Raw genomic sequence first — 64,191 nt, forward strand, 5'->3', positions numbered from 1 at the left:
TTGTGTCTTTCTCTGAGAAGTGTGTAAACTGTTTTGAAAAGTGTGTTAAAACTCAAAGAAATTTGTGTGAAAGCAATGAGAAATGGTTAACCCATTCGCCAGAGAAGACTCTTGCTGTGCAAAGAAGATGTGAGCATTAGATGAAGTTGACCCATGATTCGCTAAATGCCTGAAAACGATTGGGAAAAACTGTAATATGATAAATGTTATAAATTATAAATTATAAATGATTATGGCTGATTTTGAATATACTATCTGCATGGGGACAGATAGCCTATTATCTACAGTACAACCATCACTCCCGAGTTTCAGTGGCATTTTATGTTAGCGAATTCTAAGTCACCATGTTAAAATTTGGCATCAGAAATCCCTTTTTATAAATATGTTCGTGCAGCTTAAAACTGTTGCGGTGCTACAAACCTTTCTATTTACAAAAACGTACTTAGCCCAAAGAAGGCCGTTTTTTGGGCTACGTACGTTTTTGGAGTATCAGCACTTGTGGGTGTGATTATGATTACTAGTGCAGTGCCCGTAGGAATTATGCATTCTGTAGTGTTAGCAGACGTAGGTGTAGCTGTTGGGTAGTGTAATAGCTTTTTTTTTTTTTTATATATTTGCACTCCACATAGGTACAGGTTACACTGAAGTATTATTGTGATGCATGTTTCCTTTTCAATAATAAATGTTTTATGTTGTATAGCCTTTTTGGAGATATACCAACAAATACAGTTTGAGATTATGTAGTCGATGCAGTTGAATATACAGCCGCGGAAAAAATTAAGAGACCACTTCAAAATTATCAGTTTCTCTGGTTTTACTATTTATTGGTGTGTGTTAAAGTAAAATGTACATTTTAGTTTTATTCTATAACCTACTGGCAACATTCCTACCAAAATTCAAATAAAAATATTGTCATTTAGATCATTTATTTGCAGAAAAATGACAATTGGTCAAAATAGCAAAAATGATGCAGTGTCTTCAGATCTCGAATAATGCAAAGAAAACAAGCTCATATTCATTTTAAAACTACACAATACTAATGCTTACACTTAGGAAGAGTTCAGAAATCAATATTTGGTGGAATAACCTAATCACAACTTTCATGTGTCTTGGCATGCTCTCCACCAGTCTTTCACATTGCCGTTGGGTGACTTTATGCTACTCCTGGCGCAAGAATTCAAGCAGCTCGGCTTCTTTTCATGGCTTGTGACCATCCATCTTCCTCTTGATCACATTTCAGAGGTTTTTTATGGGATTCAGGTCTCGAAATTGGGCTGGCCATGACAGGGTCCTGATCTGGTGGTACTCCATCCACACCTTTACTGGCCTGGCTGTGTGGCATGGAGCATTGCCCTGCTGGAAAAAACACTTCTCAGAGTTGGGGAACAATGTCAGAGCAAAAGGAAGCAAGTTTTTCTTCCGGGACAACGTTGTACTTTGCCTGGCTGAGGTTAGTAAAAGACCATAAGGATTGAAAAAGCGGACTGGAGGTTCTTCTAAGTTCGTCTTCTCTGATGAGTCCGATTTCACAGTAGGTGCAAGACTCTCTGGCTTGTAGGCCTCTCCAGGTCTCCGTCTAACCATCAGACGACCATGTGTTGGGCAAAGCTGAAAATTGGACTCATCAGAGAAGACGAACTAGAAGACCCTCCAGTCCGCTTTTTTCAATCCTTATGGTCTTTTACAAACCTCAGCCAGGCAAAGTACAACGTTGTCCCGGAAGAAAAACTTGCTTCCTTTAGCTCTGACAATGTTCCCCAACTCTGAGAAATGTTTTTTCCAGCAGGGCAATGCTCCATGCCACACAGCCAGGCCAGTAAAGGTGTGGATGGAGTACCACCAGATCAGGACCCTGTCATGGCCAGCCCAATTTCGAGACCTGAATCCCATAAAAAACCTCTGAAATGTGATCAAGAGGAAGATGGATGGTCACAAGCCATGAAAAGAAGCCGAGCTGCTTGAATTCTTGCGCCAGGAGTAGCATAAAGTCACCCAACGGCAATGTGAAAGACTGGTGGAGAGCATGCCAAGACACATGAAAGTTGTGATTTTAAATCAAGGTTATTCCACCAAATATTGATTTCTGAACTCTTCCTAAGTGTAAGCATTAGTATTGTGTAGTTTAAAAATGAATATGAGCTTGTTTTCTTTGCATTATTCGAGATCTGAAGACACTGCATAATTTTTGCTATTTTGACCAATTGTCATTTTTCTGCAAATAAATGACCTAAATGACAATATTTTTATTTGAAATTTGGTAGGAATGTTGCCAGTAGGTTATAGAATAAAACTAAAATGTACATTTTACTTTAACACATACCAATAAATAGTAAAACCAGAGAAACTGATAATTTTGAAGTGGTCTCTTAATTTTTTCCGCGGCTGTAGATGTCAAAGTTGCTGTCTAAACTATAAACTAAATGTCATAAAGAAAGAAATTATTTAAAATGAAGTTATGGTTGAAATAGGATCACTTCTTTATTGTAAGGGTAAGTGTGCGTAAGAATGGTCATGCAGTTGGACTCAAATGTAGGTTCATTTTATTGAATGTATGTACTGCAGGCTACTGTATGACTTCGATGATGCTAGCTTTGACAGCCCACTCTCAGACAGACCGTAAGCTAATAATGTCCTTACAATGGTAACACAGTTGGAGGATAACATGACGACGTGGCCCAACATAATTTACAGCGAGATTTGCGCGTATTTTCGTGGACTCCATAGCAACAGATGGGAAAGCAATGGACAATCTGAAAGCCTCCGAGGCTTATCAATAAAAGCTACCATTAATAGCGGTGTAGTACTCCACTCTTGCGTTGTGATTTGATTGGCACCCAGCCGTTTATTCATACACTCTGACAGGTTTAATGAAGACAGAGCAAAGGCGATCACACACAGTATCTTCGGAATGACAGCCTCTCCCAGCCAGGGCAAATGCAGACTGAGGTTTATAATATTGCAATAATGAGAAAACAAAATACAAACGAATTACAACATATACATCGGACACTAATACATCGGAAAACCTCTCTCATTGCGTCAGTAGATGAATGAACGCATGGTCAGTGGTCTAGGCTCTAGGCTAACCACACGACTGTTCTATGACTATAACATCATTCACATCGCGCGAGTCCGCCCCGTTGTAAGTCAAATAAGTGCAGAAATGTACTGTAAAAATACGCTATACTAATAAACAATATGAATATTTTGATGGATTACTATTCCCTGTCTGTTAGATGACTGTACAACTCAAGACATTACTTTGAAACTTAATATAAAGAAGCTTATATAAACAAATAGATAACATCAATCACTGTCTTAAGATTACCTGAGCTAAAGTCTGGATCTGTTCACCAAGAAGAATTTGAATGCGGACCTCCTTATGGTATCCAACGCTATTCTGAACTTTGAGTGAAGGCAGGATAGTTTTAATACCGCTAATATTGTTTGTGACGTAATTTGTGACGTCATTTCGGTGCTACGGGAAACGATAACCCATTAGTGCCTACGGGAAACGGTAAAATACAAATATCTCGCGAACTATGATTTCAAAAATCTTCAAAATCAAGGATGCACAGGTTCATGACATGCGTAAGCTACATGCGAAATCTCATAACTAACGTAACTACCGTCAGGGAGATACGCCCTAGACTGACAGACACACAGAGATTTCTGGATTTATAGATAGATGATCTTTATGGTGTCAGAAACTCCTCTAAGGCTCTTCTATACAACACATTACCAAGGCAAGTACGTGTAAACACACACGTTCAAGTGTAAACCACATCTTCCAGGAACCGAGCAAACTGCCTCAAACCAGGATAGTGAGAGAAGTGGGAGGCCATGGTGCCCAACTGAGCAGGAGGATAAAGACCTGCCGCACCGGTCCCCAGCTGGCTGCTATGTTAAATAGTGTTCCCAAACACCAGTCTTATCTTTAGTAGCCGAGAGGCTATGGAATGCTGGCCTTCAAGGATGAATTTGAAAGAAAAAGCCATATCTGAGTGGCCAATTTCATCTAACAACAGGACAACGAGCCCAAGCACTGCTCCAAATTGGCCAGCTGTACAAAGTTGATGAAAGCAAAGTTTCAAGCAAAAAATTGTAAAAAAGCACAAAAATCCTTATTTCATTTCCTTATTAATTTTGTACCTTTTGTACCCAAAAAATATTAGTTATCCTGAAAAATGTAAAATTTTCTGGCCGATTCCAAACTTTTGAACAGTAGTGTATGTGTATCCAGTTTTGTTTTGTGTTTGCATGTCCATGTCATGCTACATCAGACATTATTGACCCTTCAAGTCACGCAAACACCCGTTACCCTTGATTCGTCAAGAAGGCGACAGCACAGTTTGAGAGCAGACTGGGACTTCTACGTGATAATTACAAACAGTGCTGGGCGAGTGGTTGGCACCTTAATATCTTTACAAAAGCCAGCATGGATGTGCTGAGTCTGTGGGGCTGGTACTACTGCGAATGCTGGGTTGATTGAGCGAGCTGCAGGATGCCACAGCGGGCCTATTCCCTCACCTCCTTCTCCAGCAGGGCGACCTCGGAGAGCCTCTGATGCAGCTGGTTCTGGAGCTGCTGGAGGAGCTGGTCCCGCTGGGCCTGGTCGGCCTGCAGGGAGGACGCCTCCTCCTGGGCCTTCCTTAGGCGCTCCTGCAGCCCCTGGGCCAGCTGGGCCAGCCGCAACCGATCCTGCTCCAGCAGACGCAACACTGGCAGCAGCTTCTGATACTGCTCCCCTGGAGACACACACATACACAACACATCCAAGCAAACATGCACACGTACATGCATTCACAAATACACACACAGACACACACAAACACACCGAACACACACACACACAAAAAACACAAACATATACACATGCATGCATGCACACATACATGCATACACATACACACATACACATACACATGCATACATGCAAGCACACACAAACACACACACACACACACACACACACACACACACACACACACACACACACACACACACACACACACACACACACACACACACACACACACACAGATGCAATGGTTGGGCAAGTAAACATACATCCAAACATGCTCTCATAAGAACAAAAATCACACTGCGAGAGTTGCACTTCACCAGTCTCAGACCAGACGCATACAAATACACACACACACACACACACACACACACATCAATCCTGTAATAGATAGGCTGGCAGTGGACCTGCTGAAGCCATCAGGACAGCTTTCTGTGATATGTAGGACTGGGCCCTACTCAGAGTCACATAATACATGATACAGCACATAGCATGGTGACAGCGAGATAAAAACTAAAAAACATGTAGTGATGCCGCAACCCTGCACACCCTCATAGAGACGTCGACGGAATAAGAAACAGTGGAAAGAAAACTCAGCAGTAGCTGTCAGTACAGGTCTATGGAGGGAGGGAGACATGGGGGGGGGGGGGGAGAAAGGAGAGACACAGGAGAACAAGTGGGGAAAGAAAAGGAGGTGACAGACAAGCGGATTGAGAGGGGGGGGCAGAAAGGAGAGACACAGGAGAACAAGTGGGGAAAGAAAAGGAGGTGACAGACAAGCGGATTGAGAGGGGGGGGGAGAAAGGAGAGACACAGGAGAACAAGTGGGGAAAGAAAAGGAGGTGACAGACAAGCGGATTGAGAGTGTTGAGGGTCCATGAAAAATGAAACACGGCATTACTACCTGGCTGGAACATGGGGGCATCATCTGCTGGCACAGGGGGCAACAGGCAGGGGCTGACACAGAGTGCCACTCCTCCACTCTGAAACAGAGGACAGAGAGAGAGAGAGAGGGAGAGAGAGAGAGAGTGTGAGAGAGAGAAAGAGAGAGAGAGTGAGGGTGTGAAAGAGAGAGAGAGTGAGGGTGTGAAAGAGAAAGAGTGAGTGAGAGAAACAGAGAGAGTGAGAGAGAGTGAGGGAGAGAAAGAGAGAGAGAGTGAGAAAGAGAGAGAGTGAGAAAGAGAGTGAGGAAGAGAAAGAGAGACAGAGTGAGAGAGTGAGGGAGAGAGGGAGAGACAGAGAGAGAGAGAGAGAAAGGGAGAGAAAGAGAGACAGAGAGAAAAGTAGCACACAGCCCATTAGCTCTGCAGGCTATTAAACCTCCATAAAGCCTGGGACACTTCATAGGCGTTGTGAAACAGCACACCGTAATTCATCAGCACAGAGTGAGAGAGAGAGCAAGAGAGAGTTAGAGAGAGCGCGTTCCACTAACCAATTTTAACGCAGAAGCGTGGAAATAAATAAATAAGGCCAGACATAAAAATACTGGCACTTTGTCCCCGCTCCAGGCCAACGCTGCCAAAGAGGTGACTTTCTGAGAGACGCTGCCAAAGACTGACAATAAAAGCCTCGGCAAAGACAAGCACAGACACAAGGAGTACATAGTTAGTCTTGCCTGGGGGGCGGGTATAGTGCAGACAGTAAGATACTTTTATGATGCATTTATGAGCTGGTTATGAAAAATGGATACCAACAGGTTAGACAAAGCATACAAATTAAGTCTTCAACTTTCACAGATTAGATAACATTGTTTATTTCACAAAATGTCTGTGTGACTCACATACCCAGCAAGTCTGCACCAGAAGTTGCCATTATAAACACACACAGCAGAGTGTGATTCTCAGCAGTAACATCCTCTCCACTAAAAAAAAGAATTGGGACACCCTACCCCTTCACGCGAACGCGTAAACGAAGTGGAAGGGTGAAGTGCTAGGGTGAAGTGGTAGTAATGGGACAGGGCCCCGGTTACTCACCGGTTGCTCATTAACACTTTCAGAAAATGCAGTGCAGTAGAGTGTTCAAGTAAAGTTAGTGTAAGGGAGGCATGATAAGGTAGAACTACAGGCATGCAATATTTTCAAAGTAAAAGGGGGTGATTATGCAATAGTTCAGTGGGCAACTCAGGAAGCTGCAATCTTGAATATCAGAGTAATCTTGCTGAGCAATGTTGTTCAGGCAATTTCCAATTGATATTGAGCATCACAAACACATTTTTATCTGGAGAACTTAAATCAGCAGTGGACTTATAGGGATCATCCAATCAGAACGCTAGTTGCAGGTCATCTGACTGCCAGGCAACATTGCTCAGAAAGCTGCCCCATGTTTGATGGGAAACGTAGGGAGCCTCACACCTCTCTCAGATGCAGCAGGTTGAGGATGGCCTCCAGGTTGGCCAGCTGGGTGCAGCTCTGCTGGGTCTCTTTCTGACAATGGTTCAGGCGTTGCTCCAGGGAGCTAGCGAGGACACGCAGGTCTGCGCTCTCCCGCCTCAGAGCCTCCGTCTCGCGCGCCTCCGCCTCCTTCATGACCAGCCGGTGCTCCAGGTCGCTGCTTCGCCGCGTGGCCTCGTCCAGCTGTGAGCGCAGTGAGTCGGACTCAGACTTCAGGACCTCCGCTCTCGTGCCGACGGCATTCAGCTGGCTGAAACAGAGACGAGAGACCAACATGGCACCCTAACAAAACACCCTCTTTCCTCTTATTGTGTGAGATGGACTGCTAAAGAATATGATCTCTTCAGAACAAGTACTTAATATAGCTTCAACTGGAATATACAGTATTCTCGACTGTGAGGAGCTTGGTGCTAAAAGGTCCATTAAAATAGTACTCTGCAAGTCTTTTTATCAGAAGAACATGAAATATTCACACCCGTTCCTAGAAGCTTATTTTATGTATAGCACAGTTTAGGCTCAATACCTCACAGCCAGAGCAGAGGCTAATTGTCCAGTAGACAACGATACCTTTTCTACTGGACATTGCATTATTACTGAAAGTTTTTGGATAAAATCTTTCCCTGGCCAGCATATAGAGTAGCTAAGATTCCTCTCTGACCTAATGAGTTTACACACGTCTGCTTTCTCCTCTTCCAGCTGCAAGCACCTCTTCTCCACCTCCATTTTCTCACTGTCACACTGGATGAGGCTGCGCTTCAGCAGGGCTTCGCTCTCTGATAACTACAATAAAAATAAAGAGGTTTTTAAAAAAAGCTATGGAAATACATGCTTCACTTAGGTGGAAAATGATGTTAGTTTTATTTGTTTTCCAGAGATCTTGACGTATTCAGGTCACTATCACAGCATAACAAATGATGTTTTCCCGAAAATAAGATAATATTTTTGAGACTTTGACAACAAAAACTGTTCTCACAAGATAATGGAATAATTCATTTAGGATCTTTTCCTGAGAAAATAAAATGTGCAGAGGCCTGAAAGAGGCCTAACAACAAGGAGTAACCTGAAGCTATTCCAGTCAATGCCAGGCCTTGCCTGCAGAGAAGTGTGGTACACTTATCAACACCCCCCTACTTCTCTACCAGTAGCCAATTTCACACCCATGATTTCTAGGGATGCACCCATACCCACGTGCACCGATACCAGATGGAGTATTAGTACGAGTTCTTATATTTGTGTCCTTGCTGGTACAGAGTACCAATACGAGTACTAAATAATTTATCTCTGCCGGTGTTTTATCAATTGCTCTAACCCAACCTCGTTCTGGTAGGCAAGTCTGATAAGGCAGCATTGACCACAGCCTTGAGTTTAACGTAATGTTGCCATGAAGTGATTTTAGTGCTTGGTATTGGAGTACGAATACGAGTACAAGTGTCAGCCCGATACCTGATACTGGTATCAGTATCGTGCATCTCTAATTTCTAGGTTACTGTAGGTGTGCTATCTTGCTATCTTATAAATACATTCCTTTCAGCTGCTCTCATTAAGTAATTATCAGAAGACAACAACATCTCATCCTCTAGAGATCTTAGAAAATCAACCGTTATGCTGTGTGCTATCACACTCAGAATCAAGGGAAAATGAACAGGAACCTGTTGTCAAAGGAAATATGTACAGATGAACACAGGTTTACGAAAACAAGCTCTCACGCGACAAGTGTTGGCGAGCATTAATTCCAATACATCTAGTACATTATTCCTAAAGAGGATTATTTTTTGATGGGAAGGATGTCTTACTTTCTTGAGCCTCTGGGTCATGTCTGCCTTGTATGCTTGGTGAGCCTGTGCCTGATTTTCTGCATTAGTGAGGGCCTCGTTTCTCTGGCGCTCCACTCTTTTGGAAATAAAACACAACAATGTTCTCTCAGAGGAAATAAGATCAGGTAGATTTCTCTCCTCCACATGTAGTGTTTGTCCTACCTTTGGCTTCGACTGGTTTGATCCTCAAGCTGAGCTTTTAAGGCTCTCAGGTCTTCTGTGAGATCCTCCACTTGCCTGCACTTTATGTCCAAAATCTCTTCAACTTCTTCGTGCTTTTTCTCTGAATCTCTGTGGAACAGCAGAAAGTGGGAATAAGTGCAGTGCTGAAGAAAAATATGTTTAGCTTACTTGAGGGTGAGAGTGTGCAGTATAGACAAGTGATCCAATCCAAGATGGGATGGAGACTAAGGTGGGTTTTATGTATACTGGAGCAAAAAAGATGCCACACACCTGAGTGCAAACCTGTGGGTCTCTATTTCATCTTCCATGGCCTCTAGTTGCTCTTTCATCAGGGATTTACTGGAGGATTTGGATTCCACAGCCGAGCCTAGGATACTAACCTGCCATTTTAAGAAATGTAATAATTTACTTAATCAAAATTAATTTTAAAGTTTTAAACTAACAAATGTAACATATCATTGCAAAAACAATCCACTTAACTCAATACAGAGCAGATTTACTGGCCCTGAGTTCAGAAAGATACGCATGCAAATTATATATTTAATTGATGTCAGCATGTACAAATAACCTGCAGAGATTTTTCTTGTTTGACTGCATTTCATGAAGGACATAGAAAAAAGACAAAAACTAAAATTTCTGCTTAAAAACTAGTTAATATAAAATAAAACTGTAAATATTGACAAAGTATACGGGGGAACTAAAATACTTTAGTTTTGTAGCTGGCCAGTTCGAGCTGTACAGCCTCCAGCTCGCCGATAAGCTGTCTATTCTCCAGCTGCAGACAGGTCTTCTCATCTTCCACAGAGCTCACTTTCCTCCGAAGCTGAGCATTTTTTGTATCTAGTTCGCGCTCTGACAAGGGTCGCCAAGTCAACACCTGAAAAAGAAATCCCACCACGAACGAGTTCAGTCTTGCTGCACAAATCCAGTCTGTGCTTGCAAAGTAAACTGATTTTTTTCTATCTTAAAAGTTCTTAGCGATAAAGAAGGCTTGGTAATAAATCTTTACATCACATCCATGACTAGATCTTAATCCCATCAAGCTGTTACGTTGACAATTCATTCAAGTCTTTGGGTTTTCAAGACTCCCTCAGATAAAGAAAGCACTTGCATTTAATACCAATTTACAAACATGCCTTAGACTAGGCTATGGCAGGAGGAATCAGTGGCCATTTATGTTAACATGGAGATGCAGGCACCCCTACCTTCTTGCCAGTTTCAATCATACTGCTGCAGGCCCTCCGTGGACTTCCCATTTCCGGACTACTTGGGGTGCTGTAAGCTTGCATTTTAACTGGGAAAAGAGAATACCTTTCAGTGATGAAAAAGACAAGTGCATAATAATACAAAACTACTTTACCTTTATAATAACAACATAAACAATATCGTTTCAATACAAGGTTAAAGTGTGAATCTTTTAATTCAACTTTAGCCTGTGGAGAAAATCCCTGATAACTATTCATCAATTTGCTATTATATTTATGAGTATGATATGATAATACCAGCTCAGAGCACCGCCAATAATTGGTAACCTGGCTAACACCCTCACGAAATTGTGCTATAAATATTTCTATTCCAGACAATCAAAAAATGAATCCCGACGGGATGAACAGGACCCCAAATGTATAAACTTGGATACAGACATTACAGACCTGCGAACGATGCGGTGGCTCATTCAAATCAACGGACCTTTGTGGAACATTCTGAAGAGCGTGTAATAACTCAACATAACTGATGCCAACATGGCATAGTAGCTAGCATTAGACCTACATGTTAAATAATGACTTGACAATATTTCTAAACCAAAGATTATATTGTATGATTTAACGTCTTATATGAACGGTATGGACATTTAGCTACAGAACTCTTTCATATTAAAGTTACCTTACTTAAATTAGATAACATAATTTAAATTAGCATAGCTAGCATAGCATAGCTACATTTTGTGGTAGCAGAACACAGAATCAATAGGATACTCAAGTCATATGAGCAGTTCTGAATAACCCACCGTCAAAATAATAATAATGTCTGCTGTGGGAATTCCTTTAGTATAACATAATTATATATTTAGTTTTAAGCTAACTGTTAGCGTGTTTTAAGCTAAAACCTGATGTCATTACCGAATGATCCTCCTTTAAAAGGGTGGAAATTAAATGCTACTTTGTAGCTGTTCCATTTTAAAGACGTCACATTGTTCATTTGATTAATCCAGCATGGCTACAATGTACCGTAACTATTTTAAAAATTCAATGGGGCCACCTTCCCTGTTGTCTATCCACCTCAAGTGACATCAATTAAATAGGCTAAGCTACTAATAAAGCCTATAATCAACCCATCCTACGGTTTACAAAGAAAAGCATCGTCTAGGCATTTAGTTTTCATACCACACACAGATTAAAATGCTTTCAGTTAAATCTAACGTACAGGCAAAGTGCAAAAGAAATATGTTCACATATCTCAATTACCCATGCCATGGCACACGCTCACCCCCATTTCCATCGCACGCACAGCACAGCTTCATCTAGTGGTGTTGTGCAAGAGGTGCAGCACTTTGAAATCAGTTGAGAACGTATGATAACTGCTTCGCAGCATCCAGACAGACCCTCAGAGGAGACCTTTTCATGACGAGAAGGTGGATATTGGTTTGGTGAGATTAACACTATTTTGTCAGAACTCTAATAGCACCTTATATAGCCCTTAAAATGCATAGCGATTTTCTCTCCTGTAGGTTCGTGTTGTGAGATGTGGTATACCAACCATGGCAAGGGGTCTGTTGCCATGGATCTGGCTGAGAAAGCCCATCTACATCCAGGTAAGACCCCGAGAAGATCGTTGCAACCACACTGTTATCCATGATTGTATGGGTCTTGCAAAGGCTTTTGTAGTATGCTACAACTATGTCCCGTTTATAACTGTAAAGCACTAATCTTTGTAGTTACGGCATGATTGTGTGTGGTTTGTCTTGAATTTGAACTTTTAGTACGAGCGTTTCGCTTTCCAAAACAAGGTTCGCCTGTAGGAATACATTTCTTCGCCAAGAAATTGAATGCCGTGAATACACATTACATCTGCGTCGACATTTAGTGTCACTTTTGGTGTTACTCGATGTAGTGCATTGTCGATGCAATAGCCTACTGTACAACTACGTGTCATTAGCTCTGCACAGGGGTTGCTGTAGCAACAGTGCTGCTGTAAAATAGCTCAATAGCCTACTTTAATTCGGGATATTCACACACTATAAAGGGGAAATGTTGCGCATGCAAATGGCTGGACACTAATCGTGTGAATGGTATGTGTGAAGAGTCGACTGTTGGCTACTGACAGCGAATTCGAGCACTAAGAGAAATGTCACGACAGTTCGGTCTGCGAAGGGTGGGTATCGGCACGGTGGAGAATAGGCTACTTCTCTTCAAATGTTAGTAGGCTATATTGTACATGGCCATTGTGTTACGCTGAAACAGTCATGAACAGACAGTTGTTTAAATTATACTTGCCACTATGCTCGCGGTCTTTTGGTAAAGCCATCTTACACGTCACACACCCGTTACTATAAACTTGGGCTATTTGTCTGGAGCAAGGTGGGAAACACCGCAGCAGGCCAGGCTCATTGGAGAGCATACAAGAGTTGTATGCAATAAATAGAAAAGTCTACACCCAGAGGTTTTAGCATGTTCCTAGTCCGGTCCTTCTCAGGGAACTGGCAATAGTTTGCGGAGATTTATAGCCTACGTCTTAATTTGGAAGGAGTAACGAGCAGCCTAAATATTTGCCATTTTTTACAAAGCCATCAATTTCCAATGTACTGGCTAGAACTGAAATCTAATAACAATAAAAGGCACAAGTGCCTCTACATCATATCAATGCAAGGCAAGCAGTTCTGTACATTGACTTTAAGATATTATGCGCTACCTTAACATCAGCACTCCTCTTTTTAAATTATACCCTTAAATGCACTCTGCAAAAATATGTGAGAAATTTTGTAGTGGCTAATGGCTGAAGAATTATGATTATTTTCATCATCTGGCATCATTTTTGAATTCGTCATCATTATAAACATCATTATATAATTATATATATATTTTTAATAAATGGTTTTCTTGGAAGAGGTTGGTCATTTTTCACACAGGTCACTGCAATTTGCTTGTTAGGCAGAATTGCATGCATGGCAGCCTTTATGGTCTCACTCTGACCTTAACGCCTGTATTGAGTGACCTGGGCGCTACGCCGCCTTTATGTTTGCCTTTTTTTCCTCTTCTTGTCTCATCACATTCTGGCTTCCCTACCCGTGTGTGAAGAGTCAGGGCTCAGGGTAACAGGAAGTGACAGTAATCACAAGGGGGGCAGCTGCTGTTCTCAGGGGCTTCTCAAGGCCATTCTTCTCTTCGTAAGTGGCCACAGAGAGGTGTAAAGCCCCGACAGAGTTTTGTATGTCTGGATGTGGGTTGTTTGTTCAGCACATTGCTAAAGTATGATCAAAATAGGCATGGTGTCAAGATGTAGTTATGTCATTGCATCATTCATTATCAGTTCTACTTCCCTTTGTGTAAGTCTGTAAAAAGTCATTAAATTGCTTCAGAATCAATAGTCAAGCACAGCATTTTGTTGCAGTCGCTAATGATTGATTTCCCCGGGAACGATTTCCGTGGCCTGAGAGGGAGAGATCCTTGTTAGAGCCACGTTGGGAAGTCGTGACACTGCGACACATCTCTCTGTTCCAGCACAGAGTTGTCACAGTTGTCTTATGTGTAATTACCTCTCCTGGCCAGGAAAGGGCATCGGTGATGGAGGGGGTGACGGAGGGGGTGCTGGCGAGAGCGAGAGAGGGCCGCCTTAGTGAGCTTGTTTGTCTGCCTGCAGAGGAGTAAATCCAGAACGTTGGCTGAGGCTTAGTCAGGGTTATTCTGACAGGCCTAGGTCCCAATGTTAAGCTTAGAACCCTGATCACAAGATACACATAGTGATAAATAAGGCAATGTGTGTGTCTTTGTGTGTGAGTCTGTGTGTGCACGCGTGTTAAGAGTGAAGTCCTCTTAAAATAAAGACACATCCCTGTTAGATGCAGATGGATGGAGACCTTATTTATGCTTTAACAGGCCTCTGTGACTAACGGCGACTGCCCTCTTTTCTTGGTTCTTTAGTTGTTGTTATTTTGTCAGATCAAATTTCTTCACTTTTGTATCACTCCTTGTTTGCACTTAATTTTAGGAGTACATGTATGCACTGTCCTTGCATGACTTTAGTTTACCACACCTTTTACCCATGAGGTTTAAATCTTCTGAATTCACTCTCATATCCCATTTTCACATCATCTCGTGTTTTCCCCCTCATAGTTTAGATATATGGGGGCCTTATCCCACAACTTCTTGTAAGCGTGATGTGTTTTGCTTCCAAAGGCTATATAATGTGAAAATTAGATTTTTTTTAAAAGAGATCCATGGAGGAGTATGACCCGAGGAACTTGAATTTGATCTGACGAGACAAACCTTCTGTGACAGGGCCGAGTAGACTGTCATCGTCTCTTTTTTCTTGGGGATAATGCAGGCTGCAGGGGGAAACAGCTCATTCTCCACTCGCGGCTCTCTGTTGTCACCAAAACACATGACCTCTAACGTGGGCTGTGAATTGCTCACTGGTGTTGGGATGTGAGGACAGAGCTAGCATAGCTGTCGTTCACAGAGAGATAGAGGTATCATTTCGGTACCCGAAGGTACAGTTGTCAGAAAAGCACCCTGTAAGAAATGGCCCTTAAGGTGGTAATTGACCCTTCGCTAAGCCACGCCCAAAAACTGCCCCAGGCCAATCGTAGTTTAGCAACGGGTAACTAAGCGCGGAGGACCTGACAAACATTTGGCAAAGTGAAGATTCCGAAGCACTGTGCCTATGGGTTGTGCAAAACCGACAGCCGATACCCAAAGAGTTTGGAGGGTGGGGTTGAATTTTTCCATTCCCAAAACCCAAAACTCAATATGAGAAATGCCGTGAGTGGATAAAGAAGTGTGGGAGGCCCCAATCGCAGCTGAATGTTTACAAAGAACACTTACATTTGCTTACAACAAGCTAATGTTAGCAAGCGAGCTAACTCATCTCAGTATTGCTTGCATATAATTACAGTTCTTTGTTCACAATGCACATATTTTAACGTAAAATGAGACTATAAGATACATATCTACTGTTCGCGTTTGACATACTGTTGAATGTATTTTGGCACTTTGTTAAGTCTCCAACATGAGGACAAGCTAATGTTATCAAGCTAGCGGATAGTTAACTCATCTCAGTATTGCTTGCAAATGATTACGGTTCTTTGTTTATAATGCGTACATTTTAACGTAAAATAAAATGGTAAGAGACAAGATGCAGGCTCGCTTTGACATACTGTTCAATATATTTTAGCATTTTGTTAAATGACGGCCGACACATAACTTCCCCAATCCGATTGCTGCTCTCCCTGTGTCAGTTCCTACGTGGGAGCATCAGGGGGGTTGCCGGAGGTTTTAATATGTATTTCCCCATTGTCTGACTTCGTGCAGATATCATGTATGTATCCCTCAAAAGCATACTGAAGCCCCTTTTGCCTCGTTCTTTCAGAGATCTCCCCTGAACTCCAGAAATTAGTAATTATCTCTCTGCGGACGTCAGATAACGGCACTTATCATTGAGATTGATATGCCAGGTACGAAAGCTTGTCAGGCGTAGCAACAGTAGTTAAGGTGGGCGGGGCTTAGTGAAGGGTGAATTGACAACAAAGGATAAAAAGTTGTACTTTTAACAAGCTTAAGGTACAGGCAACTGCAAATCATTGATCACACTGGGAGAAAGGTAGCCTGGATACCACACCGAACCACGGCCACAAGATTTTTTGGTCTGGAAGTTCGGTCTGGCGCCGCTCCGTTGGGGGGGAATTTTTCCTGGTCGGAAACAGTACAGCCAATCAAAGTGCCAGGGCGGGCTTTATACGATGATGGACAGATGATCAAGCGGTAGATTCTAAATTGTACCAAGATGGCGGCGTCTCGGTAGCCTATAAGTGGGAAATATTTTATGTGAATTAAGCTATCTACACGACTTTTTTAATGTCTACATTGACTCGGTTAGTTGTGTATGTGCAACACGAATGTTGCAGAATATTGTTGGACTTAACTAAAGCTCTCTAGACCATTATTTTTAGGTTATTGCTAACGCTTACACCAAAAATCCATTGAAACACATAGTAGCTAGCTAGCCTCGCTGCTAATAAGTATAACGTGAGCAAGCATATCTCACAGATATTGACGGCGCATTCATTTTGAAAGAGGAACAGAGAAACGCGATTAAGGCATTTATCGATCGAAAAGATGTTTTTGCTGTCCTTCCTACGGGATCCGTATGTATCAGATGGTCATACTACGTTGCTCTGATTGGTTCTAGGTATCCAATTGAGCGAAGAGGCATTTTCTTTCCTGGTTCGTTGAAACACGCCCCATAATGCACAGCTCAATGGAGTAGTATCAGACTCTTATTCTGACTAGAATTATGAGTATGACATCGACAGGCTAGGAGAAAGGCGTGTATCTGGTTCTATTTTGACAGGATACTTCTTATGACACACCACAGACACAGACCACAGTCGGTCCATATCTGGAATATGAGACATATTGTTAATACCCAGAGGTATCCTCAGTCAAGATATGTTTTCTCAGATATCCGGAGTGGATATGCCAAAACCACAGGTCAAACATCAAACTATATCGCACGTCACTAACGTCACTTTTATTTTTGAAAAATAGCTTTGGCCTTACACCCATGACTACACCCTTCATACAAATAGTGCTTCCAACAAGCCCTGTTCATTCCAACTCTACTGTGTAGTGGGATTGCTCATATATATAAGGTATGTAATACACTTACTTCAAAATAGTGGATCACTGATTTAATTTCCCATTAAACAAACTATCTAAACACGACCTGATTAGGCCAGCTGTGGTCTTGAAATGGCCTACTTCAGTGTGCAAACAGGTTTCTCTTTATAGACCATCAGGGACAGGAAGCTGTGTGCGTAAATAGAACACCAACATCCATATCATGACTCCTACATGACCTTCCTACTTGTTCAACCTAGATCTGTAAAGATGTAAAATATATATATATGTATTTATATATATATAAATTATGTGAAAGAACTTTTAAAAATGACATGGCTTCCACAACAAATGGCCAGTTCCAATTAATTTTAGTGGAAAGATTAGAGATTGAGCCTCTTACACTCTACTTGAATAGTTTTGACATGTTTATCAGTTGGTTTTAATGTATAGAAGGCCTGATCTTTAAACAGTGCTTCCTTATTTTGCAGCTTTATAAGAAACAGCTACAAGCCTTATGTCCAGTGATGAGAGTGAAACAGGTGAAAAGGTGGCCATGAAGCCAAACTGATGGAAGCCAAGTGGGGGATGTCAACTAGCAGCAGAGAAAGTACCATACTGAATAATAACTGTCATTGTGTGGATGATATAAAGATGTCCTCCATCCCATCAAAAGATGATGTGAACTTTTACACAGCCTTTTTATAAAAAGGGACGATGAGAAGTAATGTCACTGAAAAACAAAGCATTTGTAGCCTTTTGGGTCCATTCCTGTACCTTGATTTTTTTAGTGAAGCCGTTAGAGTTAGTCTCACACACACACACAAAGTGCGATCCAGATCAAATAAAATAAAAAAGTAAGAGTCCAGCTTGCTGATGTCTAAAATCCTTTCACAGCCAGTTTGTGCAAGCTAAGGGGGGGTGTCTACTTGGATTAATTTTCTGGATATTTTTTTTGTGAAAAAAACTCACCTGTGGGAGTAAAAATGCGCCCATCCAGCCATACAGGAGAGAGAGAAGCCCAGGGGGAATTCCTCACTAGGGAAAGCCCAGGTTAAAGTTGGTGTGTAAGTCACATCCATGTCTTGCCAGGCAACATATGCTGTCTAGCAAATTTAAATCCACAACAGGTGCCCACAAGGGTGTTTCATAGAGGAGTTATTCATCTGCTGAAACACTGTTGTCTTTCTGTAGCTGTTTTGCCAAAAATGTCCTTCCCAGATGCTTTGAAAAAATACAAGACACACACATCTCCTGTGTGTTTAGATTTATTATGACTCACTTGTTACTAGGCATTAGGCGTTACTAGCAAAAGCTTTATTGCACAGCTAAATGTGTTCTGAACGTCTTCCTTCTACCCCCTGGGTAAACCTTTTAAAAACGTATTTTGCATTTGTTCACAGGAGAACTGTCCCGTCCTTAGGGGCCCTCTCCCTTATAAGAAAAAGGACAGGGGTGACTCTGTAATCGGGTCCTCTATTTTTGTGCTGCTGCTCTCGGGCATGGACACCACCACACAGCCAGATGTCCAGCCTCCATTTTTATCCTCCCCGGACTCAGAACCCATCAGATCCGGGTTTCATTTACCACGGCAGTCAGGATGGCCCAGAGAGCTGTGGGCTCATCTGCGTGGCAGAGAAATGTGTCAAGCAAAGGAGCCAAATTAGGTTATGAAGAGAGAGAGGAAGGAGACATTCACACACACACACACACACACACACACACACACACACACACACACACACACACACACACACTGTCAAAGAAACTCACCGTGTAGAAAAGAGTGAACGTTGAAAAGAAGAGGCACAGTGGCAAACATCAATAGCTATATGAAACTAAATTTAGCATTTCCCTGAAGGGTTCTACATTTTGTTTTCAGGTATTATTATGCCTTCTAAGAGAAGGCATAATAAAGAACTGTTTATGTCCTGTCCTCAAAAAACTCCTGTCCCCTGCCATTTGGACATATACACTGAAGTCACTGCCTTAAGCATCTTTGGAGGGGCCACTTTTATTGCAAATTTTGACCTTTCAAACAGGAAATCCTGAATGGAAACCCTTGAAATGTGCATGAAATGAAAATCAAATAAGAACGTTGCTACAGGGGAGTGGATTAATTGGTGGAACAAACTGCCTAGCACCACCAGAGCAGGGGCATCCCTCTCTACCTTTAAGAAACCTTTGAAGACCCAACTCTTCAGAGAGCACATCCCCTCCTAACTGGCACTTCAACTAGTGCTTAACTTGCGATTACAGCAGTTACATCCCTAATTATGAAGAACTTTCAGGAGATCATAAACTGCTGATCCATACTTATTCAATTTCGGATGAACTGGCAAAGATATTCTATCATTGGAGTAAGTCAGATTTATCATCCATTCACAGCCACTCACTAATCTTTGATACCACCACAGGCGGGGCACTCTGAGATAGAAAGAGGAAATCAATAGAATTAAAGGGACCTGATTTGGCTACTTAGTTTCCTATCCCACATTTTGGAAGCGAACTCTTTATTTGTATGGTGGCCAGGATTTGCCTGATGTGCCCCGGCTATTTGAATTAGCCCAAGCTGCACAAGTGTTCACTCTAAGCACGATTGATATAATGCTTTTCACTGGGGCTTGAAAGAGTGGTGGAAAGATGTGGTTCGGAGCACCAAGAGTCTTAAGAAGACTTGAGATGAGCTCATATTTTGTTGTCTGCGTGCCGTGTCCTAATCAGTGTCACATGCTGCAAGTGGAGAAATTGTGTAGAGATAATATTTGCTCTTACCACAAATGAGTAGAATCATATTACATCACTTCTTGTGGGAATATTTGCATTGCGCTAAGAAGCCGTTCCGGCTCTGGGTGTGTGTGCATGTGCAGTGGGATTTCTGACAGTTACCCATTGCTCTTCTCCTTTCATTGTTGATGACTATCCCCCAGACTGATACATGTTGCACCAAAGAGCGGATGAGACAGAATAGCTGTGGAAGGTGTGTGTGGAGCTTCCGAGATTGAGTAGGCGAGGTTATGCGTGTGTGGAGCTGCAGATATAGAATAAGGGTGGGAGGAGGATGTGTGTGTGTGTGTGTGTGTGTGTGTGTCAAGGGGGTGGGGGTTCAGAAGGGAGGAAATATGGGGATGGGGAGTCTCTAAAATGCTTGCTGCCTTGACGGGAGTGAGTCAGATCCACCATCAGCCGGAGCCAGCAGCTGTACGTCTCTCACTCCATCAGAGCGTCCATCTCCTGGGCATGCTGGGACGGGATGAGCCCCTGGTGCTCGCCACTTTCCCTAGGATGTGTCTGAACCCTCTGACTCCCTCGGGTGATTAGCAGTGCAGTGTGCCCTTCAGAAAATTGGTGGAGACATTTATTTTTATTTTTCAGCTGATCCAAGAGGACCACAATTTCTAATATCCTGCCTACCAATCTTCCTTTCTCTCTAGCCATCCCCCCCTCTCTCTTTCTCTATCTCTCTGACCCACTCTTTTACACTATCTTCTCTCTCTCAATTTATTTATTCCCTTCACATATCCCCTCTATTTCTCTGTTTCTCTTCCTCACTCTCTCAATCCCTCTCTCTCTCTCTATCCCACTCCCTCTTTTTCTCCCCCCGCTCTTTTCATTCTCCATCTTTCTCTCTCTCTCTCTCTCTTGCCTCTCTGCCTCCCCCTGTGCAGCAGGGAGGAAGCCCATTAGAGAGGAAGCTCTGAGGAATTGCTTTATGATAATGAATTATGGATGAGTGGTGAGCAGGCAGCAAAAACAAGTGTCAATGCAGAATTTCTCTCCACTTGATCCGCCTCTTCCCCTTTTCGATCTCTCCTCCACCCCCGCCCCGATCCCTCTCAACCCATTTTTCGCCTGCCAATCCCACAAAGGGGGTCGGAGGATTAAGCCCACCCCCCAACACACTCCAATCCAAGCGGACGTCATCCTAGGCTAGGGCCCCTGAATGAGCTCGGGTCTACGCGGCAGGCGCGGGTGTGGGGCGCGGGCTTGGCCTCTGCCACCACTGCTGTTCCCACATGGGGTAAATTACAGACCTGGAGTGCATGGCGTCTCCGAGTGCCAGTCAACCTGTCTGTCTTCTCTGCTGCATTCCAACAGAGAGGAGCGCCGCATGCTCATTAGCGTCAGGCTAAAAGAAGCCATGTTACACTGATCGTCCAATTACCACGACAACAAGGCCTTTACTTTCCTCCCACCAGGAACCTGGAAGGTACATGGAAAGTTGCCTCATCGTGTTGTATCCATGGAGACATCAGCTGTGTGGAAAAGCTTGGGACGACATGCCTGCATCGCTTTTGCCCTATGAAAGTGGATTGTGACAGATAAATCCAGGAGTGTTTTAGACGATTTGAATTGCACCGTGAAAGAGAACAATATTTTCCAATAAGGTTTCCATATGGGAACTAATGCATAGTAATGTATACATCCCTCAGGTAGATCCAGTATACAGATGTGAAAAGCAGGTCTGGCAAATGTTTGTAAACTAAACCATCAGTACTTCTTTAGCTTTTCCTGCCTGACTGTTCCAAGACTAGCCCACTCCTTATCAAGCTGGTTAGCAATAATACTGCACCATAATGATTCTTAACTATTTCATAATGAAACAAATCTCTCCACGCTTGGACCCCACATCCTATTCAGCACCTGTCGACTCACTGAGTATGTAATGAAAAGGCACATAAAGACCCCTCAATCGATAACTACTCATTTGCTGCCTCACAGGGAACCAATGAGAGGCTGAGGACAGACACCAGCCATCTCCAGGCTTGTTTCTGCTATTGATTGTGTAGGCTGAAAGCGTGTGTGTGTGTTTCTGTGTGAAATGCTATCTCCGTAATGGCTCCATGGTAGATGTGGTTAACATCACCTATGTTGTAATCAATACAAAAACATGTCCTAGGCATTTGCATGCTTAGAAGCACTCCCTAACAAGTCACCATCTTAAGTGTCACAGTAAACAAGGAAGCCATGATACAATCTGCAGCCCACTTCCCAGGGCCCTGCCATAGCTGTTGTAGCTTCTCTGAATAATCATCAGATCTGTGGCGTAAATCCCAAGTGTGTGTGGTCTAACTAGGAATGGGATTTACACTCTCTATGGTTACACTTCCACCACTGGGGTGGCCTGGCTTGGCATGGCCATAATGTGCCAGACCGCACCAATGGAGGCACGTGGTTACGTTCACTGTTTCTTGTTCCATTTGTTGTGCTGGTAAGTAAGGAAAAGGCAGTCAACAGAATCTACACTATGATACCAGAAAGTACTTGATCAGCATTGGCAATCCCTTATATAGAATACATACGAGTTGATCACCCAATGGTTCATGAGATTAAAATATTATCAGGTGTTACTCTATGGAAATACAGTCAACATTATTAGCTGTCCCGCTCAATTGAAGAGGCTGCTCGACATTATACTGTTGCATCCATTCTACTATTGCCTGCTGCATTGCTTGGCAGTTGTGAGAGCTAGAGACATGGACAAATGTACTTCTGGGTTGGTGTGTGTCCTGCTATTATATCACAGTCCCTCCCCCTCACTGCAGGTGGTGTGGTGTTTGAGCCACGGCATTTGTGAATGATATTCTGTGCTGTCGTCAGGTCTGCATGGGCTGCTGAATTTTTTACATCCTTTGGGCCCTGGTGGTGGAGAGTAACACGCCGCACTGGAGCCCCTGACCAGAGGGGGGCGGGGGGGTTTGTTGATACCAGATATGCCGTGCTTCTATGGAAACATCTGGCTGTCACAGGGGGACTCTCACGTGGTTGAAACACACCTGCGGGAGGTGACCTGGTTCTGCCTTCGAGCTCAACACTTGAAAGAGCGAAATGTTATTGTTTTCTCTCAATCTGTGTGTGCTGGAGGAATGTGCTTTGAGGCTTTTGAACACAGTTTGGGTACCAATGCAGTGAACATATCAGAGAATGATTAAGGGATTCCTGGAAAGAAAAGCATGGTTTTCTAATTAGATTAACTTTATCAATATAATCATTCTAGCCTCATTAGAAAAGCAGTGGAGAATGGCGAGTGCTTAGAGCAGCAGTTTCAGTCATTTGTTTTCTAGATTTGTCTTACCCAAAGGAACGCTTCCTTTCCATCCTATCTTTTGAAATTGGAGAAACCATGTCAAGGCCTTTGCAAAGAAATAAAGGGCTAAACTCACTAAGTTAAACCCTCAACTGGGAGCCTTTTCATTTCTACTCATAAAAAGAGAGATTTTTTAGGTCTGTGAAGCTGTCAGACATGAACCCTTGCCAGACCACATCCTGAGAGCTCTTCAGTGGGAGATAACGACAGTATGCAGATTCTGGGGAGAGGGGCCCGTTTGTTGGCCCGGGACTGAATGCTGAATGAGAAAGTGATTTAGTCCTGATGGGATGCACAGTGCCAGGAATCGTGTCCAGCACGACCGTGGGCCGTTCCTTGGACTCCCCGAAACGAGCGTGACAGGGGCGGCCAGAAAGAAAAGGGGGGGCGAGCATACAGAGCTTGAAGCTGATCTCTATGACAACAGCTCTCCTGGGCCGGTGGTGGTGCTTGTCTGAAAGGCTGAACGAGACGGCAGGACCAAGCGCCCTAGCTCCCTTGTTATCTTGGCTTTGGGAAACAACGAGGAGGAGACAGAGAGGAAACGTGACAGCAGAGAGAGCGAGAGAGAGAGGAAGGGAGAGGGAGACGTAGGGGGGTTGAGGGGAAAAGGGGAGGGAAAGAGTGAGATAGAGAGGAAGGGGGGAGATCGAGAAAGGGGGGAGTGGGAGGAGAGATAGAGGGGGGGTAGAAGGAGAGAATCAAGACAGAAAACTGAGTCAGTAGAAGAGACATCAGTGGCTACATTAGCATCGCTGTGCCAGCTGAAAGACTACAGAGAGCAAAGGGCTGACATTCAGAGGGCCACTGAATAGAGTGGAATTAGATTAGAGCAGGAGAGATTGACAGGAACTACAGGAGCTGCCCAGGGGAAGGGATGGTTGCAGCCGGAGAGCGAGAGAGAGGGGGAGGGAAGGCAAGGGAGGATCTCTCGGGCCCCTGGCTTTATCCATCATTTATACCGTGATTATGTGCCAAACCTGTCTTATCCTGTCCAAGTCCTGTGCAAAAGCTGACTGGTGTGTGTGTGTGTGTGTGTGTGTGTGTGTGTGTGTGTGTGTGTGTGTGTGTGTGTGTGTGTGTGTGTGTGTGTGTGAGTGAGTGTGTGTGTGTGTGACTGGCACCATGCAACATTTTCAATCAATCCTCCCCACTGTGTAATTAAACACTGGCAGGAAGTGGTGGGTCACAATCAGATATGCCCTCAAGTCAGGTCACGTCAGTGCCAGTGCAGAGCCCTGTTACGACCCTGGCACGAGGGCATTCGCCAGGTCAATAACGAGATCCTGATTAGCAAAAACACAACCACACAGATCTAATATTTTCCTTCTAAAATAGCTCCTTAAGAGCCTCTTCACGTTCTCGGACGCGCTCTGAGGGATCAACACAGAGCTGGAGAGTTGATGCGTCTCGGTGAACGTGAGACACGAGGCACACAGACAGACAGCACCGCAGGAAGAGAGGGAGCTGGAGTTATGGGCCCGTCAGCAGAGCAAATTGAAAGGAGAAGGCGAGGGGAAGGGAGGCGGTGGCGGGGAACGTCCATCACTGCTGAACGACAGATGCATGCATCATTGATATATTAATAAAGTGGGCTCCGAAAAGTCTGTTAGTTCTCGTGCCTCGCTCCTCCTAGCAGCTGGGATAATAGACTAGACATTACTGACAGAGATAGACTGTTCATTATCTCAGGCTCACAATGTTAAAGCGATGCATTAGAGGGAAAACAATAATTTCACAGTTGCTATGAGGTAATAAGAATTACTAACTTGCATGTTGGTCCTCAAATTGGAATAATTTGTCTGACTGGATGGCTCTTTCAGTGAGCTGGCTGTCAATGCAAAGAGGCATATAGGGTGTATAGTTGGAAACCTAAAGATGGATAATATCTAGTGCATGATATCTTTATAATAGAGATACTGAATGTATATATTTTTCATACTGAGCAAATGTGGGTGCCGAAATGTACGTGTGTGTTAAACTACGATAGCTCCAGGAGATTAAATAGGCAGTCTAGTGTCCGTGCAGTGTATTTGTCAAGACATATTTGATTGTAACCCTTTTAGTCAAGTGACTGAGAACATGCTAATACACAGAGGTGCTCCCTCCCAAATTACTGGCAGAAAACAGCAGGGCTGGAGAGCAGCCAGAGCAGGAAAACTCAATCATGCGTTTCATTTTCATCCCCCGTCTCACATTTGTTTCCACAGCGGCGAGACATTCGCCTCTCAGCCCTTCTGTGTTGTTTGTTATCGTTCCTGCCACCTCGGTCGAGAGCGTTTACGTCAAGAGTGGCCTTGTCGCACATTGCCTGTACTCGCACTCGCTGCCTGACAAAAGGGAGAGAGAGAGAGAGAGAGATGGAGGGAGAGGTGGAGTTGGAGGGGAGGGAGAGGAGGGGAGAGAGGGAGAAGGAAATATAGAGGGAGAGAAAGAGATAAAAAAAAATGAGTGATGAGTGCGAGAAATTGTGTCCTTCTAACCATGTCACACTCAGTACAGAACAACTGTGTACTCTTTCATCGACTCTCTCTCTCTTTCCACCCTTCCACCCCCAAAAACACAAGGAGATGTTAAAATTGCTATTTTTCTTTTTTTTGTTGTGTTTCTTGTTGATTTAAAAATGGAAATGTCAAGCCACGAGAGGGATTAAACACGCTGCATCATGACATTTCATTTTTCAAATGTTTACCGAAAGCTTCAGCCACGTCTCAGCTCAGGCTTAATCAGAATGCAGCCTTCATATGGCCTTTGACCTCCACTCTGTGCCTTTTTGTGCTCTGCATAGGCCCACAGCAGTGGGTGGCTGTGGAAGGAACAAGAACTCACGTTTAAAAAAGGCATATGGCCTACCTGCAGTCTCTGGGATTGTTTAATAGTATTTCATTCACCCAAGAAAACCGCTTGCAAGTTTGGATGACTTTATTTCGATTGAAACGAGGTGAAGAAGATGAATTGCTTCCTGTTCCTTCACAGATGTGTGCCATTTTCAGCCAAAAAATAACTTGCCTGGGTGAGGCCTGATTTGTGCACCTCTGTTTCATGCGTCTGAAAGTCTCTCAATGGATTTTTTTTCAAGACTTGTCACTTGGGTGTCAAGAAAGAAAGAAAGAAAAATGCCTGCCTGGAAGCATAACGTAACACTCCAGTCCTATTGCTCTGTGGCTTTTACACCCTTTTCTGGGTGAAAATTGCATATTTCATGAAGCATCTGCAGTTTGCTGCCTGTAGGAGCTATTTATACCACCTGTCAGGCAGCGGAGATGACAGCGAACCCCCGTGGAGCCATGGGCCTTCAAGCTTCCGCCCATAGCACCACCCCGTCAGCTTTATTTGCGCTTTCCAGCAGTGCTTGAAAAAAGTCTGAATAAGGCCTTGAATGGCGTCTACTGTAAGAGGCCAAGATGTATAGGTTTTCTGGATCCAAGGGTTCTTGCCTCATTCAGGAGCGTTTTAGACATAGTGCATAGTAGACCGAGTCGGCAGAGACTAGTTATCTGGAAATAAAACATTCAAATTCCCTGTATGAGTCAGATCTGTGTTTCTGTCTGTCCTGTAGCTATCTTTCTGAAACATCTTTCTGTCTGAAGTGTACCCCTGTGCATTGGTTCAGCGAATAATTGGAACACAGATCCGAAAGAAAAAGTACAAAGTGCAAAGAACAGCCAGCTTCAGATTTTCTCAACGCACTGCCAAATAATTCTTGCACTGTCGTCCAACTTATTTGGCGTCACGCTTAACAGACTGTTAGGTGACGTGACATTTCGCTCTGTCTATACAGGTGACCTTGTTAGCAAATCATGCTCACTGCAGACTTTTCCAAAAACAGTTTTGTTTTTTCAGAGCAAACCTGAAATTAAAAATATGTACAACCTTGATAATAATAAGAGGCTGTGACATAGGTTGCCAGATGCTTTGATATATATGTCACATACATTTCAAATTGGCTTTGCTAAATGTCTTATGGTAACTGACCCACTTTTGATTAAAAAAAGCCTCTCTCTCTCTCTCTCTCTCTCCTTCCCTCTCTCGATCTTTCCGGACATCCCACACCCTTTGTCCAATCCCAGGCCCGGTTTTCTTACCTGCACATGAAGTACCTGTTCTTCTCCTGGCTGGCGGTGTTTGTGGGCAGCTGGGTGGTGTACGTGGAGTACTCCTCATACACAGAGCTGTGCCGGGGCAGGGAGTGCAAGAACGCAATCGTGAGTACAACGTGAACGGCTCTGATCATGAGAGAAGACAGCCATCTAATGCAGTCACACTGCACTGACTTCCACACAAACTTAATGGTAGTATCAGTGATGTATCTATAAGAGTGGGTGAGGTGAGGACTGCAACCTTGGTAAAAGATGGTTGACATTTGAGCTCAAAAGGCAATCAAATTATACCCGTTCCTCCCTCCTGACTCAGTCTTGGGACACTTTGTTTGTGTCGATTCACGGAGCCAGGACTGTATCAGATGTTGAGCTTTCTGCAATTTTTTGGTATTTGACAAAAAGTGTATTAGATTATAATCTTGCACTGTGCCTATAGAAGTGTAGAAATTGATACAGTATTTGAATCTAGCCCACATCTTTTACGACTTGATCAACTCAGCCTTTTGTCCCATGTTTTACTGACCCAGTGTGACAAGTACAAGAAAGGAGTGATTGATGGCTCTGCGTGCAGCAGTCTGTGTGAGAAGGACACTCTTTACCTCGGGAAATGCCTGTCTGCCAAGCCTAACAACCAGGTCAGAACCACGGTGCTCTGATCACTTGTCACTGTCAACACTTGTTCCCATTAGTGAGCCTCTGCCCTGGCTCTGCTTACTTTCACACTAAATGACTTCCGCTGTGTATACCCTGTCTTGACGGTGTACTCCTGGCTCTGTGTGTGTGTGTGTGTGTGTGTGTGTGTCCCTGGCCAGGTGTATTCTGGGAGCTGGGGTGACCTGGAGGGAATCATTAAGTGCCAGATGGAAGAGGTGCCTCACTACGACCTGGTGGCCGAGATGGAGCCCAGGAAGGAGACGGCGTCTTTCAACAAGCCCACCAAGGGCACATCCGTGGAGAAGTTTAAGGAGATGGTCCTCAGCCATTTAAAGGTCAGCAGTGGGAGGCCATCCTATCCTGAGGGTGCTAGTAGAGACCTCTTTATCTTCAGCACATGACCCAGAAATGAGACCACAGACCACAACACACCAATCTATCTATGATGCAGAATGCTTAATGGATTCAAGAGTTTTTACAGACAAAGGAAAAGTGCAGGGAAGGGGACAGTGAAAAGGCTTATCAAGAGCAAGATCTCTTGCTTGTGAGCTGGAGATAACAAAACTGGCCTGCTTTTTGTTACTTAAATAGATGAGCTGGGTAGTTTGTCTAATACCTTCCAGGTCATTTAACAACATTGGCTTAGGACTCGTTTTCATTATAACCATTATAATGAATTAATAATAATAATTACAACCAATTATTACCTCTTTTTGTGTTTTTGATCAGACGAAAGTGGGCGATCTGGCTAACCTTCAGGACCTGGCAACCCTGGTGCTCGGTGTGGCGGACGCCAACAAGGATGGGGAGATCTCCCTGTCGGAGGCCCGCTCCTCCTGGGCCCTGATCCAGCTCAACGAGTTCCTGTTGGCCGTGGTCCTCCAGGACAGAGAGCACACACCCAAGCTGCTGGGCTTCTGTGGGGACCTGTACGTGGTGGAGAAGGTGCCGTACGCACCGCTGTATGGCATCAGCCTGCCGTGGCTGCTGGAGCTGTGGATCCCAGCCGGCCTGCGGCGGAGCATGGACCAGTGGGTGACGCCGTCGTGGCCACGCAAGGCCAAGATCTCCATCGGCCTGCTGGAGCTGGTGGAGGACGTCTTCCACGGCACATTCGGCAGCTTCCTCATGTGTGACGTGAGCGCGGCAGGCTTCGGCTACACCGAGCACCACGACCTGAAGGTGGTGGACGCGTGGCGCATCGTGCCCGAGGCGGCCTTCCAGGAGGTGATGCGTGAGCGCCGCTGCGAGACGGACGCAGACTGTATCTACGGCGTGGACTGCCTGACCTCCTGCGATCTCACCAAGCACCGCTGCACCACGGAGGTGACGCGGCCCAACCTGGCCAAGGCCTGCGGCACGCTGAAGGACTATCTCTTGTGGGGGGCGCCGTCGGACGTGCGGGAGGAGCTAGAGAAGCAGCTGTACGCCTGCATCGCGCTCAAGGGGGCCACCGAGCAGATGGAGATGGAGCACTCGCTCATCCTCAACAACCTCAAGACGCTGCTGTGGAAGAGGATCTCGCACACCAAAGACTCCAAGTGAGACAGACAGACAGACAGACAAGACAGATAAGACAGACAGAGGGACAGACAAGACGCCTGTCCAGGGAGGCGGGCAAGGCATGGCTCCGGTGAATGCTGTTCCTGGTTGGTATGGTGCATCAGGCTGGCCTTTTCTTAATGTGTGCAGTCTGGACTGAAAAATATGAATTACCACTCCTTTTTGATCAGGTCGCCACCAAATTTTTTGATCCAATTGATTTATTTTTAACTTAAACTTAACTTCGAAATTTTGGTGATTTATTTGAAGACAATGGGCATCTTCTTGCAACACGCAAGTCTTTGACCTTTTTTTAAGAAGCCCTACACAAGATGAAACCACCAAAGAGCAGGCTAACGGCTAGTGGACATTCATGTCCTCCCGGGACCAGTGGGGACATCCTGCTACTCTCTTCATCCGCCACGCTGGACAATCAGACTACACATGGGGAACAAGAGGGATCGATGTGTTTTATTTGCTTGTTGTGTTGTGGTTTAATATGGGGGTTGTTTTTCATAAAGCAAACCAACTGCCTGTGACTGAATGCTGCAAACCACTTTTTAATTGGACACTTTTCATCTACATGAAGTTTGTAATCTTAAAACGAATGGTATTGGTTAATTCTAGAATTTTGATGGGGTCATCACCTAAATTGGTACTAGAGAAATCCACTTAATACGGTCTCTGGTTTTAGACAGGAGACATAAATGTAAATTAAACCTGCATGATGGATTTGCACATTAAATTATGTAAAATAAAACTTTTTTTCGTTCTTTGCACACCACTTTGTGATCAAAGTAGAACTTTGTCCCCCCTCTTCAAATGCTTCCCCACTTGTATTACACCATCTGGTGGGCAAATTGAGGAAATGCACATAGAATTACTGCAGTATTGCGAGAAAATGTCCGTCCAGGATTAGAAAATGTTATTGTCTTAAATCCTGCCAGATCCAGGAATATAAGGAGCGTCACAGTGTGTCGAGTCTCCTACACCCCAGGAGTGGATGTTTTAGGTTCTGATGAATATGGTCATTTTAATTAGGCTGATGGCTCCAACGCCATACAAACATCAAATGGTCTCCTTTCTGAAAACTGCATGCCTCATAGTAAGAGCAAAGACCTGCACTACTATGGCCACTGATACACCAAAAAAAGAAATGTACAGAAATGTGCTCCAATCCCCCTGAAAGGATTAAGAATTTGCAACCCAGATACAGGCAAGATTCGTTGTATCAAAAAACAAAATGTGGCACCGTATCAAATAAGGAAGGAGGGTAAAATGTAAGACTTGAACAGAATTTAAGACCTGTTGACGAAATGTAATACCTTTTCAAGGCCTTAAACAATGTACTAAATGTAAAACTTAAATTTAATTGGATTTTCTTTTTAAAAAAAGATAAGAAAACTTGAAGGATCACACCCGCCCAGGCATACACAACACTCTCTGAAGTCTTTGTTTTCAATAGATTTATTAGAACAAAGAGATTCGCCACACCCGCACGGAGGCGCCTCAGTCGTCCACCTGTGCCTGAGCACGGAGGTAGCTGTCCTTCTTCTGAGCCACGCGGTCCTTCCTCTGTGCCAGAGTGAGCTTGGCGCGGTTCCACCTGACACAACAGAACACACACACACACACACACACACACACACACACACACACACACACATTAGGAGACTCCCACACAGGTGCAAATACTTTAGAACATGGAGCATGTCCTGTGTTCAAGACGCACAAGTAAACATACAAAACTGACAGGAAACAGTAAGAGACAGCCAGACCACACTAAAGGCAATTGCGTGAAGACTACCTTCAGTGCACACATATGCTACCACAAGCAGCAGGGAGTCATCTTCACAAGTTTCCATCAAGCAAGATGCTAGTCTGGCAAGTGGCCAAATATGGAGGCTGAGAATACCTCATCACCAAGCAAACAAACTACTGTTTACATTCATGCGATGTCTGCAGTGGAGAGTGACCGCGCAAGGTACGCACTAACAGTAAGCACGAATGGTGCAGCCCACTTAAGACTTTCCATGCCTAGACTGCATCACCTGCAAGGAGAAGATCTACACACACACACACCATGCCACTGCTCTCAGCCCCGTCTTGAAACAGGTTTACATCAATTGTGCAAGTGAAGGACCAACTACAGTTTGCTCAGTTTAGAATCATCATCATCAAGCAGCAGCAGACGGTGTGTGTGGGTGTGTGTTGTGTACACACCTAAGCTCTCTAACCTTAAAACCCTGTCTAAAAGAGTCCAATTCCTTCCCAAATGCATTAACCCCTCACAATCCAGACAAGGGTGACTGTGCCAATTACAATGTAGGCAAGCTTCATGTTCAGTAAGTACCTGATCAATACTAATAGTCTGGGAAAAGAGTTCATTACAATGGTGTTGCTTACACACTTTGATCTTACTGTTTAGCTATGGAATATGGGTTCTACCAACTTCTCCAGTCTTTAAAAGGGAGCAGGGTTCTGAAGTTTTAAGAACCCTCGTCAACACATGTACACTAGGACTATAATATCATTGCAGTTTGTTGGGCTTCACATGTTTCATGAATTTAAACCATCTTCCATATCCTTCACCAGTCTTGAGCCAGACAGACTTCCTCCCTATGCATCAAGCAGTTTCTTCATCTATGGTTTAGTCCAGTAAGTGCTCCTGTCACATATATATTTGTTCAGTGAATATCCCCAGAGCGCCCATGCGGTTCTCACCTCTTCTTCTTGACCTCCTTCAGGGGCTTCTTCTCGTGCACTGGGTTCTCGCGAATGGTGGCGTGCGCTTTTTTGTACATCTCCTCCACCTGTAGATCACAGGTTACACACACACTTTAGACATGATAACGGCACGGGCACTGTAACCTTGACACATTATTTCTACTTAATAAAAACTACACTGAGGTAAAACACAACATACTTCAATAAAGAGGATTGACATTTTTCATTTGCCTCAACACATATGCAAGAATCTTTACACACACACACCATGCCATTGCTCTCAGCCCCGTCTTGAAACAGGTTTACATCAACTATGCAAATGAAGGACCAACTACAGTTTGCTCAGTTTAAATTGCATCATCATCAAGCAGCAGACAGTGTGTGTGTGCGTGCGTGTTTGGGTGATGGTGTGAGTGTGCACCCAACCATTCAAAAGCTCAACTACAGAAGCTCATCACATTCCCACTACTACTACCAGGCATTAATACAATCAATAGCCAGGTGGCTAGGTTTAGACAGCTCTCCACATTCTTCCTGCTGTGGCTGTGCTGCTTAGGCCCTCACTTGTGGGGAATGGACACAAGCAACCAGGATACAAAAAGCTTCAGCTCACTTTAGCAGAGAGCTAGAGCCACGCTGCTGTGCTTATTGGTTTCTCTTACCGAGTCTGGGGTGACTCCATTCTTGATGAAGCGGGAGAACTGTTTTTTGTAGGCGTCTTCGTCCTCCTCCATCAGGAGGCTCATGTATTCTGAGATGTTCAGGCCCAGGATGTGTTTGCGGTGGACCTCGGCGTTGAACTCCTTGCTCTCGGAGTCGTAACCGGGGAAACGTTTGGTGCTGCAACAGGGAAAAAGTGATCTCAGACTATCTGGTGAACTCAGAAACGCAGTGGCCGTTGCCATCTAGATTGAGCATATTTCTACTCTAATTGATACATTTTAAATTTCGCTGCAAAACCTGTAATTCTACTATCTGTACTGGATGCGAGCTTTGGATTTATGCACTTTTAGAACGAACACAAGTTTTATCAGTTCATCTAGACCTTTTCATAAACTGGGATAGATTACCTAAAAGAGAAAAGTCTAACATCAACTCAAAAATTAAAAAAAAAACTGGAGAAGTGCACATCCGAGGAGAACCTAGATCTAAGCGCTAAGATTCCCATTAACCTCATAAACCAAGAACATACAGATATGAGAAATATGGACTCCTAGTCTTAGTTAACCTAAAACAGGTTTCCAGCTTTACCCAGGCCAGTTTTAAGAACCCCGCTTTGAACATCATTCGCCCACCCCCAATGACCTCACACAGACATGCACTGTCATACTCTGCCTGGGGCCCAGAACCACGCCCTTAGCAGGCCAAAGGTACGCACTAACAGTAAGCACTAATGGTGTAGCCCACGTTACACTTTCCATGCCTAGCCTGCATCACCTGCAAGGAGAAGATCTTTACACACACACCATGCCACTGCTCTCAGCCCCGTCTTGAAACAGGTTTACATCAGCTGTGCAAGTGAAGGACCAACTACAGTTTGCTCAGTTTAAATTTCATCATCATCAAGCAGCAGACGGTGTGTGCGTAGGTGAGCTCATCACATTCCCACTACTACTACATGTTAATAAAAACATTAGCAAGGTGACTAGGGTTAGACTGCTCTCCATGGTCTTCCTGCTGTGGCTGTGCTGCTTAGGCCCTCACCTGTGGGGAATGGACAGGCCTCCGTCAACGGCACCTTTAAGAGCTCCGAACACTTTGTTGCCAGTGGTGGTCCTGCAAAGGCCGGCGTCCAGGTAGCAGGTGAATGCTCCTGGCTGCCCGTCGATGCTCTCCACGTTGAACTCGTCGCCGGTGATCTCCACCTGGCCCTCGTACACCTTATCCAGGCCAAATTTGTTCAGCAGCTGAGGAGACAGGTAAGCACATCATTTCAGCTGTTCACAACACAACTTCATCAGAAAGATGTACAAACCACTTTTTTCCAGTTACGACCCCCATAAATGAAATTGGATCAGTAGGAGAGCCAATTTGTCTTGGATATTATTATTATTGTTGTTGGTGATATTACGTGTGAAGTTACACTAGGCTGTAATAAAACATACAAGGCCAATACATCTGCAAGGAGAAGATCTACACACACACACACACACACACAGTCACTAACCTCAGCCCCGTCTTGAAACAGGTTTACATCAACTGTGCAAGTGAAGGACCAACTACAGTTTGCTCAGTTTAAATTTCATCATCATCAAGCAGCAGATGGTGTGTGTGTGTGTGTGTGTGTGTGTGTGGATGTTGGTGTGAGTGTGTGCACCCAACCATTCAAAAGCCTAACTACAGAAGCTGGGCCTACCAAGCTTGAGACTACAACATTCAACAATATCCTTTTAGGTTTGCTAAATTAGGTTGTGATGAAGACTTGCATAATCATGTAATTGGAATTTTATAATGACCAAGTAACCATATCAGACGTGGATCGGTGAAATCAAACCAAAAACCCAACCCATTTAATTATGTCAGTATCAGCATTGATAGACCCATGGACTGGAGCATCACTATGGTGAAAACCATAGAAAAGCACAATATTTCCCTTTCGCCTTACAACAGATACCACAGACACTTTGCCTCAGACACCACATGCCCTGTATATCTGCAGTGACTGAATCAGCCACAGGATCCCAGGGCATTCCTAAATAGGTACAAACATATACAAGTAGAGATCTTGCACTAAAACTAAACACCCATGGTGTTCTGCAACACTCCTGTGATTCAGTTGAGAACTTCACAGCAAACTTCCTGTTCCAACTTCAGCAGAAGTTTTACTCTTAAGCCCAGAAGTGCTATGGAGAATTCCAATGTCATTGCCCAATCTTAAGTATGATAGAGAGATGGATACTTTATTTATCCAGAGGGAAATTAAGGGAAATGATCCTCAAAGGAGCTGAAGGCCTGAGGAGGCCATCATGTCTGAAGCCTATGTGTGTCAACGACTAACCACCACAAACTATAAACCCACAACGGCTCCCGCACCTTAAAGTGCATCACTGGTCCTAAGACTACTGGAGTTGAGTGGGGAGTTATTCCTTTGAGTATGATCATTTGCTTGCCCTTAGAAATCACAACAGGGACAGGACTAGAACCCTGCAAGATCTTAATCAAATGAATGTCACCGCCATGCTACACACACAGATTTTTGCGCAGGAAACCTTTTTATTTCACTAAAAACCTACATTTATGGCACTCATTAGGCACCTTAAGTAGGCATCCTAATTCTACTTCCTCATAAGCATTCTTGAGTGAGGAGTTGTTTGTTGGGTAAAGAGTAGAGAAGAGGGTCTCACCCGGCGAGCCACAAGCAGACCCGTGCAGTATGCGGCGGCGTAGTTAGTCAGTCCTACAGCGACGCCATACTTCGGCAGCTCATGAGAGTAGGCGGCACACACAATCATGTCCCCCTCGATCCTGGCATAGGCGATCTGAAAAAGGGACACACAGCACAATTGTAATTAATGTGATCATAAGAACAGCTTAATTATCAGTGAATGAGGAATTAGATGAACTTCTGTGCCCAAGTGACAGACCTGGCAGACGATGTCTCTGTTGGAGAATCGCACAATCATCCTGTACTTAGGGGTGTTGTACTTATTCTTGTCCTGGATGACGAGTCTTTTGCGGGCAAAGTAATCAGTCTTTCCCTCTGATAAGGATCAAGGAATCACAACAGTTAAAAATGCATCCTGTAATGTGGATTGTAAATAGCCAACACACACACACACACACACACATTATCTACATTACACATTATCAACAAGTTGACAGAGAAAACGCATAAGTTTACCTCTCCTTCTCCTGAACTTGACTTGGTACCTCTTGAAGTAGGCCTTGTTCTTCACCACTTTTACAAATCCCTGAAAAACACAGGCGAGATCAGTTAATTCCACTCTAGACATTAATTCAGTTATCATTAACATACACATCTTTCAGGAATATGAAGAGCTGCCTTGAGTCGTAGCTGTAGGCCTACATGTATTGCAGGGACCCTGACAATCATGGCTGAACACCTAGTTAGCCTTAGCCAAATAGCTAGCTAATTGGCAACATGTTTTACTTCACAAGACGAACGATTCACATTCACTACTAAAAAAACATGCTTATTTGCAGAAAACCGTTGCAGAAACAAAGACAAGGCTTTCGGACAATCTGAGACATATCACCGCGATCAACCATTCAAAAGAATCGGAAATTGCGGCCATTAGGCCACGTTTGAAAAGACTACCGTCAAGCTAAACCGGGAAGAATCTAAGATCATCCTTATATTTAGTAAAAGGCAGAAAACATATTAACGCTTAAAACAATAGTACAATATCATACATATTAGACGGCGTGCATATTATTACACTTTACTTACCATTTTGAGGACTTTTAGTTCTCCTGTTTCAGGAGCCCGAAGTCACAGACAGGGGTTTGGACTCCGCTGGCCTAAAAAAGAAAGAATGATGTGCGCATGCCCAGTAAATATCATGGCCGGCCACGGCACATGGTTGACACTAGAGCAACAGTCGAACGGAAACATCGCAAACTGGTACTACCACCTGCTGGCTAGGAGGAAACAGAACAGCTGACGTAGCTATTTCCATCACTCGACCAAGGATTCATGGTGCCGGCATGGCCCAACAATTAACCCAGTTGGTTTACAATAAACATAATTGGAATGGTTAATTAACAAACAGGCCTTAACAAACAGGCCTATTCATAGAGAAGCTCATAAAAGGGTTCGTCTTCCTACCTGAAGCTTCTTTTTTTACACAGAAACTTTAAGATGTTGAGGTGAGTTCACTTTTTGTTTGCAATGTTGCTTAGAAGTACGTAGACAAGGAAATGTCATGAAAAGTGTGTATAATTGGGCGTCTTTAAACATACAGTTAGCTTTTAACCGTGACTCATTTTGTGATTTTGGTTGTAGTTTTGGTTTAATTCTTTTAAATTCAGGTCGGATTGTGTGTAAATGAAATTTCTAACATGTTTATAATCTTGAAGTCGATGCAACTTGTGTGTTCTGTCTATAGGTCGGAGGGCTACGGCGGATGAGCCGTTTTAGGTCATCCTTGGAAGTGTTGATGCGCGTGGTCATGATCAGGACGTTTGTGGTGTGATTGCGTAGTTGTTATCGTGTGCATCAACTGACCCGAGTTCCCCCTGGTTTTATTAAAGGTTTTCAAACAGATGTGTCTCTGGTTTGACTTGTCTAAATTATCCAATAAAGTTTCACATTGCTTGTTTGATTAATGAAGCCATTGCTTAATGGGCTGTATTCAGTTTATTCAGGCGGAAGCCCAGGCTCTACATTTTAATAAATAATTAGCCTGAGTAAGCCTTTGTTTTCAGTCCAGTATCATGTTCTTTTTTTTTCTGCAAAAGTGTAGGATAGGTTTAGACTTGCGAGATGTTATAAGGTGGCTCAATGTCGCTGTTTATATAAATGCAGAATATTTTGAAGAGGGACGTGTGGTAACCATGGGTTTCAACGAGGATGCGCAACATAGGAAATGTTTGAGTATTTTTACAGGCACAAAAAAAAATAATCAGGCATTCTCATGACGTCAATAATATGCGACCGTTTGGGCTTTCTGTGCGTGTTTTTTTTCCCTATAGTTGAACAATAAAAGATGGCGTCGTGCGAACGCTTGTTGTTCCTACTGAGAAGGAAAGTGGCAAAAGAAAGGTTCATTTAGAGATCGGTGTACATTTATTCAATAAAGAAGTGTAACTTGTGTTGATTTGACCTGAATTACACGGGAATGCTAGAGCGTTTGGGTGACTATGTTGAGATCCACCGGGTTTTTCCGTGGGATTGACTGCCCGTTTTACAGCGAGAGCTATAACGGGAAGATCGTCAAAAATGGGTGCAACCGGCCGTACTGTCACTTCAGACACAGCAACCAGAGAAGGACTTCCTATGGATCGTTTGAAGTCCGAAAAACTAAAGAACTCTCTTCAAGTACAAATGGTGATTTCCATTTTCCCTGTGTAAACAAATACATGTACGCGACATCTGCAGTCTAATGCTCTGATTAGTTATTGCTTTGCGATTACCAGAAGCGGTTAGCTACTGGTGCAAAGGTTGTAATTGTTTCATAAACTGAAACTTAATGTGTCGGGGGTCAGTTGTTAGTGACACACGCCACATGTATCGTATTATCGTTAGACAAGTCAAATGAATTGCTCGCAGCGAAGATGTACGCTCAACATTACTCACTATTTGTCATCGACACCGTACATTTTGATTTGCAGATATTGCATTCACTGAACTAATACCTGGATCTTTGTCTACTGAAACGTCGATCGTATTTACGTTAGATCACCATTTCCTTCTGTACAAGACTTATCTTTATCGTATCTTTATTATACAAGACTTCATGACTTCTCTATTATCGTATCTTATACTTTTGTTAGGCTCGGGGGCTATTAACACTAAACGAAGGACAGAAAAAACAACTTAGATCCGACTGAATAACTTTGATCACAACTGATGATTGATTTTCAATCACACTTTTATGCTATAACGTTTCGTGTTTGGTGTTTATATTTTTGCAGAAGAATGTTACGACCCATTCAGCCCTGAGGTAGTGCTACCAGAAGACAATCGCAATGAGGAACCAGAGATCAAGCCTCGAGCAGGCTCTCCCATGGGAGTGGGCGCCATGGAGCTCGAACTGGTCAACGCCGCCATCCAGGCCGTTCAGTGTGAGGTGGAGAGAGAGAAGAGGAAACTCTCACATATTGGGGACCAGGAATACAAGCCTACGGCAAGCCCGGCCACTGCGGGAACCAAACGGAGAAAGCCCACCCCTGTGGCTTCTCATCAGGGTTACGACCCTGGGAGTTATCAGATGACCCAAGGGGCTGATTACAGTCCCACACCTCGCTCCAATAAATATATCTTGGACTCGGAAAGTGAGGACAACCATGGTAGTTCTCTGGAGTATGTGCCCAAAACTGTCAGCAAAACAGCGAAAAAATCGTTAATATTCAGCCCAACCTCCCGCTCCTCCAGTCTTCCCTCTAGCCCTCGAAGCTCCACTTCTGTGAAGTGCAAGTACACACTTGACACATCCAAACCCCACACCGACATGGAATATGACCCTCTATCCAACTTCTCAGCCAAATTGGCCAGCAAAAACAAGGGCCGGAGGACGCTTACCACTGAGGCAGAGACTAAGAAGGCCTCCCTGCCGACAAGTAAGAGGAAGCAATCTATGGATGAGGAGTATGTGCCTACGGTTAAAAAACAGCGGCCACAGCAACCGCCGGTGGTGGACAGTCAGAAGTACTCCGCTTGTTTCTCGGAGTCTGACGGGGAGAGCTCCGGGATGGAGTATCGGCCAACACTGCTCAGTAACCTGCAGCGAAGGAAATTCAGAAGTGCCTCAGTTGAGGATGGCACTCAGAGAATCTCAGAGGGGAAGGGCGACATCACCGCCTCAAGGGTTCTAAAGCAGCAGAGGAACCATAACTCCAGGCCAGATCAAGGTTCCTCACAGGGGGAGTCGGAAGACCCGGAGGAGTGCTTGGATCAAGAACTTTCCAGAGAGAAAGTTCCCGAAAAGAAAGCAAAAGAAAAAGACAGTCAAAAGAAGAGCAGTAAGAACGGAGAAGAGAAAAGAGATGAGAAACGGTCTAGTGGAAAAAGCAGTAGTGAGAAGGAGAGGATGGAGAGTTCCACCCGTGATAAAAAGAAGAAACTGAGCTCAGAGAGCATAAAGAAGACTGACAGGACGGAGGATAAAAACAGACTGAAGGATAAAGCTGCATACAAGGGCAGAAAGGATGATAAGAGCACTGACATGAAGAGCAGGAGGCTTGAGAAGGTCAAAGGTGAGGTGGGCCACAAGGAGAAGGAGAGAAGCAGCGAGGTCAAGAAGCAGAAGTCCGACAAGACCCATGAGAAGGACTCATCCAAACACAAGGATCAAAAGAACGGCAAGCTTCACTCGGCTGGGAAAGAGAGGGACCGAAGCAAATTAAGCCAAGGCAGCACGTCGAGCAGCAAGGACAAGGGCAAGAAAAGCAGCTTGTTGTCACCCAGCAAAGAGACTAAGGCAGGTAGGCAGAAACACAGGTCTCTGAGCCACGTGGATCTGTTTGGAGATGAGAGCGGAGAGGGGGAAGAGCAAGAGGAGGAAGAGGAGGAGAACATCGTGAGGAAGTCGGCCACCGCGCACAGGCGGACAAGCCTGTTGAGCAGCAAGAGGGATGTGGTCGATCTAAGGCACTCGTCCTCTGAGGATGACATCGGACAGGAAGATGACCGGAGCGACGATGAAGATGTTGATTATGGTGGTGCGGATTATTCCGGCATGCAAGACGTAGACTATGAATCGGACCCCTTGGAGGAGTGCTTGCGGATTTTTAATGAGTCCAAAGACATCAAAACTGAGGACAAAGGGAGGCAAGCCAAACAGGTACCGTCTGTGTGCTTTTGTTGGCATGGACCTTTTTTACTTTTGTAACCATATTTAATCACTTTAAATTACAGGTCAGGCTGTTCAAAATATTGATCAAATGTATTTTAAAAATGTAATCAAAGTCTGATTAGGCCTTGAACACACACACTGTCAAAATGAGGTTCAGACATAGTTCATAGTTCAGTTTTAAATTCCTATAATATAATATATAATATCCTATAATTACAGGTTGAAAACTGCAGTAATAACATCCAAAATGCAGCAGTACACAGCAGTAGCAGATGTAGCAGTATTGTATAGAAAAGTTTTTTGTCAGTCTTACTAGTAGCCTCTGATACTGGCAATGATGTGGCCCTGATAAGGTGGAGGCTACCGGATGCGTTCGGATGCTTATGGCCCCATTGCTGAACTGAGAGCTGGGACCTTTTCTCCTCATTGTTTTGCTTTCACAGCCACCCAAGGAGCCAACAGACGGTGATGTTCCTGACAGCGCAGTCATTCCTGGACAGAAAAAACGACTCTCACACTTTGGCAAAGTAAGCGTGACTTTTCATAAACAGCTTTTCAGAAATGTTCAGAGCAACTAAAATCAAGACTTTTAGCCTTGGTTTTTTCCCGTTTGTTTTTATCATTTATAATTAAAGAAGCCATTTGAAGTCTTTGCTGTTGAAAAATTAAACATTCTTCCTTGAAGACCAACATCAACATCATTCAGGCTTCTCCGGGGTGTTTCTCTGTGCAGGCAGAGCCTCGGGCGGTGAGGCCTAACCGGAGGCCCACGGCACAGGAGATGTGCTACCAGCGCATGCAGATAGCGCAGCAGCAGGCCGAGCAGCTAGCCGTAGCGGTGAAAGCCGCTGCCGCCTCCTCGTCCTCCTCCAGCACCAAATCCCTCTTTCCTGGGGAGAGGAAGAGAGTGGCCCATCGGCCGACGCCCTCTGCTTTTTCTCCGAGAGGTAAATAAAGCAGCCCTATAGCACAATACTGTGTGCCTACAGCATAGGACGAGAGTCGATACTGTTCCAACAGTGTAGTATGACAATATGGCATTCCAGAGTTTTACTGCTATTTAGCACAGAGAAGTATCTCTGCATCTAAATTGTCTTTAATCTTGCTCTGTGGCCACAGTTTTTAATTATAAGTAGCACATCTTTAAAACTTGAAAATGAAATGAACTGGCTGATCTCACGATCAATTCAAATAATGAACCAGAAGTAGGAAACATAGACGCTCCACCTCTGCTGATCTGACATTGAAAGTCCGAGATCATGGTCCGTTGTTAAGAGACTCCTTATGATTCTCTGCTTCAGGTTCATCTGAGGTGAAGCTGGGTGGCTCCCGAGTGTTGTCCCCCACCAGAGCGACCCCCGGGCAGCTCTCTGTGAAGGCTCACACCAGTGCAGGCATCCTCTCCAAGACCGTGTCCACCAGCGTGCAGAAGAGAGTGGCCCACACACCCACTATGAAGGTGAGTAGCGGCCATCTTGGCACCAAACCACAGGAAGATGCATCTCATCATCTGTGTCTGAGGAGATGTCTCACTGGGCAGAGAGAGAGAGAGAGCAGAGAGAGAGAGAGAGCTGTGAGAGTGAGAGAGCTGTGAGAGTGAGAGAGCTGTGAGAGAGAGAGAGCTGTGAGAGAGAGAGAGAGAAAGCGGACAGAGATAGAGAGAGCGAGAGAGCAGAGAGAGAGAGAGAGAGAGAGAGACACCGAGACGGAGAGAGAGCGAGCAGTGAGAGAGAGCAGTGAGATCGAGAGAGCAGAGAGAGAGAGTTATTTTTACTATTGTTATTATTATATTGTTTTTATTATTAGTGCTTTGGCAACAGTGTATCGTACATTCATGCCAATAAAGCCATTTGAATTGAAAATTGAATTGAATTGAATTGAGAGAGAGAGAGAGACAGAGAGAGAGACAGAGCAGTGAGAGAGAGAGAGAGAGCAGTGAGAGAAGTGAGAGAGAGAGAGCAGAGAGTGAGAGAGAGCAGAGGATCACACTCCCCTGTCCTCCGGATTGGGATCTAATCAAAGAGTATTCAACAGGGATGTATTGTGGGTTGTGAAAACAAGAGGTATTGCCATTGTTTTTATTATCATCTTCGATACACTTTCAAACAACACCATGCAACAATTTGCTACATTTTGAGGTATGTTTTTATAGGCAACTAGTTTTATCATCTTCAAATTAATTTTGATGGTATATGTTCGTGAAGGACAGGTAAACACACCTGTTGTTCCCACTAGCTGTCCAGTCTATGCACTCTAGTTTCCGGGATGGGGGGAAAAAAGCTTTCACATCACCAAAAGACACCAGTTAGCATGCTATCTAGCTTTAATCAGAGCCAACCGTTGAAGGCCTCAGGTAGTTAGCTCACTAATTTTAGACTAAAGCTGGTTGGTGTTGCTTTAAAAATACTAATAATTCAACCATAAAAGACATATTTCTTACATCAATAAATTCAAATTAATCTCCCCCTTCTTCCAACTCCAATTGGAGGACCAAGGTAGGTTTTCAGTCAATCACATCACCTAATCAATCGTTTATTGACTGCGATAAGGCTGCTTAGTAGATTTACGGATGCTGCTACTTGGAAGATGGATGGAAAGCTGTAACTACAGGTGCCCTTCCTGGCTGTCTGGCCTCGCCTGAGGGCCATGCCCTCCACCAGTGCTATGGCCTTATTTGTGCCCCCCCCCTTCTCCTCGTGCCCCCTCTCCTCAGAGTTCGGCGATGAAACGCCCCACCATCCCCACCGAGTTTGGAGCCAAAGTCCCCACTGTCGTCCGCCAGCGGTACCTCAACCTCTTCATCGACGAGTGCCTCAAGATCTGCCCCTTGGAGCCCACAGCCTTCCAGATGGTAAGCACCTTCCTGCAAGGCAAGAGCTGTGTGTGTGTGTGTGTGTGTGTGTGTGTGTGTGTGTGTGTGTGTGTGTGTGTGTGTGTGTGTGTGTGTGTCTGTGTCTGTGTCTGTGTCTGTTTGTGTGTTTATGTTCCCGTAGCTCGACTGGAGAGCGAAGGAGCGTGTGCATCTGCAATATGTACAAACAATTAAAATTGTTTATATGTGCGTAGCTGTATAAATGTATATAAACATATGTGTATATATTTATATAACTGTAAGTGTTTTTGGCTAAATGACTAAATACACATGGGCTGATGTGGTGGGATAGGTGAGCTGATATAGCAGGGAAAATAAGTATTCGAACCCCTGCCGATTTCGCAAGTTTGGCCACTTGCAAAGAAATGTGTGATCTATAATTGTAATGGTAAAATGCATTTTATAACATTTATGACTTTATTTGCATTTGATGCAGAAAATAACTATTTGAACCCCTAGCAAAACATGACTTAGTACTTGGTGGAATAACCCTTGTTGGCAAGCACAGACGTTAGATGTTTCTTGTAGTTGGTCACCAGGTTTACACACATCTCAGGAGAGATTTTGGTCCACTCCTCTTTGCAGATCCTCTCCAAATCTTTAAGGTTGCGTTTTCAATGGAAGGGAATGAGGGAATGAGGTTCAAGCCCAATATATCATTCAAGTGTGCAATGGCAAGCTTCAGATGGCCCTGTACATGCGCTTCCTTGAGCAGGGGGACCTGCTGCAGTACTTTAAAAAAATACGGCATGGTGTGTTGCCAATGGTTTTCTTGGTGACTGTGGTCCCAGCTGCCTTGAGATCATTCACAAGCTCCCCCTGTGTAGTTCTGGGGTTATTCTGCACCTTTCGGATGATCACTGATACCGCAAAAGGGGATATCTTGCATGGAGCCCTAGACCTAGAGCGATTAACAGTTGTTTGGTGTGGCTTCCATTTACGAATAATCGCACCAATAGTTGTCTGCTTTTCACCAAGCTGCTTGCCAATGGTTTTGTAGCCCATTCCAGCCTTGTGCAGGTCTACAATCTTAGCTCTGACGTCCTCTTTGGTCTTGCCCATGGTGGTGAGGTTGAAGGTGTGAAGTATGATTCTTTGGACAGGTTTCTTTTATAAACGTCACCAGTTGAGATCAGGTGTACCTTGTTAGACCTAATGAAGACTAATCTGTGTGCTTCTTGGGCACATAACTGGTCATTGGGAGCCAGAATTCTTGCTGTTTGCTTGGGGGTTGAAATACAGCCGCGGAAAAAATTAAGAGACCACTTCAAAATTATCAGTTTCTCTGGTTTTACTATTTATTGGTATGTGTTAAAGTAAAATGTACATTTTTGTTTTATTCTATAACCTACTGGCAACATTCCTACCAAATTTCAAATAAAAATATTGTCATTTAGATCATTTATTTGCAGAAAAATGACAATTGGTCAAAATAGCAAAAAAGATGCAGTGTCTTCAGATCTCGAATAATGCAAAGAAAACAAGCTCATATCCATTTTTAAACTACACAATACTAATGCTTACACTTAGGAAGAGTTCAGAAATCAATATTTGGTGGAATAACCTTGATTTAAAATCACAACTTTCATGTGTCTTGGCATGCTCTCCACCAGTCTTTCACATTGCCGTTGGGTGACTTTATGCTACTCCTGGCGCAAGAATTCAAGCAGCTCGGCTTCTTTTCATGGCTTGTGACCATCCATCTTCCTCTTGATCACATTTCAGAGGTTTTTTATGGGATTCAGGTCTCGAAATTGGGCTGGCCATGACAGGGTCCTGATCTGGTGGTACTCCATCCACACCTTTACTGGCCTGGCTGTGTGGCATGGAGCATTGCCCTGCTGGAAAAAACACTTCTCAAAGTTGGGGAACATTGTCAGAGCAAAAGGAAGCAAGTTTTTCTTCCGGGACAACGTTGTACTTTGCCTGGCTGAGGTTTGTAAAAGACCATAAGGATTGAAAAAGCGGACTGGAGGTTCTTCTAAGTTCGTCTTCTCTGATGAGTCCGATTTCACAGTAGGTGCAAGACTCTCTGGCTTGTAGGCCTCTCCAGGTCTCCTTCTAACCATCAGACGACCATGTGTTGGGCAAAGCTGAAAATTGGACTCATCAGAGAAGACGAACTAGAAGACCCTCCAGTCCGCTTTTTTCAATCCTTATGGTCTTTTACAAACCTCAGCCAGGCAAAGTACAACGTTGTCCCGGAAGAAAAACTTGCTTCCTTTAGCTCTGACAATGTTCCCCAACTCTGAGAAATGTTTTTTCCAGCAGGGCAATGCTCCATGCCACACAGCCAGGCCAGTAAAGGTGTGGATGGAGTACCACCAGATCAGGACCCTGTCATGGCCAGCCCAATTTCGAGACCTGAATCCCATAAAAAACCTCTGAAATGTGATCAAGAGGAAGATGGATGGTCACAAGCCATGAAAAGAAGCCGAGCTGCTTGAATTCTTGCGCCAGGAGTAGCATAAAGTCACCCAACGGCAATGTGAAAGACTGGTGGAGAGCATGCCAAGACACATGAAAGTTGTGATTTTAAATCAAGGTTATTCCACCAAATATTGATTTCTGAACTCTTCCTAAGTGTAAGCATTAGTATTGTGTAGTTTAAAAATGAATATGAGCTTGTTTTCTTTGCATTATTCGAGATCTGAAGACACTGCATCATTTTTGCTATTTTGACCAATTGTCATTTTTCTGCAAATAAATGATCTAAATGACAATATTTTTATTTGAAATTTGGTAGGAATGTTGCCAGTAGGTTATAGAATAAAACTAAAATGTACATTTTACTTTAATACATACCAATAAATAGTAAAACCAGAGAAACTGATAATTTTGAAGTGGTCTCTTAATTTTTTCCGCGGCTGTATTTCAAATGCAAAGAAAAGTCATAAATGTTATAAAATGCAGTTTTCTGATTTTTTTTTGTTGATATTCTGTTTCTCACTGTTAAAATACACCTACCAATTATAGATCACACATTTCTTTGCAAGTGGCCAAACTTTGCGAAATCGGTAGGGGTTCAAATACTTATTTTCCCCACTGTAGGTGAGCTGATGTGGTGTGGTGTGATAGGTGAGCTGATAGGTAAGCTGATGTGGTGGGATAGGTGAGCTGATGTGGTGGGATAGGTGAGCTGATAGGTAAGCTGATGTGGTTGGATAGGTGAGCTGATAGGTAAGCTGATGTGGTTGGATAGGTGAGCTGATGTGGTGGGATAGGTGAGCTGCTGTGGTGGGATAGGTGAGCTGATGTGGTGGGATAGGTGAGCTGCTGTGGTGGGATAGGTGAGCTGCTGTGGTGGGATAGGTGAGCTGCTGTGGTGGGATAGGTGAGTTGATGTGGTGGGATAGGTGAGCTGCTGTGGTGGGATAGGTGAGCTGATGCGGTGGGATAGGTGAGTTGATGTGGTGGGATAGGTGAGCTGATGCGGTGGGATAGGTGAGCTGATGCGGTGGGATAGGTGAGCTGCTGTGGTGGGATAGGTGAGCTGATGCGGTGGGATAGGTGAGTTGATGTGGTGGGATAGGTGAGCTGCTGTGGTGGGATAGGTGAGCTGATGCGGTGGGATAGGTGAGTTGATGTGGTGGGATAGGTGAGTTGATGTGGTGAGATAGGTGAGCTGTGAACATGTTGTGTCCCTGCAGGCGCTGGATGAGGAGATGGTGGTGTACGAGCGCAGCAGCAGTAAGAACATCTACCTGAATGTGGCCGTCAACACTCTGAAGAAGCTACGCAACAAGAGCACATTGCCCACCTCCAACCCCCCCAGTACGACGCACACAAACACCCAAACATACACACACAAACACACACACACATACACACACAAACACACACAAAGACACACAAACTCATACAAACATTCCTACCCTGTTTCTTTTCTTCAAAACTTCTCAAAACACTGAAATCCATTTATGTAATTCACAGTAGTATTACAGAGTTCACAGCAGTATTACTCTGCATTATGTAATAGTGATTGGCACCAGGATGCCTTCACAATTTGCACATCATGTCACGGCTTTACAAACAACAACCCAAAGGTCACTCAATTTCCATTCCACCCTCTGCCGCTGTTCTCCAGAATACCAGGAAAAACCGGCCGGCCAGAAGGCTCAGTCCCACGAGAAGATGCTGGGGGGCCGCAAGGCTGCCGAGACCAGCTTCACCATCAACAGGACGGGCAAGAGGCAGGAGCTGGAGCTCACAGGTGACTGTTCCCATCCTTAACTTCCCATCCTCCGCAGGCGCTAACATGCCCCAAGGGCTGAAGACACAGGGGGCTAAGTTGTATATTGATTGATAGACCAGCTGGAATACTCTTAATACTGTGTCTGTATTCTTACTTTGACCACCAGTTTGAGTAATTCTGTAACTGCAGATTAATTTGTGTCCTCTGTTAACCAAGGCCTCCACTGTATCCGGTGATGGTACACTAGTATTTGTCCTCAACACCAGTAAAGCCAAGGTTATCAGTTTTGGTGGCTGATGATTTTGCGTCCTCAGACCACAGCTGATGGTTTCACTCAGCTGTGTATTTGCCGACAGTGACATCCAAGCATTGTTTTTCCGTGTGTGGGGAAGCGTTTTGAGAATAGGGTCTTTCCTATTGGCTAAAGCATGTGGGTGGTGTGCGGTTCCCCAGGAGCGTGTCTGTATAGGAATATGAAGGAGTACCTCCTGACGGAAGAGCAGCTGAAGGACAATAACTACCCGAGACCCAACCCTGACCGCCCAGGACACGTCATCATCCACAACGTCCCTGAGAAGAAGAACCCAGACCGTGAGACACACGCACAACACTCCGTCTTTCTTTTTCTGGTTCTCACTTACAGTGGGGAAAATAAGTATTTGAACCCCTTGCGATTTCACAAGTTTGGCCACTTGCAAAGAAATGTGTGATCTATAATTGTAATGGTAGGTGGATATTAACAGTGAGAAACAGAATATCAACAAAAAAATCCAGAAAAATGCATTTTATAACATTTATGACTTTATTTGCATTTGATGCAAAAAATAAGTATTTGAACCCCCAAAACTGACTGACAAAAATGACTTAGTACTTGGTGGAATAACCCTTATTGGCAAGCACAGACGTCAGACGTTTCTTGTAGTTGGTCACCAGGTTTACAAACATCTCAGGAGGGATTTTGGTCCACTCCTCTTTCCAGATCCTCTCCAAATCTTTAAGGTTGTGTTTTCAATGGGAGGGAATGAGGGAATGAAGTTCAAGCCCAATATTCCACGTTACATGGCCCCATCCATAGTCCCCTTGATGCGGTGGAGTCGTCCTGTACCCTTGGCAGAGAAACAGCCCCAAAGCATAATGTTTCCACCTCCATGCTTGATGGTGGGTATGATGTACTCTTGGGGTCATATTCAGCATTCCCCCCCCCCTGTCAAACACGGCAAGTCGAGTTGATGCCAAAGAGCTTGATTTTGGTATCATCTGACCTAATTCTGTCTCCCAATCCTCCCTAGAATCATTCAAGTGTGCAATGGTAAACTTCAGATGGCCCTGTACCTGCGCTTCCTTGAGCAGCGGGACCTTGCGAGTGCTGCAGTACTTCAAAAAATGACGGCGTGGTGTGTTGCCAATGGTTTTCTTGGTGACTCTGGTCCCAGCTGCCTTGAGATCATTCACAAGCTCCCCCTGTGTAGTTCTGGGGTTATTCTGCACCTTTCGAATGATCACTTATTCCGCACGAGGGGATATCTTGCATGGAGCCCCAGACCTAGAGCGGGTGACAGTTGTATGGTGTTGCTTCCATTTATGAATAATCGCACCAATAGTTATCTGCTTCTCTCCAAGCTGCTTGCAGGTGGTTTTGTAGCCCATTCCAGCCTTGTGCAGGTCTACAATCTTATCTCTGACGTCCTTGGACAGCTCTTTGGTCTTGCCCATGGTGGTGAGGTTGAAGGTGTGAAGTATGATTCTTTGGACAGGTTTCTTTTATACAGGTCACCAGTTGAGATCAGGTATACCTTGTTAGACCTAATGAGGACTAATCTGTGTGCTTTTTGGGCACATAACTGGCCATTGGGAGCCAGAATTCTTGCTGTTTGCTTGGGGGTTCAAATACTTATTTTTTGCATCAAATGCAAATAAAGTCATAAATCTTATAAAATGCAGTTTTCTGGATTTTTTTGTTGATATTCTGTTTCTCACTGTTAAAATACACCTACCATTAAAATTCTAGATCACACATTTCTTTGCAAGTGGCCAAACTTGCGAAGCTGGCAGGGGTTCAAATAGTTATTTTCCCCACTGTAAGTTCATACCCTCTCTGTCTGACTCCCTCACACTCTCACTCACTTACTAACTCTGTCTTTCTTTTTCTCTCTCTCTCTCACGTATGCAAGCATAAACTGTGTCTGACTCTCTCTGTCTCACACACACACACACACACACACACACACACACACACATACATACATACATACATACATACATACATACATACATACATACATACATACATACACACCTGCAGACAGTCAGACACAGTCTCTCGCTGTATTTCTTCACACACATTATATGTATTGTGTTGACCGTGGGTGTCTGCCATAGCTTCTGATGCTCCTTTTCCACTCCTAGCCTTCTCCAAGGTGTGCTGCCGGTGTGGGGCCGAGTACAAGATCAACGCCAGTGGCAACTGCGTTCGCAAGGAGGAGTGCCACCTCCACTGGGGCCGCGTCCGCCGCTTCAGAGGTCAGAGGTCGCGTGGGGGAGATGGGATCAGGGTGTGGTTGGGGGGCTTTTAGATCTGCTATTATTAACAAAGAAGCTCCATATCCTCTCAGTCTTACCTGTTGCCAGCACACCTGTTTAAAGTTAGGCTAATAACAGTGCTGCATTAGGCGGCAGGTGATATTAAGTAATTTAGAGCGACCCTGAGCCAGAGCAGTGGATGACACACAGTGCAATAGGTCCTTAAAAAGCAGGGTTTTATGACGCCTTGCGCTGTTTGTGTAATGCTTGACTTTTGTTTGTATTCACCTGCAGTTTCTGGTGGCTGGGATACACACTACACGTGCTGCTCTGGTGCCGTGGGCTCTCCTGGATGCCAGGTGGCACAGGTAAGCTATTGGTTGGTGTGTTCTTCCCATCGTCACCTTGTGCTTGTGTTGACCACACATCCCTGAGATGGATTGAGGATCTATTTTATGTGTTCTCATGGTGCAACAAAAAAACAGTATTGTTTAAAGAGAGAATCAAGTCTGTAGAATGCACAGGGAATTTGAGAAATTCTGTACTTTTATTTTGTCCGTTACTGCTCTGGGTCCACAGCAAACTGTCTACTATACCTTTTAAACAGTTTTTTTTTAAGTTCATAAGAGTTACACATCCAGACTAAAGATTTACTGGATGCTATGTGAATCTGAAGATACAGTATAATGTATGCACACAGAGGGCTATGTGTTGCCACATACAACAAACACAGTATATAAATCTATGACTGCTGTGTCAGTGTGAAGGGAGGGAACAATGTCTTTTTCTTCTGAGTACATCGGGACAAATCTCTTACGAAATGTTTGTTGGATTACCACAAGCCATTCAGAAAGTATGTTAACAAATAAAACATTTCTGCAGGTGCCCATGTTTTTAGAACTGATTAAATGAAATACCATTTAACTCAGAGTTAACTCTTCACTCAGAGCTAGCGTCTTTCATGAACAATAGACTTCAGCAATGCCCTTCATGTATTTGAAGCAAGACATCTGGCACTTTAATGTGGAGATGCCATGTTTGAAGGGCCATAAATGCCTCTCTGGTTTATGAGTTTCTAACACTAGGGGGCACTCTCAAGATGCTTGACATGTTATTGTACAGCTGCTGTTGTGTTCTTCAAATGAGGCTGAGGATAATTGTCTGTGATGCATCCAATTATGTATATTTGTTCAATGTGAATTTATGTTGAAGACAGTTGACAATGACAGTTTTGTGTTCGATTAAACGGACCAAAATCACAATCCTCAAACTTTGTAGAGAGCTCGGTTTCCTCATGTATGTATGCTCACTGTTTATTTGCAGCAACACGTGCAGGATGGACGCAAGGAGTCTTTAGATGGATACGTACAGACCTTCGACAAGCCTCTACCAGCGGACGGAGACGCTGGGGTGTTTGCCCTGGACTGTGAGATGGTGAGTGATCCCTCAGAGAGCCCTCATGTTGCCTCGTGTCGCATGGAATCAGAATCAGAATCTGATTTTATTGGCCAAGTAAGACAAACAAACAAACAAGGAACAAACAAGGACTTTGACCTGGTGAACTGACTCTCAATGTGCTTACACATAATATACATTACAACACAATACAAAACAAACACAATACAAAAACAAACGGTGAAATGGTCTATGAAAGTTTGAGAAAGTATATAGAGGAGCTGTGTATTGTTACAATAGTGCAAAGAAGAAGTGGAGAGTGCAAGGGATAAAATAATGGAGCCAACAGGCCAAGCCTCAGGAGGGGCCATGAAATGGCTCTTGGAGTGAAACAGGAAGTCATGGACTAGACAGCCTTGCCCTAACTCATGTTTCCGTCTCCTCTCATCTCCATCCCCAGTGCTACACCAGGCAAGGCCTGGATCTGACCCGGGTGACGGTCATCAACTCCGAGCTGAGGGTCATCTACGATACATTTGTGAAGCCTGAAGCCAAAGTAGTGGACTACAACACAAGGTCAGAACACTGAAGGCATGAAGCCCACATGGGGATCGTTTGATGTTGGGAACTTTTATATGTATTATGCCATCTGTAAAATTCAATGCCCTCTTAGTGTGTGTGCGTGCGTGCGTGCGAAGGTGTGGGTGGGTGGGTTTGCATTCTCTATATGTCCTTATGCATTTGTATGCATATTTAATATTTATGCGTGTATGTATCTGTCTGTGTGTATGGGCATTTTCGAAATGTCTTTGTCTCTGTGTGCATGTTTGTGCATGTTCATGTGTGTATCTGTGTGTGTGCGTGCATGCATGCGTACTACAGGTTCTCGGGGGTGACAGAGGAAGATCTGGAGAGCACTACCATCACATTGAGAGACGTGCAGGCAGTGCTCCTCAACATGTTCAGTGCTGAGTCCATCCTGATTGGTCACAGCTTAGAGAGTGACCTCCAGGCCCTCAAGGTAACACTCCACAGCAATGGCTGAAGTGTGCTTGATCAAGTATCGCCTTTTTCCTCTTTTTCTTGCTAAACAGTGCTGAATCCACAGTCATTCAGCATCTTTCTAACACACTGTACACACAACAGCTGGATAGGTTTTCTGAGTTGTATTTGGCAAAGATATTGCTTTACATTTTCAATGATGATTCATTTCAGCAAGGTGAAATGCAATATCATCAGTATATTGTCTTCCATCGACTTTATATACTGTATATGTGAAATATTTCTGAATTGCTTTGTGGATTGCGCTCACAACACTGTCTATGCACAAATATGTTTGCTGTGTTCAAATGTTGTCAATCCATGTAGAATCCAATACAGTTACAATAAAAGTATGTATTATATATATATATTCTGTACTGTGTATATACTGTGTATTATTATATTTATATATTTAAAGCGTTTTTCACTACAGCGGCTCATTCAAAAGCCAGATACGAATATCCTTGTTTTCATGCCTTGTGCCTCCCAAAGAGCAGTCTTTTGGGTGGTACGTAGCTTGCTAGCTGGCTTGATTTAACTCGTTGTGTTGTCTCTCTCTTGCAGCTGGTGCATAGTACTGTAGTGGACACGGCCCTAGTGTTCCCCCACGGCTTGGGCTTACCTTACAAACGCGCCCTGAGGAACCTGATGCACGACTACCTCAAACGCATCATCCAGAACAATGGTGAGGCCCTCCACCCTCATGCACACTTGGGTTGCTTAGCTACGTTCACCTGTTTGCCTGTGATGGACCATTAAGGCATAGTTGAGACCAGTAGGAGAGCCCTGAAAAATACTAGTGATTCAGCTTCCTTTCTGGCGAATATGAGGTCTATTAAGAATGCACCTGTTCAACAACTTTGTGGCAATGTTGGTGAGGACAAAATCAAGACAAAATCAATAACTGTAAAATTGTGGTCTCTTCATGTAATAGCCCAAGACTATCATTAAAGCTGTCTTTGTGAAATCTGACTAGAGTGAGGATAGTGTGTTATTAATGCTCCTTTAACTCAAGGGTGACCAGCCTCTTCCTCTAAGGGTTGTGGTAGCTGTAGCTGTAAACCTGATCAATCATAGGAAGATCGATATGATGTTATTAATGAGTGAGAGTCTGAGATTATATGACTAACTAAACGTGCTTCATCTTCAAGTGATATGGCAGCCAAAGACGGTACCTGTGTACTCATATTCACAAGTTAGTCATTGGCTTGAGTGCATTGTGTAGTGAATATGATTGAGCCTATAGTATGACTATTAAAAACATTCCAGATCAATTGCTATACGCTAACGATATGTTAGCGGCTAAAAATAAACGAAATCTCTTGAAATGTGCTGACTGACATTATGACAAACTAGTAACTCAACAACTGTCCTAACTAGGGATGCACCGATCCGATATTTGTATCGGTATCGGTACCGATATTGAAGACATTTCTAGATCGGGTATCGTGACAATCGTTTTTTTTTTTTTTATGTTTATGTATATAGGTAGTGTATTATGAGTGCACGTTGCTATTGAAGCGATTAGCATGCTAAGCGGAGATTTAGTTATGTCCTGATGTTGATTCGCTCTAATAAAGATGGGTTCACCCTGTTAAGATTTCGACTGGATGAGCTATGAATGAGATTCATGTTGCCTTGTGTAATGTCCACAATTATATTTATCGAGTAATATTAGTTGTGTGATTGTTATTGTGTAGCAATAACTAATTCAGTGCAGTGCTAATTAGTCCCCATTCTCATTGCAGACACTCACATATGTAGGATCACATGCATCGTCATGTAATGGAAATTGATGAATGCACATTAAAGGGAGATAAAGAATACTGCTTTGGTAATCGTGTGTCTTTTAACAGACTAGAACCTGCAAATACATTAACAGGTCACCATGCTGAGCCTCTACAATGTAACGTAAAAGTTGGCGCTAGCGGATATATGATTGCTAACTAATATGAACACTAGCGCTAGTTAGAACGTACATTATTTGTGATTATTTTTAGCCTATGTTATGAATTGATAGTGATGACTAGGCATGATGTCAAGTAGCAAATGAGCAAAAAATGCAACAAGATCTCATGTCATGCACTCCTCATTTCTCCCTCTTGTGTGGTCACACACATACACACAGTTACCAGTTTCGCGCAGTTTTTTTATATCGGTATCGGATCGGTATCGGCCGATACTAAACCTCAGATATCGGTATCGGTATCGGAGGTGAAAAAAGTGGATCGGTGCATCCCTAGTCCTAACACAGTCAAACATCAAGCAAGTGCAACACAAGACAAAGCAAGACGGCAAATAAGCTTCTTACTAGTTCGGCAGACAGTAGAAAGCCTGGCGGCGTCAAACATCCTACACTTAGCAGTAATAAGTAATGGCCCCTGGTGGCGATTCTCCATATTAAAAGTCATTGTAGCGCCCCAATTTTTTTCAAGCTGTTATTTTAATGTAAAACTGCTTACCCTAACCCTAATCCTGGAGATTAATTGTTGCATACTGTTACTTTAAAAAACCCGTATTATTTTTGATCTGTAACAGTTGAGGGCCACGACTCCAGTGAGGACGCCTGCGTCTGTCTGTGTGTCTGTGTGTCTGTGTCTATTATAACATTATTCTTGATCTGTGACTGCAGTTGAGGGGCACGACTCCAGTGAGGACGCCTGCGCCTGCATGGAGCTCATGATATGGAAGATCAAAGATGACGCCAAGGTCAAGAGATGACCTTTGACCTCTCACCTTCTACCTGTCACCGCTTCAGGAGAGAAAGACTGAATGGAAGAGAGAGAGAGAGACAGAGAGGAATGAAGAGAGAAAGAGACGCTCCATAGCCATTGAAATGCACTGTTGGCCTCTGCTCTAAAGGACCTCTTGTAGTTGTGTATATGTGGGGACTGGGCACAGCTCCAGGTTGGTGTGGAGATGGAGGAACCCAGTTGTGGTGTGTCCTGCATGAAGGCCGAGCTGTTGGAGCTGAGTTGCACTATGGCTGTCCCTACTGTTAAAGCCCAAGATAGTTGAGAACCAACCGTTTGAGATTGATCATGTGAACGTCAACGCAGCTAGCTACATAGCTGTTCAAATACGCTAGGATGCAAGCACGTCTCGATTTGTTTTCTTTTTTTGTTTGTTTTGTTACGTTTTTTGCTTTTTGTTTTGTTGCTGTCACGTTTTTTTTATTTAATTTTTTTATGTGTGCATTCACACACAGACAACTGCCCATTAAAGTCTGCCGTAAATGCACTTACCGGGTCATTTAACTTGTGTTCGTACTGCAGATAGTACTTTTCTTTAAATGATCGTTTACATGGTGGAATGTGTCGTTGGTGGTTCACATAGTTGACATGGCAAAAGACTTGAAACTGTTCTAAGTAGTATTACTTATATTATTACGATTAGGATATTCTATTAGTCACGCTTGTTTAGAGGAGACTGTAATTGGATTACACAGTGTTAAGTAGCTCAGCGAGCAGTGCATTTGTCCTTGTGTAGTTAAACAACGTTTCTGAGGCTCAGGACCCTAGGAAATGCATGATAATAAAACTGATACTGAACTCACTATGGTTTGTCCTAACCTCACGTAGGTAGAACATATACCTGCCTGCCACAGTAGCCGTCACTGACTCTTTTACAGAAACAATAACTGCAGATATCAGTATATACAGTAATAATGGTAATAAAAATCAAAAGAATGATTTTTGTGTGAAATATGGAGCTGGCACGCTACATTGTACATATGCCCCTAGGTTGTTTTGTACGTTTTTCTTTTTCTATTAAACAATGTTAAATGACTCAATACACTTATCTGTACGAATCTCTTTTGTGGTTGGCAAAAAAACAAGAGCAAATGTTTTTGAAGGTTGAAAGTAGAAATTCGATACTGAATGTCAGAGTAGAACAACATGGAGAAGAAAAATGTATCAACATTTTTCAAACTGATCAAAATCACTTTAATTTTAATCATTAACTTGAAGTGGCTTGCTGTCAGAAAATCTCTACTCAATCAAAAGCAAACAAAAATGTCCTAAACATTAAAGGTCTTCTGTGCATTTTGGCCCTGTGCCCACGAAATGCATCTTAAGGTTGGTTTCCTGCCTGTATAATGACCCAGTAAAGGGTTGTCCTCTCTGGATATCATTTTTTTCACTGTCAGCATTATTCCTGTCCTTTCACCCTTCTGCCATGTGCTGGTCATCCCTGGTCAAGTTCACCTCCGTATGTCCCTTACATCCCAGCTCCATTATCTAGCAGGTGCTTTGCCATAGATTTCCCCTTTTTCTCGGACCAGATGTTTTATCGGAAAAACAAAAAATTAACAAAACAAAAAAAACAGCCTAACTTGTGGAGCGTCTGTGACCTATTGTTGCCCTGTGTGTGTGTGTGTGCACCATTGAGCCCCCCGTGTGTCACTTGTCAGCGCGAGCGCCCAGCGTCCCAGGGATCAATAACACACACAATGTTCTGGTGGTAGGGAGGAGGCGGTCGGCCAGTGTTTTATGGAGTGTTTGGACATGTGGGGGGCAGAAGCGCAAGCAGGCGGCAGAAGGACTTCTCATTATCAACTTCGATCAGCGCTGTGCCTGTGATCACCTCTGACTGCTGGGGGTCAGGCCCGGCCCCCCTGGGCGCATAGACCCCATGCTGGGCAAAGGCTGAACCGTCCCTCAGGCTGGAGAAGAGGGATCCGCTGACCACTGCAACACACAGACATCCATAGGGATTTATTTATTTAGTTTTTCTGTTTGTTTGGTGCTACACTTAAAAGGATTTTAGGTAACTATAAAAGAGGTTATTTGTAAAAGTGATTTTTAAATATTTATTTGGGCCAAATTGGACACATATTTAACTTCTTCAAAAGCCTTCATCAACAGTTTACATTTGCACTAGCCCTTGGCCTAGAACACATAACACATCATATTTTGGACTTCATTTGGATGTAACTTTTTTCAAAAGTCCGATGAACTTCTAATCATACACTCAAAGCAAAAGAAACGCACAGTAACAGCCCCCACCCCCAACACACAAAGGCATAAAGAGAAAGTCCCTTTTATCATGGCCTTGACCCCCGAATCCATTGAGAATAGAAACAACCACAGTGTGCATGTACACACACACCCTGATTATCTCTCATTAACTGTGTCTCCGATTTCACACGTCTGTTGCCTCATTACTTAACTGATCCCTTGATGTCACATATTGATTTCCTGCCCAAAGGGTCTCCAATCAGCAAAGCTATGACAGATCACTGTTTGAGAGAGATGTTAAAGTACCAGTTCTTTACCTCCTGATAAGATTGTATTTGCCACAGGTAAACAGTACTGACCTTTGCAACCCTCAGGATTCCCTTAAAGTAAGACATTGATGCCTGGAGGAGAGCTCTCCACAAGACTCTACGTCAATGCAGTCAGGTTTAACTAGTGAGTTATCCCTCTGTGCAATGTATCTGATCTTTAATCAAGGTCCTTAAGTTGTTATAAGTTGTCATACATACACCATGTCTTGAGTTTGTTTGGAGAACTTCATATGCCATTCTTATTGTAGGCTAGGAGGGCCTAACTATGTTATGAAATTACTCTCCTGGACTGTGAACTGCCATAAACTCTCACAGCATGTGTTAAAAGACTTGAAACAAGTGAGCAAAGGCACCATAGTATACGCGATACTTAACTGATCTAGGAAATATGTAGTTCAATTGCTGCACCTTAGAGATACTTCTCAAAATATGTCTCACAAAGGAGTAGATGTGTGTTGGTTTGGTCAACGTTGGAGTGTGTGGAGAGCCACTGTGAGTGTTGGGGTACCCTTAGTAGGATCACCAGTGGAGGACCACTGACCCACAGCCCCGTCTCCCCTAACCCTCCAGGTCAAAGGGCAGCTGGACGCATCGACCCCCCCCCCCGCCCAATGAAGAAGTCTTTAGCTCCATACTGAGCCTCTAATGGCCCCCTGCCCACGTTGCAGCACCGCAAAGCTGGCAATTGTTTTGCTCGGCGATCGATCCAGCCAGTGTCCGAGGGGGCCTCGCCTCTAAGCTGCTCTCCTGCAGATAACTGACAACTACAAAGCTCCCCTCTTGACAGGCGCTTGTCAATACAAAGTTCCTCTATTGATAAGTAATTAAAGAAAGAAGGGGGAAAAAGCTGCTTGCTAACTCAAACATCTGTTAAACAGGAGACATAAACAAAAAAGGGGTATGGAACTCCTCCCAGGACAAAACAAGCCCCCCTCCGACCTCCTCTGGCACCCCTGTAGGTTTTTCCTCCCTTTAACCAATCTAAAGAATATTAAAAGCCATAGGCAGCGTTAGAGCAGCCTTGGAAGAGTGAGCTCTGTTTTCTTTTCTTCTATTCTCTCTTTTTTTTCCTCTTGAAAGGATTCAGCTCTGTTCCATGGCTCTTTTGACAGAGTGCCCTTTTTCCTTTAGTGTAATTAAAAGAACTCTAAACAGTCCCTTAACTCTCACTGTTTGGTTTTATTTTTCAGAGACTCCCCATGAATTGGGGTATACAGTTCACTGCAAACCATAAAAGAGTGCAGCTGTAATGAGGCGCTACAGTAACTTGCAAAGTATTGCTCCTGTATGACCCTAAATCATAATCATACACTTTCTTTATCAAGTACAAGCATATTAAGAAATTCTAAATTGGTCTTTACAAAGCCAATAATAAACATGGTTTGACAGAGCATGGTCTTTAGTTGTATTTGCCATCAAATCAAATAATATTTATCTTTAATAAACCTTGGTCCTTAAATTGTACCCTAAAGTTAAACAGCTGGAAAATAGCCGTGCTTAATTTTTTTTACTGATTTTAAACTCAACAGGAATCTCTTCTGTCACAATTACACACAGGCCTAATACATTTTAGCTCCACTAATGCTTACAAAATAATTTTCCACAAAAAATAGATTTCTTGACACAAGTACAGGCATGTTCATCCGGATAGAAACTGAGAAACTCAGTAGCTAGCACTGTGTTACCCTTTAAGATGGTATGTGGATTTAAGGAAAACAAAACCCCATCTTGGGAGAGGATTGGATGCCGTGGAGGGCTCAGCTAAGACATCTCTCATTTAGGCTAAACCCACAGCGGTACGGCGGAGGGAGGCAAAGGAGGTGGTGAGTGTAAGGGAGGGGGTGGTTATCATGAGTTGTGTGTGTGTGTGTGGGGGGGGGGCTGGTGCTGTTGAAGGACCACTCAGCTGGGGTTGTGGTGGCGAAGGTGGTTTTGGGGAAGGGGCGGTGGGGCGGCTGGGGGGGGGCGGTCACACACAACCGGCGTCTTTGTGTGGCTCTAATCCCCCCAGCCAACACAGCTTTGGCCAGGTTTCATCATGAAAGTGCCATGAAATAACTACTTTTTTTCTTAGCCACAAATCTCCCCTAATCCTGCCGGCTGAGGAGACAAAGGCTTCTGGGTTCGGAGCGCGAAGCCCTTAATGGGGTTCAGGGGCTGCTCCATGGAGGCTCTTCTAAATGACTTATTTTTATCAGACACTAATATAGCTTGACAGCCAAGAACGTCTCAAAGGGGAGGGAGAAAAAGCGAGCAGCGAAATAAATCTGAGGAGAGGAGGGGAAAAAATCACACATATTAGAGAAGCGTATGCCTTCCATGCAGCTGGGTCCTCTGCTATTTGTACAGATCAAGATAAAGTTTTGTTGGTTTTACTATGGAGGAAATGAGTATCTGAAAAAACTTCAGTAGAAGAAGTGGTCTTTCTCTCTTAATTCAGGCAGTAATATCGGATGCCAGTGCTGCTTCTAAGACATAACTTCTTTATTGTATATTTCTAAAAGGATGTAAACAATACCCCAGTACAAGTCTGTGCACCACAGTTCCTTTGGTGAGCTGGTATAAGTCATCTAAATCACAGGGCTTCCTGTGACTTCAGGTATTGATGATGAGCTGAGACTGAGGTGAGACCACAAATAAAACATGAAAGACTAAATCTTCCATAGGCCGTCCAAACGAGGAGAGGAGCGGACGTCTGGCCCTTATATGGTTCCAAACAAAGGCCAGATCTGATCATGCCAAGCTTAACCAGAACCATTTGAGTGTCAGTGACTATTAAGGAGACTTGACATCATATCATATCTGTGAAGATCAGTATGAAGCACTCATACAGGGGGCACAGTAAAGGCCTAGTAAGCAGCATGGCTTGAAATACTGCTGGTGTCTGAGAGGATGGCGAGGTGCAGGTCAGCTTGTGCTGTGCAGGGCAAAGGCCATGATGGGCGGTAGGTAAGTGGTGGTGTGGGCTATGCTCCGACCACAGTACCAGCTGCCCCTTCCCTTCCCTTCCTTGCCTGGTGTCCTTGGTGCCTGCGTTAGCCTCTGGAGGGGGGGAGCGCCCAGCCCCGGCACTCAGGCACACTGCTGATACTCGTGGGAAACATAATCTCGCCCCCTGCATGCCTCTCTGCCCCGCGCGGCCCAGTGTCAGGCTTACGGCCCGAATTTACATCTCTAAACCCCTCAGCCCCAAAAGCCTGCGCAGGTTTATCAGCGATGATCTTATTTGCAACTACTTAGAGTCTCAGCCAAGCTGTACAGGTGTGCCAGGAGCCATGGGAATCCATGGCAGCCTTAAAGTGGTGACAAGAATTTGGATTCTCATGAAAATGCTGAAGAAGCCATTGTTCATTCAATTACATAACATACTGTAAGGGAAGTATGTTCATGGACTTGGAGAAATTTCATTAAGTGAAATTCTTATCCTGTGTCATAATAAACCCCCTATATGAGTTGACTGGACCAAACCATACATGCTAAAATATTAATGCCATTATTGTTGGCTGAGGATGTAAGCTATGTGTTGGCCAACCTTAAAGCCCACATCTCAGTCAAACCAGGCAAATAAGTCTTTCAATATGGCTAAAGAGCAGAAAAAGAACATCGGCACTTAAAGACAAGTTTGAGTGAAGCTTCACGCCACAAGCTGCCTTTATCTGAAGTGCTTAGACTTTGTTCTCTCATTATAAGGGTCTTTCTTCAGAATTAATAGTTAGGCTACTGGACAGTGCCTTGATTGTATTCCACGTGTGGACAGTTTAAGAGCAAAATGCCTTTCAGTAAAACAAACCTTCATCCAAACACTCTCATTTTTTAGAATCCACAAAGCTATGGGAATGGGAAAAGAGAGGGACAATCAAAGGCTATTATTTCAATCTGCATGGCCTCGGAGATTAGCGGAGCGCATTGTTTTAATTGTTTTAAAGGAAAGGAATGAAACCCTCGCTTATTGAGGGGAGATCCTTTGCGTAAATCTCAAGTTCAATAGTTTCAAAAACTTGAGCCACCGGACCCCCCTCTTTCCCCTCATCCCACTTAATCCAGGCTAATACCCGTCTTTCTATTGGCTAATGGTTGAGGAAAGCTGGAGTTAATGCTTCTTAAATAGTCGTGGGTGAGACTGCGCCATAGATCCATCCATGTCTTCGAACCTCGGAGCGCGGCGGAAGATGGACTAAAGGCCCCTGTACTGGAAATACGAACACAGCGTTTACTTTCTTGTGTGGAAATCTTGAATTCAGGCAACAACTTTTCGTGAAATACTCAGGTAATACCCCAAAGTTTCTGCATCTTTATTACATTTACATTCAGTCATTTAGCAGACGCTTTTATCCAAAGCGACGTACAATAGGACATTATTTAAGAACAAGAAAATAATTTGAAAAAGAACACGTAATTACATTCGTGGTAATATGCATCTCTTATGCTATGTTAGTGTAAGCCTAAAGGATATGGTTTTACAAGTAGAAAACCAGAACAAAGTTTCAACTTCAACTAGGCATTCAACGTTGACTTCAAGACTGTGACTTAGCCAACATTCACTGTTATTCTAACATAAGTCTATCAGCACATCAGACACATGTCCAACTTGAATCACTTTACGGTTTATTTTTCGTTTTCAGGTGAACCCATTAAATATGAATCCACTCTACTTCGGAGCGGCAAGTGGCGCTAATGTGGCCTTTCCTATGCACAGAGTCAACACGGTCTTTTATGACCTTCACCACCAGATGGCGGAGCAGTACCAGATGCCGTCTAGAAGCGGCTCGTCGTCGCTTCAGACGTTTTCTGTAGCGGAACGTCTTGCAGGTACCGTTCACAAGAGATGAGATGAAAGGGGGCATGTCAGAAACTTGTGTCATTGTGACTATGGGTTGTTGTTGACTGGGGGTATAGCCAAACTTTGTTGGAAGCTTTAATTTAGTTTTTTATAAAAAGGCCTTTTTTTGTATCTCTTCTCAAGAGTTGATCCTTGAGGCGCGTTATGGAAACCAGCAAAAGCAGCGTCGGAGTCGGACAGCCTTCAGTGTGTCTCAACTGCAAGCACTTGAGAAAACTTTCCAACAAACTCAATATCCAGACGTGAGCATGAGAGAAAGGTTGGCAGTGTGTACCAATCTACCTGAGGCACGCATTCAGGTATGCCAGCCAGCGGTATGCTCATGTGAATCTGCAGAACACCAGCGTTTAGTGCATTCACGAACTCTGAACACATGAGCATTTATTTGAAGTTTGATTAGCATTCTTGGTGATGTAACCAAGGGTTAATAACTAACAGTGTATTTGAACTGTTTCACATATTTTATTTGTTTTATGATATTAAACTTTCTGATTTCCATCCCAGGTCTGGTTCAAAAACAGGCGTGCGAAGTTTCGCAAGGGTCAGAAATATGTCCCTCCATCTAATGACAGAGGATCAGAGGAAACTAAGAAGGGGAAAAAAACGACTGGAATTATCCATGCCGACTATATGGGCCCAAATCACCATTCTACTATCAGGAATAAAAGTGGTTGTGCATCCACCTTTTGCCCCAGAGACTCCCTGGTCACACAGTCACAACCAAGTCTGCATTCTCCTTTTGTAGGTGAACACCACATACCGCATCACACTCTAGGAATGGTGTTAGGCCTGCAGTATCCACCCACCTTATGGCCTTTGATGCAGCAGCAGAACCCTGCCATGGATATTGGTAATAAAAACTACAGACTTCCCTCAGCTGGCCACAGAGAAACTATGGTTAGGCCTAATATGGACCTATAGATGCAACCAACAGTAAGACCCATGCAGTCCACTCAGCAGATGACAATTTTTTTTTTTTTTTTAAACTTGGTGTAAATTTAACTGAAATGGAGAAGACTGCGAATACTTCAGTGAGCCTGATGTCAGTGGCGGATCTAGGTACAAGCGACATGGACAGTCGCTCAGGGCGGCATCTTGCTGGGGGCAGCACAACGTGCTCACACACACACACACACACACACACACAAAACAATTGGAATGGCGGCATTTGAATGATCGGTTTTCTTTTAACCATTTGCATGTCAAGTCTCTGTGTGGGTCATTTAACCTTATGTTTGTATATATTTTTCTATTTTATTTCTATAGTTTTAAATGTTATGATTATTTATTTGTGTCCTCAAATGTCTTAATAAAAATGTGTTAGTGCAGAATTATGTATTTTGTTGTGTGTGTGTGTGTGTGTGTGTGTGTGTGTGTGTGTGTGTGTGTGTGTGTGTGTGTGTGTGTGTGTGTGTGTGTGAGCA

At 43.8% G+C, this 64,191-nt stretch overlaps 3 protein-coding genes across 3 annotated transcripts; 2 read left to right on the top strand and 1 right to left on the bottom strand.

Moving 5' to 3' along the window:
• Positions 1 to 11,762: 11,762 nt before the first annotated feature.
• dipk1ab (divergent protein kinase domain 1Ab) lies at positions 11,763 to 29,413 on the top strand (the record flags this gene model as incomplete). Its single annotated transcript, XM_080833040.1, has 6 exons — positions 11,763 to 11,838; positions 11,920 to 12,003; positions 27,185 to 27,319; positions 27,742 to 27,849; positions 28,027 to 28,203; positions 28,598 to 29,413. Exons 2-6 carry the CDS (start codon positions 11,950 to 11,952, stop codon positions 29,411 to 29,413), a joined length of 1,290 nt encoding a protein of 429 aa, XP_080689166.1. The 5' UTR covers positions 11,763 to 11,838; positions 11,920 to 11,949.
• Positions 29,414 to 30,861: 1,448 nt separating this feature from the next.
• Positions 30,862 to 36,663, bottom strand: rpl5b (ribosomal protein L5b). The gene is made up of 8 exons (XM_080832293.1): positions 36,549 to 36,663; positions 35,979 to 36,048; positions 35,722 to 35,837; positions 35,482 to 35,616; positions 33,842 to 34,044; positions 32,800 to 32,977; positions 32,135 to 32,223; positions 30,862 to 31,016 (listed from the first exon to the last, which is right to left on the bottom strand). Exons 1-8 carry the CDS (start codon positions 36,549 to 36,551, stop codon positions 30,920 to 30,922), a joined length of 891 nt encoding a protein of 296 aa, XP_080688419.1. The 5' UTR covers positions 36,552 to 36,663; the 3' UTR covers positions 30,862 to 30,919.
• A 1,210-nt stretch (positions 36,664 to 37,873) lies between these two features.
• Positions 37,874 to 56,298, top strand: rexo1 (REX1, RNA exonuclease 1 homolog). The gene is made up of 16 exons (XM_080860628.1): positions 37,874 to 38,147; positions 38,735 to 40,602; positions 41,058 to 41,141; positions 41,348 to 41,561; positions 41,916 to 42,073; positions 43,328 to 43,465; positions 47,137 to 47,260; positions 47,574 to 47,699; positions 48,135 to 48,272; positions 50,088 to 50,201; positions 50,496 to 50,569; positions 51,525 to 51,635; positions 52,057 to 52,172; positions 52,479 to 52,617; positions 53,202 to 53,322; positions 55,270 to 56,298. Exons 1-16 carry the CDS (start codon positions 37,961 to 37,963, stop codon positions 55,356 to 55,358), a joined length of 3,801 nt encoding a protein of 1,266 aa, XP_080716754.1. The 5' UTR covers positions 37,874 to 37,960; the 3' UTR covers positions 55,359 to 56,298.
• Positions 56,299 to 64,191: the final 7,893 nt, after the last annotated feature.

Source organism: Sprattus sprattus (assembly GCF_963457725.1).
Source record: "Sprattus sprattus genome assembly, chromosome: 2".
In the NCBI taxonomy this organism is placed as follows: Eukaryota; Metazoa; Chordata; class Actinopteri; order Clupeiformes; family Clupeidae; genus Sprattus; species Sprattus sprattus.

Bases quoted from the DNA above. Each gene is read 5' to 3' on its own strand.
- rexo1 (XM_080860628.1), top strand. From the start codon at position 37,961: ATGTTGAGATCCACCGGGTTTTTCCGTGGGATTGACTGCCCGTTTTAC. The intron at 42,074-43,327 runs GTGAGTAGCGGC...CCCTCTCCTCAG, and splicing joins CCCACACACCCACTATGAAG to AGTTCGGCGATGAAACGCCC. The intron at 47,700-48,134 runs GTGACTGTTCCC...GCGGTTCCCCAG, and splicing joins GCAGGAGCTGGAGCTCACAG to GAGCGTGTCTGTATAGGAAT.
- rpl5b (XM_080832293.1), bottom strand. The intron at 35,617-35,721 runs GTCTGTCACTTG...TCCCTTTTTCAG, and splicing joins ACAGAGACATCGTCTGCCAG to ATCGCCTATGCCAGGATCGA. The intron at 31,017-32,134 runs GTGAGAACCGCA...CTGTTGTGTCAG, and splicing joins AAGGAGGTCAAGAAGAAGAG to GTGGAACCGCGCCAAGCTCA.